General features: G+C 46.5%; 1 protein-coding gene across 1 annotated transcript; it reads left to right on the top strand.

Annotated features, from left to right (window-relative positions):
• Positions 1-11,720: 11,720 nt before the first annotated feature.
• On the top strand, positions 11,721-49,879 carry LOC119458205 (ras-related protein Rab-1A). The gene is made up of 7 exons (XM_037720029.1): positions 11,721-11,889; positions 19,266-19,338; positions 19,944-19,991; positions 26,093-26,140; positions 30,916-31,011; positions 40,634-40,765; positions 47,282-49,879. The coding sequence occupies exons 1-7, from the start codon at positions 11,867-11,869 to the stop codon at positions 47,480-47,482; spliced, it is 621 nt and encodes a 206-aa protein (XP_037575957.1). The 5' UTR covers positions 11,721-11,866; the 3' UTR covers positions 47,483-49,879.
• Positions 49,880-51,352: the final 1,473 nt, after the last annotated feature.

Raw genomic sequence — 51,352 nt, 5'->3', positions numbered from 1 at the left:
TTCTTCTTCTTCATCATCTTCTTCTTATTATTATTATTATTATTATTATTATCATTATTATTATTATTAATTTTACTATTGATAAGACAGCGTCAAATGGCCCATTAAGCGAGAAAGCCGGCGTATGCCGTCTGTAGCAGTGAAACGGCACCCTAAACTCGCAGTGCCATAGGCTGCGGCGCCACGTCACGAGCGCGCACCGACGGAGTCCCCATTTGCTACGACGCCACGTCATGAGCTGCACCTCGGCGGAACAGAGCGGGCGAACGGGAGGACCTGAGGGGGGGGGGGGGGGGTATCTGTAACAGTCCACCTAGTGGACTGTCCATTTCGGCTGTCGCCGATTGGCTCCCGCTGCACGAGCGACAAGGAGACTGGCTGGCTCCTCGTTCGTGCTGCTGAAGCCAATCACGACAGCCGAAATGGACAGTTCACTAGGTGGACTGTTACAGAATACCCCTCCTGCTGGCGCAATAGCGCGCCAGGTGTTGTGTGAGGGGAGAGGGCATGCGGCATTGGCACCGCAGGCTGCTGCTGCTTGCTGGCTCTGGCAGCACGTACCGCTATGACACATTACTGGCAGCGCACAACTCGAAGGACCGCTGAGCGCCGTTCAATTGGACATTAATGATTTCGCATTAACAACTCGTAAGGAGTGCTTAGGTGTCTCGAATATTTTATTGATAGTAGTAGTAGCATTATACAATTATTCTGTAACACTCATTTTGTTGGTCTCAATATTTTTTAACGTCAGGTTAATTGTTTGGTTCCGAGCTGCCGCATTGTTGTGTCATAGTTACTTCCCAGCAATGTACCAGTCCTTTCCTCCATTTCTTTGTTTATTTACGTTGCGTTTTGTTGTACGTTACCTGTTCATATTCTATAATTGCGCTGTTACTGTAAATGCGCTTTTTTTTTATTGCACCTAAGTGTTCTCTCTTTTGGTTTGTTTCTCTTTTCCTTGGTTATTATTTGCAATATTTTCTACTTATATCTATATTTACTTATATTTACTCGAATATTTATGTTACTGTACCCGGTGCCCCAGTATTCATACCTCGGGGTTATTTTTGGGCATGTTAAATAAACTATTTATTGATATGTTCGCGTGCAAAACTCTCGCAACTAAATCATTAGGAGTGCCATCAATTACTGTTCTTTTGCAGAGAGATGTCTAATGAAAACAGGAAGTGCTCCACCATAGCAAAATGCAGTGACAATACTAAACTGTCCGGGCCACCACCTCCAATGGATTTTGTTAACCTCCAAGTTTCTGCTCCATATGGTAGCACCGGTAGAATACAATGATTGTACACTTTTCTTTTCAACGATAGTGGTAAGCTCCCAATCAGGATTTGACAATGCCTGCCGCGTGCACTCCAACCCAATTTTATTCTTCTGTAAATTTCCTTATCATGATCAGGGTTCCCTGTGAGTATAATTGTCATAAATAAACGCACTCCTTTACAGACTCTATAGAGGCTGACTGGCGATCCTGAATGCTTGTTCCCTTGCCAGGCTATTGAACATTATGTTTGACATCTGCATATTAATCTTCAACCCCACTCTTACACTTTCTCGATTAAGGTCCTCAATCATTTGCTGTAATTCGTCCCCATTGTTACTGAATAGGACAATGTCATCTGCAAAACGAAGGTTGCTCAGATATTCGCCGTCGACCCTCACTCCTAAACCTTCCCAGTATACAAGAGCTTGAATACTTCTTCTAAGCATGCAGTGAATAGCATTGGAGAGATTGTGTCTCCTTGCCTGACCCCTTTCTTGATAGGCGACTTTCTAATTTTCACTGCGAGAGCAAACGGGGATAGCCGATATTCTAGCTGACATTAAGAGAAAGAAATGGAGCTGGTCAGGCCATCTCATGCGCAGGGTATACACTGCAGTCTGCCGGTGGGCCATCAGAGTTACCGAATGGGTGCCAAGAGAGGGGAAGCGCAGTCGAAGACTCCAGAAAACTAGGTGGGGCGATGAAGTTGGGAAATCTGCCGGCCCAAGTTGGAATCAGCTAGCACAAAACAGGAGTAAATGGAGACGGCAGGGAGAGGCCTTTGTCATGCAGTGGACATAAATATAGGCTGATGATGATGATGAAGTGGTGGGGTCACATACTGCAATTTTATTAAAATTGAAGTACCGTGGCATTTTGCTAAAATATTGATGGACAACTCATAGATGCAAACTGAGCGGGTAAAGGCCGCTTCAGTCTGACGCAACGATGAAGAAAAATGAGGCTGAAAAAGTATAATAATGTGGGCGTGAAACTTGAAGCGGATGGCCTGTGTGTTGTCATGTATGCGTGCGGTGTATATAATGCAAAGTACGTGACGCTTTGAGCTGTAGGGAAACTTACGGAAAAGAGAGATGCTAAATATACGACGATAAAGAAAGGAGTGAGAAGTTGCTTTTTGCTTTCAAAGGTCGTATAGCCTGATGTAATACAGGAATAAGAAGAAAAAAATTTTGTTGTTGTAAGGGAACGTTGTTCAACCCAAACGCACTGAAACCAAATAAAGCTCTAGTTAAACGAGACCGAGCGCTTTCTAAACTATATAGGAGCATCCATGACCAAGACGAGGAAAGTCCATGCGCTGCACACGATTCTATAACTCTGGTTACACGACTTTCTTTTTTTCTCTCATTGGCAGAATAAAATAATTGATAAACTATAGCGCGACGTGCGTGATTCGTACCGAACACGTGATCTTTGGGTTTCAAATGTATTTAACCACTTGTCATCGTCATAATGTCGTCATCGTTACTTTCTTTTTTTAACACGAAAGTGTTTTATGCCGGGGTCCACCAAGACTTCACTGACGTATTTCCGTCACGGAAATACGTCATACGGAAATACGGAATGACGTTCTTACAATGTACACGAACATAATACAAAGAAAGAAACCAGAAGAAAAAGTTCCACAAACATGCAAAACTTGGAAATCGAACCCACGACCTCTCGGTCCGCGACGATAGATCGCCGAGCGTTTAACCCATTGCGCCACAAACGCATTTGCAGAGAGCTACACAGACGCGCCTTATATATCTAACACTCCTCCGTGTACCCGCGCTCTTGCTCGGGGCGGTGCCGCCGCCTACGAGCAGAAAAGAGAAGTACTGCATTATGACACTAACGCGCACCGACAGTGAACGCTTCGGTGGTCTCAGCACTACGACGCCTCGATGCCAGCATTCGAAGGGACGCTGGCATCAAGAAGCACTACCAACGCCACCTAGGTGGCGTTCACCGTACTCAGCACAGCGGAGCGTGGCCTCCGCAATTAGCTCTGAAAATGTTTCTGAAGTTGATCGCGGAGGCTGCAATTACGACGCGCTGTACGCGCTGATTTGACTCGGTGACGATTCAGTTACGTGCTTTGTCTTGCGCGTTGTATTAGTGTGTCAGTTACGTGCTTCGTCTTTCGCGTTGTGCTAGCGTGTGCAGCGTAGTGCAGCTTCCATATGCACGACGGTTGCTCATGGTCATCGACGTTGGTAGTCGTGATGGAGGAGACATGCCACCAGGCGTCAGCGTGGGTGCATCAACGCCTAAGGGCGCTTTAGCCACAAAACACCAATAGACATTATATATCAATGTGCAATAAACATTACACTACTTCTGTGAAGACACGTTTCACTTTCGTGTTCTATACCGATTCCTATATAAGAGGGATCAACCACATTTTTTTTATTATTCTCGCCTTCGAACCAGCTGTTCTTCTTCTGCGTATCACCCGAGGCTTTAATGTATGTGTGACTTGTGTGTGTTCTAAAATACGCTTTTATCAGCCGTCGTAATTTAAAAGTGAGAAGTCCCCTTGCTGCAATTTACCCCAAAGTGGAACCGGTTATCGACCATTTTAGTAATGACTAGCAATCTCGAAGATATAAAAAAAAGTTACATATTTTTGAACATTTTACCATTCAATACATGCATTTTCCTTATCTTCTTGGGAGTTCCATTTTGAAATATACGTCCCACATAGCTGTTGTATTACTTTTTGGTTACATTTGTTTTTCATATGTGTGCGACAAATGAATTTATATCTCCTTTGCTGTGCCGACTTAGTCCTCGTTTCGTTATGCGCGCTTAATATTCTGTTTTATAAACACAGCCTTCGAATTTGTTCTGCCGCATTTAAGTGAAAGCTCTTTCTGTGTGTACATTAATTGGCTCACCCATCTCTGTCTGTCACTTTTGTTTCTGCAGAATCCAGTCCCCTCTTTAATGAGAACGGGGCCACAAGGGCAACTGTAATAAATAGATAAACCTCACGGGTAAACAACGCTTAATTACCACTAATTGGCAACGCCACGCTACGTGATGCGCCGTCCACTGTCCAAATTAGTGATTCTATCCGTCGTGGGAACCCACTTTGTGTAAACATTTCGGCCACGCCTCGCGGAGATACTTATTGACCGCGACGACCACGCACCGCCAAACATCCGTGACTCACCATGCTGACGTCACTCGCTGGTGCGAGCGTGGGTTTGAATAATAAAACAAGAGAGAGCAAGCGGACACGAGCCTCCCACGGATTACGGCGGGAGCCGCAGCATCCCAGCCCTACGCGCACGCAAGTCCACGCTGTTTGATTCACGTCGTGTGGGGGTGTGGTGCGGACTGCACGGGTTTGTAATATTCTTTCGGAGTAGAGCAAGAACAACGAAAAAAACAAACAAACAAACGAAAAGGTCTCAAAAAACGAGCGGCATTTCGCTTAGTTCTATGCAGTGAAGTCGAGGCTGTAGACTCCTCGAGAGAGCCTCAAAGAAAATTAAAAATCTAATTCTGGGGTTTTACGCTCCCGAACCACGATCTGATTATGAGGAGGCACACCGTAGTGGATGGGCTAATTTGGACCATCTTGCGTTCTTTAGCGTGCGCTTAAATCTAAGTGCACGAAAGGTTTTTTTTTTTTTTTTCCCCCGCATTTCGCCCCCATAGAAATGTGGCCGCCGCGGCCGGAATTGAACCACGTGACCTCGCGAGCTCAGTAGCGCGACGCCATAGCGACTAAGCTACCGCGGCGGGTCAGAGCCCCAAGAAAGACATGACTTGATTGCCCTGCTCAAGTTATTGCATCCTAATTACTTTTGTGAGCAACTTGGTAACGTTAAATTACATTTGTGAGTCAGTAAGCAATATCTGATTACGTTTTGGTGGCAACATATCAAGATAATTTCCTTGTAAGTTATAAGTGGGATCATAAGTGAGGCGTGTTTGAGGCGTGCTCAGATCCTGCGGCTGCCATTATATATCATGAGGAGCTTGTTGAGACACAACAAGCGTTTGGGTGAAGAGTATCCATACGTCCACTCTAAAGGATTAAAGATCGACTGGCGCAGTGTTGCGGGCAGCAAATACCCCAAGAAATGCTGCTGTTTCGGTTAAAGAAACCTCCATAAAGTACATAAACAGAGTGTATTTAACCTATCCATTTATATCCTTCGAAATGTGAAGTAATACATTTTTAAACGTGTAGACCTAGCAATTAAATTTTTTTCCATGCTGCAGAATAGCATCATACAATAACGTTCTCTCTCTTATTCCGCCCTATACGCTTTCTACTTGTCAACGTTCTGTCTTTTCTTGTCACTTTTTTAAATATAGTAACCTCTGATGTCACCGACAGCTGTCGCCACTATAGCAAGTTCAAAAGATCTTGCACAAATACCGTACGTACGTTTCAAAATCAGGCCTAACAAAAAAAAAAAACTGCCATATATTTAAGTTGCTGCAGTAACGCTACCTGCATTTTGTTAACACGTAAATTTCAGAGTTAAGTTCAAAAGGGTACAATTAATTTAATAATTATTTGCAAGAAGGGAAAGAGTGCAATGCTCTCGCAAATTTCGTTGCTTTTTTTTGTAGAATTTCTATGATCAGCGTGTGCTTCGAAATATTTGGCGACTCAGTGGGCATCAACGTCCAAATATTCCCATTGTGCAGCTCCACGCAGTTGCCACGCCGCGAAGCCCTCGATCTTGATCTGATCCACTCGGGTGCCTTGTCTTGGCCGTTTTCTTGATAAGTACGTGCTCTGGCACAAACGTGAGATGCAGCTGTACTTTTCTCAATGAAACAGTGCAATACAGCTGTTTACTGGAATGGCTGCATTGCATCAAATCAACTACACTGTTCGGCTGCATACGTTGAGGCTGGATATTTCCAAGTTTGCATAGATAATGCTACAAACTATAGTACAGCTGCGGATACCACTGTGGCTACCACTGCCTGTTATATTGTAATTCTGTAGGAGGACACGAAGAAACATCGGCAGAACATGAAGCCCGCTGGCCACACTGTAACTTTCTATCTCGAGGATGACTCTTTAATAAGCCTCATCAAAGGTGGAACAAAACGTTTAAAGAATACATGTAGAAAAATGTGCAATGTAATCTGTTAGGTCCATAGTTCAAGAGTATATAAGGAAAATTTTCCGTACACCCAAGTCATGTTTACCCAAAACTAAATCAAGCACATTAGCTACAGCGTAATGCTTGAAAGCTTATTTTCTAGGCCCTTTTTAACAACTGCGAAATCGCAATTATAAATTTTAAGCCTTGATTTTGTACATCCATAACAGCTAGCTCCCATCTCTTTTCCCATTTGCAATTTCCCATCCCATTTTAATCGTCTTGTGTACGTATTTGATGATTGCAGTCCAGGAAGATGCGACTTCTAAGTGATTTGAAGGTAACTTGCAAGTAACAAGTTACATAATTGAGCAAATAATATTTCACTCAAGCAAGCACTTCTCCAAATTGAGCAATTAGTACTCCACTCGGTTACCTCATTGCCCGGTATTCAGTAACTTCATTACTTCTTCTGAGTAACTTATGTCTGCAAGACAGCAATTATAACTTTCTCCTCGCAGTGATAACTCCTCCACAAAGCTGTCAATGTGGAAGAAGAAGCGGACAAAAATAGCGCCAAGGGGCTTTTTGTTTATCACAGTACCCACAGCGCCATTTCTGGCATTACAGTTGAAGAAGGAAAAGGTGCACAAAGTACTACCGCGCTCAGGCGGCGACAAAAAAATAAAAATAAAATAACATTGAGATAGGAAAAACACAACATTTTTAAACATAAAAATTTCACATCAAGGAAGAAAATGAGTCATTTGATGTTATATATACACACTATCTCCTCAGGCAATTTGTTCCAGTCAGAAATTGTTTTGGGAAAGAAAGACATTTCGAAGAGGTCAGTCCGGCACCTGTATTCTTTAACTTTGAGGGAATGGTCTCTTCGGACGGACACATAATCAGGGCTAAATATATATTGGGTTCGGTCAATTCCAGTTCTTGAGGGAAATATGTTATGAAAAAATTTTAACCGAAGAACTTCCCTACGTTTTTGAAGTGTGTCCCAGCGCAAAGTGTTTTTCGCACTCGATACGCTGAAAAATCTACCATAGTCATTAAAAACAAAACGAACGGCCAAATTCGGAACTCTTTCTAGCTTTTGTATGTCAAGTAGAGATTTCCGGTCCCAGACTGTGCAAGCATACTCAAGTATGCTTCTAACATTTGATATATATAACAGTTCTTCGGTTTTTACAGGGAAATGTTTGGCGTTACTACGCAGGAAGCCCAAAGCACGACAGGCTTTGACAGTAACAAAATCGACATGGCGGTGCCAAGACGTTACACTGGTCAAATATACACCAGGATATTTAAAATCTGAGACTGACAGCAGTTTGCTACTGTTAATGTTATACGTGAAATCATGAGGAGTCTTTTTTTATTAGTGACACACATATGCACAGACTTTTGTAAATTAACATCCATTCCACAATCCTCACACCATATTGAGCTACTGTACACAAGTCCTGTTGTAGTGCTTCGCAGTCACCTCGATCGTTGATAATTCTATACAAAACACAATCATCCGCGAAAAGTAGCATGCGTGAAACCTGTGACTATGTCGTTCATTTAAATTATGAACAGTAAATGACCCAGGACGGATCCTCGAGGCACCCCTGAGGTCACATCAACGTCATGCGACTGTTTCCCGTTGATAGCAACTCTCTGACGCCTCAGGCTCAAATACTCCTTATCCATCTAATAACGTTCTCATTGATGTTGTACCAAGACAATTTTTCTATTAATAACGAATGTGACACAACATCAAATGCTTTGCGGAAGTCAAGAAATAAGCAGTCAACAGAATGCCCTTTATCCAGTGCGCTTGTTAAATAATCAACGAATTCGGTAAGTTGGGTGACACACGAGTAACCACTGCGAAAACCATGCTGATGGGTATTTAATAATGAGTATGCCCTAAGATGGCTCATAATATTAGTATAAAACACGTGCTCTAAAACTTTACATATCACACTGGTCAAAGACACTGGGCGATAATTTGAAACAATATTTCTAGGTCCAGATTTATGTATAGGCACAACGTTTGCAAGTTTCCATTCATCAGGTAGAGATCCGTCCTGTAATGACTTGGTGAAAAGAGTCTACAGGTACTTTGACAGAGGTACTTTTTCTTTCCGTTTCTTCTTTCGGATACTTAGCTTTTGCGCCCCAAACATTGACTATTCACTAACTAGTCCAATGCACCAACTATAGTACAACATGGAACTTTACTATTCTACACAAAGGTGGCCTGTGCTTTACCTGGGGTAGAGCGCGGTGTTTTCTGAGGTGACATTCCTGCGCATGCGTCATATTAGAGTACCATTCTTCTTTCTGGGGTTTCACGTGCCAAAACCAGTTCTGATTATGAGGCACGCCGTAGTGGAGGGCTCCGGATTAATTTTGACCACCTGGGGTTATTTAACATATTAGAGTACCAATGCCTAAGCCACATTACGAGCACATGTGCATCTGGTTCACTCGAAAAAGAGCCGAGTGTAGCGCCAGTTTTTAACTTTGGTGTTTCTTGCACCTCTTCCACATTTTACTCGCACCGGAGTCCGACGTGCTTGCAGCTATGACACCTTTTGACTTTCCGCAGCAGACGATGACATTGTGTTGCGCAATTTCGGTGTGGCTAATTAGCAACGCAGGCTGTGAAGTAACAAGGTAGACAGCTGGGTAAATTATGGTATGTGATTGATTACGTTGTAGAAAACATGGATGACTGTGTTTTGTACCTTTCAGGAGTCCTTTTCTACATATATGGCGGCACAGTATACTGGTCGTAAGTAGGCCTTCTCTCCGGGTCATTTTTTCAGTCTTTCTCTATCCCTGGGTAAAGCTGTGAAGTAACTGTACAATTACAATATATACTTTCATTTCAATCACACATCAATGTGGCGGTGAAGCAAACCATAATCAAAGTACAATTATAGCAACAAAGAAACTTTCGCCAGCTAACCACGACTAGAATGACATGTTATACTATATACATCATAAGACTCCCCATAACCCCCCCCCCCCCCCCCCCCCCATTTTTTTTCCTGCTGGTTTACGGCCAACTTCCACTTCCGTTTCTCCTAATCGAGAAATTTCTGCCAATTCGTGGGCGTCAACCGGGACAAAAACTTTCCGTAGACACTCGCAAGTCGGGCGGCCATTGCACAGCTGATACCTTATCACTTCACCCCAAGTTCCCTTCTGTATGTGTAACGCATGTTATCTAAAAGGCGCACCGATTACTGATATTAGGCGCCGGGTCATTGCGCAGTGCGCAATTCGCTTCGTCTTTTATGCCCATTGATCGAAATATAGGCGTGCGTGTTATCTGTGACAGGCGTCGCACGTAACGAGTATAGCTGCGAATTTAGTCAGTCACCATATGCTTGAGTTGTGGTATAGTCCGAATACCACACTGGTATGAAAAGTTAGCTCATAATTAGCAATAGCGCGAAATACAGGGACAGAGAAAGACCGAAAGACGAAGACTCGAACATGCACGGCGCTGACTATATGAACTCACGAATTTATTCGTGTAACTGCCCCATGCACCGTGACTTAGCATGTCAGCTATAGCAAAGAGAAATGGCGCGAATGAATTTGTCAGTTGGTAGTCAGTTCCTGTCGTCGTTTTTTAAAACTAAAATTAAATTCTGCGGTTTTACGTGTGAGAACCACGAGCTGATTATGAGGCACGCCGTAGTGGTTGGAGGGGGAAGGGGGCTCCGGTTGAATTTTGACAACACCTGGGGTTCTTTACCGCGCACCCAATGTAACGCAGACGAGCGTTTTTGCATTCCGCCCCCAACAGAAGCAAGCCGTAACCTGTTTCCGGCGATTTCCATTACGCATTCCTCCCATGCGACAACTTACCCCGTCTCGAACTACCCCCTCGTTGCAATTCGCCTTGCTAGCGCATTAGGAGGAGGAAAAGAAGGAAGGAAAAGTAAGGAGGTCAACCAGACGCACGTCCGGTTTGCTACCCTGCACGGGGGGGGGGGGGGGAAGGGGCTTTAGGGATAAAAAGAAAGAAAGGAGAGGGAGGGCAGAAGGCACTCACTTTCAGTGTGAACACGAGCGGTTGTCCATCACTTCTCGCCTACAATTATTAGTGCCGCTTAAACGGATGCGATGCTCTAGAAATGCGATGCGACACGCCACTTGTCGCGTTCATCTGAATACCGCTACTAATAAGGTTTACCGCGCCAGAGCAACAGGTATGTTACGGAAAGCCGTAGTTGAGCGCTCCGGATTAGTTTTGACCACGTGGGGTTCCTTAACGTGTATACCCAAGGATCAGTGCATAAGAGTTCTTGAATCCCGCTCTCACTTGAATGTCATTTCACCAGTTTGGCGAAACAAACACGAGAAAACTAGCATCAGCGGGCCGTATTGAATAAAGTGAACTAATACGGATCACCGAATTCCTCTGGAAATGTAGGCAGTGAGGGAAGAGTATGTATGATCCGCGTGAAATCATTACTGATTGAGTTGAATAAATTAGATCAGTCGAATCCTGGGGGAACATATTATTTGTCTTAAATACTAATTCTTAAATTTTATTATTTTCGTCTGCTTTAATTAAAATTTTCTTTGTGCATGTAACTACGGTAGGTCTTCAGCCATTTCACGAAAAAGAGGCTGATAGGCGTTTCAATTGTTTTTTTCCGTTCTTTAGGTGCTCAGACGGTAACCCAGTGAGGAGAGCTGTCAGCTGTCAGGGCTTTAAGCGCGTGGACTAGAATAATTTTTTGACGGAATTAGGGACGTTCAAATTTGGCGGTTTGAACTTTACAGCAGACGAACCTCAGAACGATCGAAAAAAAAAAAAGCACCACCGCGAAATACCAATCGCTGTAGTGTCAACAGCGACGTGACCTTCCCTGGTCTACACATGTATACATGCATCGTCACAGAAGCTACACAATGCCTAGCTATCTTACATTATATTTTTTTTTCACGATTACGTTTGCTACAATAATCTTCAAAAACGACAAATGTGTCAACATTGCTAACATTGCTTTTTAAACATTGCAGGGTTGTAGCGACATCTCTGAATGACACGGCGCACGACACAGGCGAAACCGAAACCGATGGAGAACAACTAGCGACACTCAGTGGTACGCAGATCATTAGCAGCTCACAGCAAGTGCTACGGAACATTTTGTATGTTATATTTCAAATAATGAAGAACAAAACTTGAAGAATTTTATTAATTTGCAAATTTATTGCAGGTAGCTTTGTGCTGCGTCATTTACACGTTGTTTTACCACCTCTGGGTGGCGCCACCACTTCGCCACGTCGCGTGCGCTTACGTCATTCGTTGATTCCACGGCCCCAAGATTCCGCTGGGCTAGAGGGTGGAGGCAGCCATATTGAGAACTTCCGGAATCGCCAGATCCCACTGAAAACGCCGTAACTCAAGTGCAAGCAAGCCAAAGTTCTACCAGAGACTCGCCTCCCCAACAGCCACAGAATGACTACCATGAATCCAGAGTAGTAAGTGACTCGCCTTCGTCCCCTTTCCCGATGCTTTGGACCGCGAAGTGTGCAGGGGTGTCGCCGGCTAAGCCTACACCGCTACGTGTGTGGTGATGGGTCGTCGTCGTGTGGGGTGAAAAGAGAGAAGCGACAGCGAGGCAGTCGTGACGCCTCCACGTCGACGGCCAGTTTGCGCTTGTGGAACGTGCCTGGGAGGCCTTTCCCCGGCAGATTCTACCGCTACAATCGCGTGGATGATTTTAAAACGAGCGTGGCATCCCCGTGCGCTGTATAGTGAGCCCGTATGAAAGGTCCCATTGATTTGAAAGCCACTTGGTCGTCACGGGATCCGTCTGGCTGGGATTAGCCAACCCTTGCGTCGCAAACGTGGGCTCGGCTCGACTGTGTAAATCACGCCGACGTGCACGACTCTTGAAAGGTTTCGGGCCAATGCTTTAGCTGCAACGTTGGATATTTGAGCCAGGCGGGCGTGAGCGGGCGTTTGTTCCGAGGCGATAACGATACTTGTTGCGGAGGCTTGGGAATGCGCTTCGCTAGAATATGCCTGGCGCTACGCATGCAATAACTGTAGCGACGCACACAATGGTTTTCCTCGTTTAGACGATGCGTTTGCTGTTTACTTCTGATGTCTCTGACGGTGGAGGATTGCTTGTGCCAAGTCGCAGCATGTTTGAGAGCCCCTTTGTTCGGCTGTCTCACTGGGCGAACTTTTTCGTAGTCTTCCCTTGCCCCCCCCCCGTCTGGACAGCTGTTTTCCCCCCCGTAGGCCTAACTAGTGGGGTGTGTTTCGGTCGCTAGCATGATCGCTCGAATGTCGCGCTGATTTTCAATGTTCTTCGATGCTTGACGCCGAGTTGCATTGTCCGCTGTGCGGTGACCGTAGTCGTCGAGGTTGCTCTACGTTTGGCTCCGTTTGTGAAACTGTCCAAAGTGGTGGGACCCACCTTTCATTGAACTTTATGGTCTCCGTAATTAACACGCAAGAAACGATGGTTGTTTGACATAGGTGTTTTCATTTTGCTTAATTGGGACTGTATGCTAGCGTCGTTAAAGAGGGTGAAGTGTTGAAAACGCTTGTGTGTTGAAAGCTTATCTTGGTAAACACAGCTCTATAGCTGATCGCATTTTACAAGACACCGTTTTCGACGGAGCGGCAGATGAATTGCCGTCCGTTCTTGGAACATTGTTGTGTTAGCAAGGACATCCAACTGGTCTGCAACTTCCTTGTTCGGCGGCCGGCCTCGTTTTTATCGACACTATAAACATTATTCCGAAGGCTGACGCTGCAGACAGCGTTTATGAAGCGCGTTCGTGACAGCTTGTCAAACCACTGCTAGTCGTAGTGTAGCTACTTGGAGGTGGGCTTGCTTAACAGAGTAACAGGCCACGCTGCAGGTTGAGCAAATGAACCTGTGCGAACAGTTGGCTACCAAACTAGCGCAAACGTAGTGTTGTATATTCTTAAGCGAGTGCAGACCTGTTTCCAGTTTTTCCTCGTGGCGTGCTTTTCTGGCACTTATTGCAAGTTGGTCGTTTTGATGCATTACGCAACTCCGCAACTGCCTTAGCTTTTCCGCACATTTATTTCTGGCCTGCATTAACGTGGCATCTTGACTGGTGCCAGAATTCCGTAGCTGAATGCGCGCCCGTTCGTTCATCGCGCAAGCGTCGGGAGTTTCGTATGCGAAAACTGCTCGTCCTCAGCAGGAACGGCGTTGGTGGTAGGCGACGCCCACGGCTTAGTAAATACAGGCATACGACGACGCACTGAGCTGTGTTGCCGTGACAGGTGTCTGCGTTGCTACGTTATCCGTTCTGCTACTCGTTCGGCTCGGGTTCAAGGACCTGGGCATTCGCTGCGTCATACTCGATAAGGTGACGTTGCTACTAAGATGACCACTGCCCGTGCTCTGAAGCTTAGGGTGCCGTTAATAGTTCACCTTATTGTTATCCGCGCCGCCACGAAAACTGCGCAGAGTAGTTGATACGCTTGCCTCGTGACGGAGACGGTGACGTCATTTCATATCCGACAGCTATCGCATCAGCTTTCTCGCGTGACTCACGCTTTCGGCGCGTGAAAAATTTTGAGTGAGACTCACTGTAATGACACGACGAGCTGCCGCGTGCAATATTGCTTGTGCCTGTTTTGCTGCAGTACAATTGCGTTGACGTGACGTCACCTGACTTGTCAAACCTGTCCCGCAACCCCTGATCACCCCGTAATCGAATCGATCTGTTACGTCATAGCAACTGTGCGCTGCCTATTTCGACACGACATCGCGATCGTGCCGACAGCTCTTGCTCTGGCATTCCAGTGTGGAGCTGTTTAAAAACAGTAATCGTGCAGCGACTTTTGTACGTCATTCTAGCGCGTGCCTCGGTGACCGACGTGCGGCTCGTCAGGCGGCGATGAGTCGTACGGGCGGCGGTGACGCCTGGAGCAGCTGCCCCGCGGTGTTTCGTAATCTCTTATCCGTCAAACATAGCAACCCCAGTCCGTGTAGTGCACGCGCTTCGCACAAGGACGAACTTCTTGATAAGGAAAACACCACTGGAGAATTGGGGAAGGGGGTGGAGATGAGGTGGCGGCGGCGTTGCTTTGGCAAGTTGTCGCCTCACCACTAAGGTCAGTGGCGAGCTGCTTTTCTATAACTCGCCGAACATTTTTTTCCCCTCCATTATTGAAGTGCAGTACTACAGGATCTCGCTAAACTATTCGTCCCGTAATAACCGGCGACTTCAACAGTATCCGTCCAAGTCCGCTGTAGTTTGTTTTTGGAGCCATCCACCTTTTTCTGAAAACTGTAAGGATATACTGCTTACTTTGCTCCAGTTCATACAAGGGCAAGGAGTGCTACAAAGGCTATATAGTGACCTCCCTCTTGCTGCTTGCATTTACGACCAAAAACTAGTCGCATACGGAAGTCGTAGGTATGTCGTGTAATTTGGTGTAACATTGTCTTACTCTTGAAGTTGCAAATTATGGCATAATTTATGGAGGGCATTCCGGATCTGGAAATATTTACCACTGAATGAGCGGAGTGACACATTTTTGTTACCAACGGGAGCAAAGGCACCGCTTGTGTTCGTAACTAAGACATATGTTGCGTGCTGGTACACGAAGGGGCCCAGATAACGCATTATTTGATGTGACCTTATGTCCACTATTGTAAGGTGAAGTAGTTATTCCATAGGAAGCGTTGCAGATCACGAACAACTGCTTTGCAAGACACATGGAGTGAGGCTTGTATGACAGCACTATTTGCATGTATTCCGCAGCACTGCCTGCTAAGTATGAAATGAACTAATAGAAGATGGTCAGTCGCTGCCCACAGCAGTGGCTCATATTTAGCATTGCGCTGCTGAGCACAAGGTCCTAGGCTTTAATTCCCGTCTGCGGTAGCCACATTTTATTGGGGTGAGATGGAAAACTTTGTGTATCAAGCATTGGGTGCACACCAGGGGCTCGCTCGCATCGGCGACCAAGCAGCGAGCGACTGACCCAAAACAGCTGCTTTTTGACCAATGTGATTGACCAAAATGACAATTGGCAGCCATATATATGAATGGTCGCTTTGCAACCAGCTTGGTTGTGCAACTTCTGTGCGTCGCCACTGTGAATGAGCCTTAAAAGAAACCCAGGTGGTCAAAATCCGGTGCTACCACATCTCGCAAGTTAGGCGTTTGTGTTGCTTTCTGGTTAAGCACGATAGATTAAAGGCCACGGTATTGTTGGCCAGTGGCTTGTAGTCTGTCCATACTTTGCTTTTCAGCTTACTACTAAGTGCGGACAAATCGGCACAGACTTCCAAAAGAAATTTGTTTATCCGGTCTGGGTGAAGCATACACATCTTTCTTTACTGGCTGAATCCGACGGGCAGAATGTGCAAAGCTTGGGTTATCTGAACAAGAGCCACAGCTGGTTAAACCAAGAGCCCTGTGATATGGTATCTCTTAGCCAGGGGCAGCTCTTTTGAGCAGGAATGTCAAAGGCATACGCTGTGGCATGTGGGCTGTGCCTTAGTGAACAGTGCTTGCCAAGGCCTTCAATTTAAGATTGCTCAGGAGGCCCCACATTCAGTTGTGCCATCTTCAATGTTGTGAGGTGGTACAAAAAGTGGGACACAGATTTGGTTTTTCTTGCTGTGTTCACGTGAATGCAGGGTGACAATTATGCATTCTTGTGTGTAGAAATTATTTGGTAGTCGGAACTATTTTTTCAAATGTTCCATCAGAGAATCTCGCTGTCATGGCGCCCCTAGCTTCTACGTCATGCTGCAGTTCTCCAGCCTGTAGATTCTTACATAAGAGCTGAGGTTATATTAGGTGCTCTACACTTGGCATGCTTTACTTACTGGTAACACACGACAGGAAATGTGAGGGCATGATTTTGCAATGCAGGGGAGGCATTGTACATGTGTTATGTGCACTCTCCATTATTCATTTGGCGTTCTTGGGATAAGTGTTTCAATCTTTGACCCTGATAAGAATTGGGTGCAGGTTGATACCATTGTTTCGCTTGGCATACATACCAGGTCGGGCTCTAATGAAGCGAGTTTATGGGTCAGTCTTCGATAAAGAGACTCTGCCTAGGTTGAGTGCATTCGAAGCATGTGCCTTGTCTGCTAAAGTGCTGCACGTTCGCACTTCTGAGCATTTTTATATTGTAGTTGCTTTTTGTTAGCAGTGAGCTTGCCGGGAAATCTTTTTCTTTCTTTCTGTTGGTAGATGCAAGTACCTGTCTTGCCTCTGAAGTGTTTTGAGCTTTGTTGACTCGACAAATCTGTATATGTCTATGGATTTCATCAAAACATTGAGCTCTCAGAAATTTGAAGAAACTTTGCTCAAAGGTCATATTGCAAACTGCAGTGGTTGTGACATAAGGGTTTGGATTCCTTTCATGCATTTTAATGCCTATGCTGTGTGAGAAACCTTGGGAAGTAACAACTGTATGCAAATGCAGGATTTTTATTTTATTTTTTCACAATTGGCAGCTTCCCTCTTGATTTTATTCTGTCGCAGGCGGCGGCTTTGGGCAAATGAAAGGGACGCTCTTGCATTGTAGAATGCCTGCTCTCGAGAGTGACCTTGTTTTTCTTAAGAACTGAATCTGTGGCTAGCTGATGGTATTATCCTTTAGCAATCCAGTGAGTGGGGAAATAGCAAGCGCATTGTGGAATGTTCTTATAAGGGAACATGGTGTAAATGGCTCTTCCAGCTGAGCCAAACTACTGACTTGTTTGCACTAAATATTTTCTCAGAGGTGGTATTTTATTTATTTCATGGGGCTTTTTTACGTTTTGTTCGGAGCAAGCAGACCTCACCTGTGGTGACGTGAAATGAAAAAATTCATCTTTCACGTCTCACATTAAATTTTTTTTGTGAATGGGATTCATAAGAAAAGTCTAGATTGCTTAGCGTTGCCTGCTGTGCATTAAACAGTACACCTCTGTTCGAAATGAGCCAGCAGGTCAACTAGAAGAGCACCCTATATTAAGCTCCTTTATCAATGTAACATTTCAGTTCAGTTTTCCTTAAAGACCCCAGACTTCGGGGGGTATATACTGTCGTTGCGAGCTTGGAAAAGGACGTATGGTCATAACTTGGGCAGGTATAATGTTAGGATTCCTTTCGCTCATTTTATTCCTTGTTGAACACTGTTCACGGCAGTTGACCTTGGTGATAAAGGGTGGAGCGTCACTTGGACCACTGACGAAGTGTGAAAAGGAGGGGCATTGCAATAGAATTGTTGCATAAACCCGACCTTGTTCAATTTAGCACAAAAAAGATTGGGTTGGGCAAGTGGGGGCTCATTTTGAGTTTTTAACGCGACAACGTTAAGGGGGGGGGGGGGGGGCAGTGTGGAAGAAAATCCGGCATCGGTGACGGCGTCTGCGTCCGTGGCTGAGAAAATCATCCCGAACCTCCCCGACCATGCAGGCCCTTCGTGTGGCACTGAGGCGTTAGTGAATTAATTTAATTTCTCGGTCGGGGAAATTGTAAAGTACGACTTAACCACAACCTACAGACATGATGGATTGTAATTTGAATATACGAGAAAACATAATTCTGCTACGAGGAAACTCGGAAACACACACCCTTTTTCCAGCATTTCTACCATTCATATAGCGGCGTGCCTGGGTAGGTTACTTGCAAAAACACCATGCAGATGGGGCTCGCCTCCTCGGCAGCAGCGCGCGCACAGGCGAAGGTGTAGAAAAAAAGTTGCACTTGCCGGGAAGCCTGACGAGCATTCAGGGATCTTTGGATGCTATTGCGTTCCACTCTTAAAAGGCGAAGCTTGAGTGTCCTCCAAGTTGCTGGTTCTTTGACACTTTCGCATTGAGGATACAGGCTGTGTACTGCTGCAAAAACTAATATATCTAATAAACAGCAATAATGCATACGCACAGCGTATGCATTTTCTAGACATGCCTGCTGCAGGCACACCTGCTGGTTCATTCTGGGTGTTGTCAGGTATGATGATAACCCTTGCGGAGTGACAGTCTCTGATAACCTTCCGTTCCTTCCTTGGATGTCTGATAAACTGGCATCACACCAGAATTTCCAGCATACCACCTATGTCAAACAGGCCAGGCCAGACTTTTCTGGCTGCATATGCAGCATTAGATGTCTACTTGCATTGTTAGTGCAACATATATTAGTCGCACTAATGTGAATACCATGAAATCTGCAGTACACACTTAAGTAGCCAGAGCTGCTGTATGGGCTCGAAGTCTGAATAGTGTTTTATCTGCCACTGCATAAGTCGTTTTCCTCAGTTTAGAGTGTTCCTCTAAAAGCTATTGCATTGCTCCAAAATAGGTCTAACACGAATATAGGTTGGCTCCTAAAATTGAACTCGCTGGAAAAAAAAGAAAAACATGCGAATATAGGTCGACCCATACCTTTTGAGAAGAGATTTTGAACATGACACACCTTTATATACTGTAAACTCGGGTACTGGACCTCGCTAGTCCATGCCACAAACTCTATCTTCATAGGAACTGCCAGAGAAGTTGTCCTCGGCACCCTAAACAGTGTCCTTGTTGCTGTTGAGCGCGTTGATTTAGCATTTCTTGAAGCCAGTCTGGATAATCTCCAGACTGACTTTATGGCAAGCGTGACTGAGGAACTGTTAGCTCGGTATGTTTGCTAGCTTTATTCACGAATATAGGTCGAGATAGTCTGGTCATGAATATAGGTCAATAGCTAATTTTGGGTGAAGTTATAGAAAAACAAACAGGTCGATCTCCTGTGTTCATATAAATACAGTAACTTCTCTTATCGTTCATTATGCATTAGTTTCTACTGGCGTCAGTGGGGGGCTTCTGTGTGCACAAACTGATCCATGGTTCTTGTTCTACTTGCAGCGACTATTTATTTAAGCTTCTCCTCATCGGCGATTCAGGAGTGGGCAAGTCCTGTCTGCTGCTCAGGTTTGCGGTGAGTGTCTTTGCGAAGAGTGCTGTATGAGCGAACCGTAGTTTCTTTGAATCCTGGAGCATCTGGTGCAAATGTTGACATTCTTTGGCAGTATCGAATTAAAAAGGGACATTAAAGATAAAAGTAATTTTAACTGCATTAGTAAATTGCTATTCTACAATAGCAAAAATAGCCACCCCTATTGTGAGAAGAGGCTTTTTAAGCCAGAAAAATGCGAGATGAGTGGTGACGCTGGCCTTGAGGTTCCTGCACCACCTAGGTTGCCATGATGTAGATTATGACTGCATCTTCTCCAACCTAGTTAATTTTTTATTGGAACAGATTTATTTCATTGTATTCTAAAAAAAAAAGTCGGTAATCGAACTTAGCACGTTCAGTTCTTGAACTCCTAAAAAGTTACAGAACGCAACTCTGACAAGTTCCCGATGTAGCAGCCAAGCAGCCACATATGATGACAACCATACCCAACTAAGCGTGAATGACGATGATCTATTTAGTTACCTTCCTTGGATGTCTGAGTGGCATATTGGCGCTGATTTTTAGACAGCTCCTTTCCAAAAAGTGGCATCTGTAGTTATTGTGCTCTTTTTTTTTTTTTTTTGCAGGACGACACCTACACGGAAAGTTACATCAGCACAATTGGTGTGGACTTTGTAAGTTGCATGTTTGGGCATACAAAATTCAGTATGGCTGTTCACCAGCCAAGGTCGCTACTAAATTTACCTGCCGATAAATTTCCTGCATGTGCTCACACAAAATTCAAACTTCTGTCAAGTCGCAAGAAATTCTAGTGGATGGAGCTATTCATAGAAATGAGGCACACAGTCTTGAGTAAGCTTGAGTAAATTGTGTGACTAGCCGTCTTCAAATACGTCCGAGAAATTGGTCGCCTCAATGTATGGTAGGAATTGCATTGCTTTTCAGCACCGACTGTTGTGGCTTGTCGCTGGCCTTAAAGCGTAGTTTTCATAAATGATATGGTTGGCTGATGTGTACTTGTCAGATGGAAAAATGAGATCAGGTTGACTGATAAAGAAGATTCCTAAATACTGTGCATTGTTCTGCAAACACTGCATGCTGGTTTTCAGAATGAGGCTATTGGGAATTTCAGATTTTAAGCACACGGGCCGTGCTCGAATTTCTGAAGTGCACTATTGGCTATGGCCATGCTGGTGGAACTGAGTGATAGCACGCATCTCTGTGTGCTTTTGGAGGGGCGTATTATCTCACACACTGTTATCACACGCCTATTACATTTTGCATGCAGCTCGTTTTGCTGCTCCGGCACCTCTGCACATCTTGCGTGCACCTGTGCAGTGAGCTGCTTTGAACATACCCTACATAAAATGTAGGGTATATTATACCACACTTGGAAGCTATACCATGCTTAGAAGCTGTCTATGGCATTATTGCGCATTACACTCCTGTGTAATCACACACAACGTTATGTGTCCTCAAACGTGCTCTTGGGACAAAGGAATGACAACACAGTAGTGCAGACAATCGGAAGGGCATTTATTGCACCTTTCATACAGTAATTTCTGCCAGCAGAACTACTGCCCATAGAACGTGCTGATGGGTGCGTGACAAATCGCGGAAGTCCGACTCACCTGTACTGGATAGTGAGCGAATATGTTCGCTCCCATGCTGGACACCAATGCCTAATCGTTTGCATGTACGGTCACGTGAATGGTGGGGTGTTCGAACGATCGTGTTCGTCCATTCCCATGTCCTGCTCCTAAGCCTCTTGCAGGACAGTCCCGCGAACGGCTGGCGAGCGCGTGAAACGTTCACGTAGCTAGCCGACCTCATGCCAAAGAGGCACTGACTAGTCCCTTCTGCGCCCGAGTAACCCCGCCGTTAAGCGGCATTAGCAGTGTAACACTCGCACCATCTCTTGTACTAGTCTGCAACCGCACCGGCCAGTGCAAAGCCACGCAGCAAAGCCGTATTACAGGAGATGCGAGCCATGCAGGGAAAACAATATTGCTGTCAAGTGAAAGTAGAGCGTCCGCACAAAGTGTTCCGGTCAGTATTCTTGTTGGCCGATGCGATGGTACAAGATGAGCCATTCAGTTGCTGAATCGGTCGCTACGGTGACTCAGTGGCTATGGGGTTGTGCTTCCGAGCACAATGTTGCGGGTTCAATTCCCAGCTGCGGCAGCTGTGTTCCAAGTGGGTGGAATACAGAAACTTGTGTACCATGCCTTGGGTGGATGCCGAAGGACCACTGGTGGGCAAAATCAGTGTGGAGCCCTACACTCCAGTTGCGGGATATCAAGCCCCACAATTTATTAAAAAACATTTTTTGCATTAGCTGTGCGGCTCTGCCTTAAGATACATTTTGGTACGTCACACCCTTTCGTAGACAATTGGTCTTATTCACCAGAGAAATGCGTGCACAAGGGTGCAAGACTTTGCATGATGACACAATGTTTCGGCTATGACTGTCTGTGACTGTATGCCCAATCCGTTCCTTTGGCTGTCTGAGATAAGTCTTGACCCAAGTGCACAGCAAAGGATTTTGCTGAAATTTGAGATAAAACTTGAAGCTACATTTTCAGTGGCCAATTATGCACAAGAGGCACTAAAATGAATTGGTTTTCCAAGTTGGTTGGGAACCATGTTATATGCGGAGTGGCCAACTGATTATTCACGCTTGGTGGTGATCGCTGAAAAGTTTAAATATTTTGGAGTACGAATACAATCGCCGACCGATAATTCGGGCAACTTTATGGAACCACCACTGGGCTTCTTGACCCAAAGCCACCTGGTACTGCCTCTGATAGCAGGGAGGGTGGGAGCTATCGACCGGCAAATTAAACAGCTATGACAAAGTAAAGAGGCCATTTTGTCCTGTGTTGCCAGGTGATTGTATCATCTTGCAACATTGATGCGAGTGAGACTTGCCAGCACCTTGCATCGAGGCTGGAGAACTATTACATGCTCTATACTGCGGCGTGAGACGTAAAGACTTCCGAAGATTGGTTTGCGCTTCTAGTTGCCGATCAAATGTAACGGACATTGAGCCAGGAAGCGTGGAAACAGAAGTGCAAGAGGAGCAACAGGTGGGTGAAAGCATACCAAGTTCATGGAAGCCTCATTATGAACATAATTGAGGGCAAAAGGTCTGTGGGAGAGGAAGAGTTTGTGAGAGAATGGCCACACAAGAGAGGGAGAGGTTCAAAGATACGAAATGCAGAGAATAGCCGTGTGAACTGCCGTCTGCACTTAAGCCAGAGGTATTCAGGAGCAAAATGTCGATCCATAGGGCGCCAGGTAGGTTATGCAGGTAAGCTGGCAGTTGAGGCTCGCACGTAATTTGCCGAGGCGAGATAGAGTATGTAGCATCACAGTAAGATGTCGGACATGCTCTCTGGAGCACGGTTTCACCTTCGGAGTGTCTTGTGGGCACACGGTGTGACCTAATGCAAGATTATTTGCTTCCGAGGTCTCTGGGGACCACGCCTGGGAGCTACCAGGAAAAGCTGCATGCACTTTCAAGTTCACTTTACATTATTTCATGTGACATCATTCCGTTATGTTTTCTGTTAATGTAGCGGTGCACACGTACACAGTATTCAGTGTTGTTTTGTTCATCATTCTTAAACTTCCATTGTGCAATATCAAGTAACCAGTTCTATTCTTTTTTAATTCATATTCTTGTATCCATGTGTGTACAGAGATTATTTTTGGTAACACCTCAGGTTTATTGTGCGTGACAACCATTCTGGTTGTAATTATGATTTTGGGTGCCGGGGTGTAAGGCCGTCGTGAGGTTTTTTTTTTTTTTTGCAGTTCACTTGAAATGTGCACTTGCTCGTATTTTCTAGAATTCCTTAAGTGGCATGTTCACTTGTGGCTTTTCATATTTGTAAATGTTGGGACGGTCAGTAATATTTTCTTCTTTCCTTGACATGGCAATGTACTACCATGAGACATTCAAATGCATACAAGTCTCTCTAAACTACCCTAGTGTTTAGTTGCATTTCCAGGTTACACCGTATTTGCAATTGTGTCCTAATTTGGACTAAAATGTGCATCTGATTGCACATCACACTCCTGCATAACTACACCTAACGTGTTCTGATCAGTTTTTTTGTTGGGGTTTGAATTTGTGCTGATGGTACAGCATAAGCCATTCAGTTGCTGAATCGGTCGCCACAGTACACGGTGCCATGGTAGCTCATTTAAAGCTTGTGTACCGTGTGTTGGGTGCATGTTGAAAAACCACAGGTGGGCAAAGTTAATGCGGAGCCCTGCACTCCAGCTTAAGGATGTTAAACCCGCGTTTTTTCAGTGGCTGTGTTTTGAAAAACTTTTTGGTACCTCACGCTTACTGTGATAGATATGCAAAATTTCGTAAGCAAGCTTTCCTGACACCTAGTTTGACCTAACCACGATGGCGGACGTCATGTTAAAATCATAATTAACCTGTCAACGTGTGGGCTGCTGACACCATTTTCACTGCCTTCTCTCCCTCGTACAATCCAAGCTTTAAAACTCTGGTTTAACAGTGCTGCTATCCGGAACACGTGCATTTTGGTTAAGGCAAGTTAGCTGTGTGGGAAAGCCTGCTGATCAAATTTCGCATATACCTTATTTGTTTATCAGAAATCTGTGCACAAGGGTGCAAGACTTAGCATGATGACACAAAATGTTTCGGCAATGACCGGCTGTGACTGTATGCCCAATCCGTTCCTTTGGCTGTCTGAGACGAGTCTTGACCCGAGTGCGCAGCAAAGGATTTAGCTGAAATTGAGTATGGAGTATTGATGTAGTTGCTGACCGAAAAGTCTGACATGCTTGATTTATTCAGAAAGCTATTTGGAGAACTGCAGATTCGGCCGACTGCTGTCCTTGTCTGTCTGCCACAGCTCAAGCTGTGTCAGGCAGTGTCCCTGTCAGAGTGACATTTGTAACAGCGAACAATATTGTGCCCTTGTCGGACTGCTTCTAAATAGTAAATTCGCATATTCAACGTACCCAACTACCTCGACACGTAAATAAAATTTTCTATGACAATTTATGGGATCTGTTTCTGTGCAGCAAATCGAATGGCTCTGTTGGTCACCTGATATTGCCATCATACATGACATGTTACACAAGGCCAGTGGCAATACTATGAGGATGATCCCAAATAATCAAGCATGTCCAAATTTTCTTTGCCTGAATTATCTTCACCAACTTGTCGCAATACTGCACCACTGTGCTTGGGTCCAAATCTCAGAATTGGCACACAGGAGAGGTGGTGGTATTAGCCCAAGTGCACATTCCCTGACTAGCTTGGAGGCTGTTACATTTGAGAGTTGCTCAACAACAGATTAGCAGCTGCATTTCTGTCGCATTTTTGTACACCCTGAACATCACGCATTGTACAGTATAGACCACTTATAACGTAACCGCTTATAGTGCAGGACCGGATATAGTGCGGTCTTTTCAGACTCCCGTTAAATTTCCCATAGCACTCCATGTATACACGTATCGCTTATAGTGCAGTTGCGGGAAACGAAATACCAGTTACAGTGCGGCTGCCTGGGAGTACGGAAGTCAGCGGATACTGCGAACGCTCCCCTCAAACGGGCGCCCCAAGGAGTGCTCGAGGAAGAAAGAGACGAAGTGGAGGAGAAGGGCACGTGGTGCGAACGAACAGCCAGTGAGGCTGAAACCAGAATCTTGAGTGCGAGTCGTGAAATACCACGCATAGCGAGCGAGGGCCACGAAACTGCCAACGCCGGCTGACACTCGCTTCACGATAACGGCAGTAAACGAAACTTCAGGGAGCGGGCGGCGCCGGGACGGCACGGCGAAGGGCGCATGCGGAGACCGTGGAATGTGAGGGAGGAAGGCGGCAGGGAAGCGGATTTCACCTCGGCAACTCCGCCGCTTCGGTGGCTCCCCTCGCCCTCCCTCGTAGCTCCCTCACTTTCGACTGTCACCGTGCGCGCCCACGGCGCCGCCGCTCCAGCCGGCCCGGCGCCAGCTCCCGGAAGTTTCGTTTTCTGCCGGTAATCGGGAAGCGGGAGTTTGCCGGCGTGGGACAGCGCCGCTGCTTCCGTCTGCGCCGTAGCCGCAGCATGCAAGGTCAACACGTGACTAGAAAGTAGAGGAAGCATAAAGGAGAAAGAAGGGTTCACTGGCATTTTCTACGCGTGGCTACAGTTGCGTGGCTGAGACGTCGTCGGCACGTATACGCATGTTCCGGGGCAACGCAGAATCGGCGTCCTTGCCATTTGAGAGAGGGTGAAATTTCCGTTTTTGTTTTGTTTTGTTTTGTTTTCGCGCACGACATTGAGGGGTCTCTCCTAAGCTTTTACTCTATGGCGGTGCCGGAGCAATGCCGGTCGGAGGCGCCGCCGTGTGATTTGGTTCGAATGAACGAGATTCGACTGTAAATTGAATGCAAACATTCTAGCCGTATTCCTCGACTGTCGCATACGCGTGGCGGCACGGTGCACATGTTTTGCACGTGTGCCGGCCTTGAAAATTGTTGCTTTGGTTATAGTGCAGATATTCGCGACTCCGGCGACTTGCGTTATAAGCGGTCTACACTGTAATTGAAGCTAAAAAAATTGTGGTCACTGACTGCACTGCAGTGCACTGGTCAGTGGCATCAATTTCACTTTAGCATGTTACTTGACCGGCCAAGCTTTCATCGAACTCTTGGTGCAATGTAAATTGAAGCTGTATGTGGTGATGTGGGATCAATATCTGGTTGGTATTAATCTGGTTTTCCTTTTTTTTTCTCCTGCAGAAAATAAGGACGATAGAACTAGAAGGAAAGACCATCAAGTTGCAGATTGTGAGTACATCTGTCTTTTGTCTTGCAAGTTGGTAGTCAAGTGTCAAGTCAAAAATGCAGGAGAGGCTTTTCTAAAAAGGGTGATGCACCTGCAGCCCCCCCTTCCCCCGTCGCCCGCCGCCACCACCACCCTTGTGTGGGTGTGTGTCACTGTCGAGATGTACCAAAAAGACTGGAGCGATTGATACCTTCAGGTGTATCACTTATGCCTGACGCACAAAAAGCTCTCCCGGCAGTACGAGGGTTTTCACAGAACAGTGGCGGAAAGAAAAGCGAAAGTGGGGACATGCATTTAAAATTAAGGAGAGGGACAACAGACGAGATGATTCCCTGGCACATCTATACATGTTCCCTAGGAAGGAACATTTGCCGCTGCATTCTTGACCTGCCAGTGACTGTATGTACTTTGTGGCTTTGCTCGTTCATACTTGGTTGTAAGAGTGGTTGAGAAATGTGGCAGTTTGGTTGGCATGATGACACATGGGTTATGACGTGCACTGATTGCATTTTCCTCATACCTTCCTTGGATGTCTGAGAATCAACTGCCTTTTCTGTCTTTGTGCCACTATTTTTAGCCCTGCTCACAAGGCTCAAGTTATTTGTGGCCATTAAAAGAATGTGTTGCTGGGCTAATTGGTTCATACTTGCAGGATTAACAAGTGTGAGACAGGGAAGTAGACACTAGTAACTTCAGATGCTTTAAAGAGCATGCCATCCGAAAGTTTTAATAAAATGTTTAAATTGCACATGTTTACATTGTGAACTACCAGTTAAATAGTTGTCTGGAAAGCTTGGCATGAATGCGATGTAATTCGTCAGTCATAGTATCTTAGGTGGGAAGTTGGTCACACTCACTTACTACATAAAGAACTGACACTGTCTGAAGCTGGTGGGGTCAACTTTTTTATTGTTGTGCCTTTTCAAGTTGGTCACTGGTGATTGATCATGGGACTAGTGGTGACACTGCCTTGAAATTGTTGCACCAACTTTCGGGAAGTTGATTCTCGTGCAAATTTTTCACAACTGGTAATTATTCATACATTTTAAAAGTTGCAGTGCACTAAAAATAACCAAAATACACCAAACAACTTTGGTTGTCTTGCGTTTGAAAAAAACACAAATAAGTGAAAATGTGAAATCAGTTTTCGCACTGAAGTGATGGGTGCCCTAGTTTGGAGAGGAATTCAAGAAAGGAATGTGGTGCTCGTTTTTCCTTTAAAAAAAACCCTTTGAGAAGGTGCAAATGGCATTTTGAGTGACCTACCAGTCTTAACTGACTCGTTTCTGTTTAGTGTTTTGTGGCGACTTCTTTCTGGGGAGACGCCTCTGGCGATGGATATGCAAAATTCCGGAAGCAGGCTTTCCGAACACCTAGTTTGACCTAACCACGATGGCGGACCTCATGCTAGAATTGTAATTAAAGGGACACTAAAGGAAAACACTAAGTCGATGTGGACTGTTCAAATACCATTCCAGTAATCTCAACGCCTGTTTCCTGCCAAGAAAAGACTTAGGTTTACGAGAAAGTTGCATCTGAAGGGTCTGAATACCTTTATCGCAAATTCAAATCTCCTGCAACCCAACTGCGGAGTGGCAACATAAATGCCAAGTCTGCTGTTGTTGGTTAGCAAAACGGCATCCGACGACAGCGATACGGTTTTTTGCACAAAACGCAAACGCGTGGCTATGGAGAAAAGACAGAGCGGTGGATTTGCTGCTGCTTTTGGTCAAGTCGCTTGGACCGTTCGGGCATCCCGCGACATCACATGGAAGAGGATTTCTCTGCTACTTACAATTTGTACGAGTTTTGCAAGCCAGCAAAACCAGCGCTGGCTACAAAACTACTGAAACGCAAAAGCACGTGCAGCGCAGAGTCTAGTGAAAACGAAACCTTTCGACCGCTCGCGTCGTTGTCAAGGGTAATGCCAATGAGTTTTTTTTCTAAAGATGAAGTAGAATTGGACAAGTAACATTTCCTTTCATCGTATAATACAATAAATGTTTTATAATGAGTGGTACTAGTGACAGAATTTAAATGTGTGCCTTCGTCATCAATGCCCCGGCGGAGTCTCTAATCGTGTCCTGCATTTGCTTTAATTTCTTGATTGCTAACTCCCTGTTCACGATAAAATTGATGCCTTAGAAATTCTCGAGCAGTAATCTATCATTTTAGCTTGACTTGTTATTTGCGTGTCTTAGTGTCCCTTTAAGCCGTCAACGTTTGGGCTGCTGACACCATTCTTGCTGCCTTTTCTCCCTCGTACCATTCAAGCTTTAAAAATGGCGGTCTCGGGTATAACAATGCTACTAGCTGGTCCGCATGCATTTTGGTTAAGGCAAGGAAAGCCTACTTGGAAGCCTGCTTAAGAAATTTTGCATATTCAGTAAAACCTCGTTAATTCGACCCTTGTTAATTTGGAAAATTGGATAATTTGGACTTGTTCTCTGGTCCCGGCAGGCGTATGTATTCACTGCAAACACGTTAATTTGGACTTATTTGGCCGCACATCGGTTAATTCGCACAACTTCAGGAGCTCTGCTTGCCAGGAGCGCCGCAAAAGAGCAACAACAGCGCTAGCGTCCAACAGAAGTGGTGAAGTCTGCATTGGCATAGTCTTCATCAGAAATCGTATATGAATGACAGTGCTGGAACGCTTCGTGCCTATTTGTGCCTTTAAAGCCTTTATTCTTGCGTTTACCGCCGCTCATAACCCCGCATTGGCCTCATGCTTTCATAATTGCGTAGTCGCCATCCACAATCACGTCTATAGCAGCTGCAGTTTCTTACGCTGTAGTTGCAGCGAATGGTAGCTTCGTTCGAACTCTGTGCGTGTCAGCCGCGTGCCTTCAGTACCGCGAGGTCACCATTCATAATCGCGTCGATAGCAGCCGCAGTTGCGGCAAATAGTTGTTTCGATTTGACTCGATGCAAAGCTGTTGAGGTTGAAGAGCACCGGCTACATCACGATAGACGGACAATCTCTTGGTGATCAGCTCACTGGCGAAAAAAGTAATTGGGATGTGCGCTCGGTAGTGCAAAGCGTGTCGCAAATGAAGGCGCATGCCGCGGCTGGGCTGCGGAGGAAGTTGAGGGTCCTCAATCGCAGCTGCGAGAGCCAATGAGTGACGAGGATTGCAGCTTCCACACTGCTCTTGTGCAAAGTAAAAACGATATTTGCTCATTCATTCACTAAATAAAAGCGTGTTGACATAAGTATTTGCTTATTGTTTTGTGGATACCCTCGATAATTTGACATTCGGTTAAATCAGACACATTTCTTGCGGTCCCGTGAAATTCGAATTAACGAGGTTTTACTGTACCTTGTTTGTCTACCAATCTGTGCACAAGGGTGCAAGACTTTGCATGATGACGCAAATGTTTCGGCAATGACCGGCTGTGACTGTATGCCCAATCCGTTCCTTTGGCTGTCTGAGAGAAGTCTTGGCCTGAGTGCACAGCAATGGATTTTGCTGAAATTGTGAGGCCACATTTTAAGCGGCCAATTATGCGCCTATAAAGGGGCACTAAAATAAATTGGCTTTCAGTATTGGTTGTACGCCATGTCATGTGGAGCGGCCGACTGATTAATTAGGTTTGGTGGTGATCATTGAAAAATTTGAATATTTAGGAGTACGAATGCAGTCGCTGGCCGATAGTTCGGACATGCTTGATTTAATCGGAAAGCTTTGCCGTACCACCACTGGATTTCTGTACTTAATGCACTAGGACAGCTTAAATTTCGGACATTTTGCAGTGTGCTGTTCAATATTGAATTCAGACTCCGCTTCCAAGACTACGTGCATATTTGGCCGCAGAAAGAGCGATATTTTTGTTTTGGTAATCCGGCAACTCTATATGGTCGCTTGTATGGCATGGTCGTCGGCCATGTTGCCAGTGCCTTCACAAAACCGAAACTAACATAGCCTAGTCCAGTAGTCCATGGCTATGGGACAAGCCAAGCCAATTAAGCTCAAATGTGAAATCGGAGTATCACACTGAAGTGATGGGCACCCTAGGAATTCAAGAAAGGAATGTTTGCTCGTTTTTGATGTAAAACAAAAAAAAAAGTGCTTTTCATCTAAGGAAGTGCAAATGGCATTTTGAAAGTGACCTACCAGTCTAAACAAACTCCTTTCTGTTTAGTGTTTTGTGGTGCCTTGCTTCTATTGGGGAGACGCGGCAATGCACCTTGATGTGACGGCCGCTGTGCTGTAGCAAAGGCATTCCCTTGTCAGCTCTGCTAGAATAACGGTGTTCGGGGTTGTTGGCAACCTATGCTCCTGGGAATTGCATATCTTTGAAATTTTCAAACTTTCATATTAAGTATCGCTTCTCGGCACTTCGAGCCTAGCAGTCTGGCTGGGGGAGAGCCACCTTATTGTGTTAATAGCCACGAAACTGCACTGTATCTTAATGCTGTGGCATTTACATTGAGCGAACGCAGTCGAGTGTGATATTCCTCAAAATTCTGCAAAGCTTGCACATGAGCAGCAAGAATGGCTGGCGAAGTACAAGCTGACAAGTCATTTGGGTACGGGGTGCTCCTGATCACGTTGCTGGGTAAAATATTGCACCAAGATAGCAGCTGCAGAAGTTCTACTCCATAAATGGAACCCTTCGCTACGGTGTTTCATAGTCGTACGTTTCTTTCAGATAGTATTGGTCATTCGGAATAATGATTGAACTGTACTGGGACATTTTCAGGTTTTTTTTTTTATGTGGCTCATTGATTTTATGTACGACTTCAACTTGTGCAATGTTTTTGTCTTCCTAGTGGGACACGGCGGGGCAGGAGCGGTTCCGTACCATCACGTCCAGCTACTATCGGGGGGCACATGGCATCATTGTTGCCTACGACGTCACAGATCAGGTATGTGGCAGTGAACCTGTAAGGTTCTCCGTATTACCGTATTTAGCTTAGCTTTAATGTGCTCCTGATCATATAAAAAAAAGTAGCACATCTCCTGTTTTAGCAGTAAAAAAAATGTGCAGTTTCGACTATTTAATCTTCACAAAATGGCAATTTATGAACATTTTCGGAAACATTTTTGTTGTCCTTCACTGCCACTGCTTGCACTTAGACTATTGCAGGTGGTCTCAATTAACTATCTCTACACTTCATCGTATGATAAGCGTGTCTCAAGAATTTCAAAATACAGTAGAATCTCGATGATACAATCACCTCTAATACGAATTTCCAGATGATACGAATTTTTCTGTGGTCCCGGCCGAGCCCCATCACTTTGCAACGTGCTAGAGAACGGTTGTTACGAATCGATTTTCGACCCGTGTCGGTTGATACGAATAAACGCCGCCCCACCGATGGCCGCGAAAGCGAACAGCGTGCAGTCACGCGCTTCCTCCCTTTCTCTTTTGGTGCGGAGGCCGCGACTGGGCCCGAAGAGTCTGAAGTGGTGGTGGTTTTGTTGCTTTCGTGCTTTTCCTCCTTTTACGCGTGCCATCGGCCGGACGGAGTGGCTGCTGTGCTTCAGGCCGCGTTCTTTGTGTTTGCGCCATTTTGTCTAGTCGCAGCGAGCTATGTCTACCGAGATACGATTTCGGCTGATTCGCGCGGCGTGGGAGCCTCCGTTGGCACGTCTTCCGTCGACTGCGTTGTCGGTGCTGATGGCACAGGGCAATTTTCGGTTTCGCTGCCAGAGTCGCGTGGTGCAAGATAGCGCGGCACGTAATCCACGGTGCAACGTAGCACTGCACGTTCAGTCAGGGCGCTCCTCCGCTTCTCCCGCTAATCGCCGTATTTTTCTTGCTGTAGGAAGCTTGCGCTTCCGTATTCAGAAGGCATGCTTTGTCCAAAATTTCTTCTACAATGAGTGACTATCCATCACTAACCTGGGAGCTCTCAGTAATCTGAATTCTGCGTGTCAAGTGAAGACGCCGGCGTGGTTTACGAAGCAGACAACTGCGGTTGCCATCTTGCCCCTGTCACAGCAGCAACCAATGGAGAGACGCCTTTCAGTACGGCAGCCAATCGGAAGCCCGCTTTCATCGGAGGGCCCGTGTGACTACCTATCACAGACCCGCGCTTCTTTTGTGTTTGTGCGTCTGTTACAAGATGGCGACTACGGACGAATTGAGAAGCGGAACTACAGTGCCTAGAATAAGTATATTCTAGGCACTGTAGCGGAACGGCAAAACTTTGAGCTTTCGAACGATACCAATATGGCGGCGCTCTGGTGGCGGGAAATATGAGATATGTCTTCGTGAACTGCGGTGATTTTGCGCGATTTAAAGCTGTTTACTCACCCGGCGCACTGACGAATTAATCTTTTTCAGGCACTTTTAGTGCGTTTCCAGCCAAACCATTTTGATACAGCTTAGATTAGGCATTGCAGATACCGAAGCGCGTGGTTTTCAAAAATCGATTTTTTTCGTGATTTTAGCGATGTGATCCCCGCGTCCCCATTAATTTGGCTAATTTTAATTGCATTTCGATGATACGAATTTCAGCTAATACGAATATTTTTTGTGACCCCGTGAGATTCGTATCATCGAGATTCCACTGTACACATGTGGTTCTCTTGCTGCAAGCTTAGCATGTAAAATAACCTGGGAACAGCATACTTGAAAATGTGCCTTTGTCGCAAGCCTTTAAGAAAACTGGCTCTGTTACCTTGTGATGACAACTGGTGATGCTGGCTCTGACACGGTTGGCTGTTGCCAATGCCATAAATGTCGTTTTGGTTTCGTATCCAATTGTAATGTGCGGGCCATTTTCTAACCTATTTTCTCTGAAAGAAGGCGAGTGTTAGGTTCATGTAAATAGGTTAATTTAGACTCGTCTGGTGCAGGACAGTTCACATGCATTGTTTAATGGCCTCAAACTCCAGAGTAGTCTTGTAGCAAAAGTGTACCCACTCTGGATGCAATTTCTTTTTTGCGCGTCTGAGTAGCCTCCTCGCTACACCACCGTCGGCACATTCTTTTGCTGTATCGCAGTGGGGGCATATCTGAATAAAGCCCAGTGGCTGATTGTAAATGTGGGGAACATATTTGGGAGCCTCCTCTCGCCCGAAGTGCTGTGGTTGTGGGAAAACTGGCTTTTTCTGGAGGTTGTCAACATGATGATAATCTAGATGTGACCTTCTGTGATGGTCTTCTTTCTTCCTTGGATGTCTGAACGTTGGCACACAGCCTGAATTGCCAGTTTCTATTGGGCCCACTCTTCCTCAACGTTGCTAGAGTAGCTTCAGTTGTAAAACTCGGCGGCGTTACGCGGAACCGCCAGCGCCTTCATGGCCCTGCCGTCGCACCCGGCTTCACTTCCCCACTAGCCGGCTACGCAAACTGGCCGGACGAAACACGCGGTGCAGCGTTGGTGTAGCCACCATAGTTTGTGTATTCTGTGGTTGGTTGTTGACGGGGGATTTCGGGAAGCATGTCATCCGCGAAACTGTAGCCTTCGCTGCGTTTGTTAAGGATATTAGCAGACGATGCCAACGTGCTGCGTTCCTGACTGCAACAAGCGGCTATCGGACGATGTCAACAGTTCGGCGCGCCACTTTTTGGTGTGCCCCCAGCAATGCGACACTTCGCTTGGCGTTGAACATTGAATCGCTCGGCGATTCTTCGTGCCGACCGCGAACTCTCTGCGAAATCCATGGTGTGTGATTTACACTTTCATGAGCAGGACATCTTGTTTGTGCATATTATCAATGGACAGACGGTTGAGGGACCACGAGACAAGTGGACACTTGCCGAGGGTGCGGTGCCGAAAGTGTTCCCGAACCTTCTCTTGTATCTGTCGAACCAACTGGGGGAAAAAAAACGCAAACGAAGAGTTGTTTGGTGACCTGTTCTAGGCCATCTTAGAAGAGCTGTCAGAGAATACGCTGAGTCGTGTTGGGTGCCCCTTGCGCTTTCAGGAACTGATTGCACACATCATTAAATTTTTAACAGCGGAGCTGTTTAAGCTTTTTGCTTCCCCGCGTCGTGTTCGCAAAAACTTGCCTAGCGATGACGTCGCTGCGCACAGCTGCGCCTCGCATCACCTTGCAATAGCTAATCGATAATCGATCAATAAACAATAAATTCCCGAAAATGCTGCGGATGACTTGGTAGTGATTAGCCTAGCCCAAATACGTGGCCAATACCTTGTGATAGCCAATGAATAGGTAATTGATAATCGATCAATAAATTCTGGAAAAGCATAACCCGTAAGGCTAGGACCAGCTATAAGTGCCGATCAGCTCCGCTGTTTTTTTAGCCTTGTGCTACTTGTGCAAACTACGCTAATTTTTATTTAGTCACGCGCATGCATTCATGCATACCTTGCAGGAACCTTGCATAAAAATGCAAAATGCAATTTGATAGTTCATTGAAACCCACCACAGTGGTGCAATTGATAGGGCAGGCATAAAAATTCCGTTGTCGCAGATTTTTGTAGGTGTGAAATTTACAAAACTGAAAGGGGGTTTACTGGTACAGAAAAGTTGTTACTCCAGCAGTAACTGTGGCTCACTTGCTCTTGCTGTCCAACAATGATGTGGCAGGGCTTTCGCGTTCTGTTGGGTGAGCCGTCGTGACATCGTGTAGTCATACGAAACGCGGGGTTCTATTGGGAGGAGTTCATTACACGAGGTCCAGCCAGAATAGGCGCATACCGCCTGGCGGTGTCTTCAGTCTGATGAAGCAGTATTATTCCGAACACTCCTTAAGCGAAAGCTTATGATAGCCTTTGCTCATTTCATCTTTTCGTATTGGCCTCGACAATCTTGATGACAGCGGCGGTTTGGAATGACATAAACGGGACGTGCTGCTACAGGCTAGCTCGGCGTGTAAAATTGCATTTGAATGAGCTTTCGTAATGAAAGTGCCACATCTCCATCGCAAACTATGCATACTACTACAGTCGAATCCCCCTACAACGAAAATTCCACCACGACTAAGATTTTGATTCCCCGTGAGCTGCCCCTAGAAAGTAATACAAAAAAAGTCTCTTCATAACGAAGGCATTTTATTCGGTATTTCAGTTTCAACGAACTTTTTGAGAACGAAACTGGGACTGAATTGAAGTTGGAACTGCTGAGGAGTAAAATTGGAAGGCCCTTCCAAAGCTGTGACGATCATATGTTCGCTTGAACGAGGTTTTCGCGAACAAAATCAAGTTCAAAGTACCGATTTACGCCACTGCAAGTCATAGCCACGCATGGTCATCACGCACCTGCGCAAGACCGCACGGGATCACCACAATCGCTGCCGTTTTCTGTGTGTGTGTCCGGTCGAAATGGCTATGCCTGCGAAGCGTAAATTTTTCTGTCTCGAAGGCATATACCGTATTTATTCGAATTTAGGCCGATAGTTTTTTTTTCAAATAATCACATACGAAACTCTAGGGTCGGCTTAGATTCGAGGATTTTAAAAAACGCGCCAGTTTTTAACTGAAACTGATAAATATGGTGCATAGTTAGCGCCATCTAGAAAAGTCAGTATCGCAGCCGCTACTAGCCGCGCCAGTAGCCAGCTGAAGTACACGAGTGACGTCGCCACTTTGACCTGCGTCGTATCGGTATGGTGCAGCATCGGCGCGCGGGAGATGGTTTTTGCGTGCGCCGCAACATGCGCTCCTTCCAAAAAAGCAGCATATCTAATGCGCTAGGTGGTACTGAACATAGCGCACTGTTTGAAGATGTCAGCAGTAAGAAAGATAGCGATGAGGCTAGCAGCGATGGTGACATAGAATGAGCTCGGCATGTTAAAATTTAATAAATGCTGTTTCATTTTGCGAATGCTGTTCTCGCTTTTTCGTTCGGCCTACATTCGAGGTAAGTTGTTTTTTTTTTTCGGACTTTGAACTTTTGGGGGGTCGGCTTAGAATCTGAGTCGGCCTAGATTCGAGTAAATGCGGTATGTGATCGCAGAGGCAGAAAATGGAAGGAAAAAATTTCGCAGTTTCTCTCGAAAGGCGAAGCATCGATTGCGATAGCAAATTAGTAGACGGCTATACGAACTAAGGATCGTAGTTTTATCAGCCGTAAAAACTTGTAAACATTCGCTTACGAACTAAATTTCCAAGCACGGTGTCATGCGCGCACAGGTAAACATGAAGACATCTCGCTCGATGACTGCGGAAACTTGGTGTCAACAAGCTGGAATTAGAATTGATTAGAATTAAACAAGCTGCAATTAGCAGCGAGCGAATTGACCTCCGTGTGCCGTCTCTCGCTTCAACGTGAACTAAACGTCAAAAGCACAGTGCACACGACTCTACCGGCACTAGTTGCACTTTGCCCATATCGTAGATCGCTTTGAAGATGAGGCCAGCCCGGGCGCGCACTTTGTGCACAGCGCAGATTGCTTTCAAGATGCGGCGCCGCAGCCGCTGTTGTCAACATGTTGCCAATCTATCGTCATCTAGGGAAAACGACAACCCGGTAGACACAGACTCCGGCGACTGCTTTGAAAGTAATGGATCCTTTTGACCTCGTCTTAAGTTACCAGAGCCCACGACAATGACATTGCGATGGCTCTTTTAACGGACTGTGAGGCTCGCGTAACGGCTTTCGGTAAGCGCAAGCTTGCCAAGTTTGCCGACTTTGTCATAAATATGCAATGAAATTGTGATAATTCAAACCGGGGCTTCATTGCGACGGTGCATGTGCTGCAAAATGAGTGTTGTGCGATTGGCCGGGCCTGCGCGTTGAGTTGGGCATAGGCCGCAATGTACGAAAAGTACTGCAACAGCGGCGCAAAATGCATTCTCTTGTGAAGTTGACACTTTATTGACCGCCTTCGGTACGTCTCAACCTTTGCCCCCACGCCATCGCGAAGATTTCCCGGACGATGGTTTCGGTTTCATTCGCAGCTTTGCCGTTTGGCGTACGTATATACAGACTAATTTCGCGTCAACGAAGTTCCACCACGACGAAATTTTTCGCGTGTCCCGTGAATTTCATTGTAGCGGGATTCGACCGTACCCTAGTTCTGTGCAAAAACTTGTGCCGCCAGCTCGAGGTGACAATGGTGATGACACTAGCTCTGACAGCCCTGCTGCTATTAACAGTAAAATTTTGATATTGTGAACTTCAGCGGACTGCGAAAATTGTTCATTATTGTGAACCCCAAAATGAACCTTTATGCTCATTCACCCATAAGTTGTCACCATATGAGCTATTCACGAATACGTTGGTGTTGGCTTTTGGCCCACGCTGTTCGTATTTTCCATAGATTACGCCGCCATGTACCACCGACGCACCATCGTGAAAACACCCATGTACAGTCGAACCCACTTACAGCGATCCCAGATATAACGATCTACCGGTTATAACAACTACATTTTGTGCATTTACGATTTCTTGACCCTCCCTTTGGAAACTGCTTCCATATCAGTCGAATCACGATAATTCGAAGGGGCCCGAAAATTTGTTTGAAATAGAAGTTCGACTTAAAAGGATTTATTCTTGGAAGTATTTGTGCACTATAGCACGATGCACGAACAGTGCGAGTCGTGAAATATTGCAGCGCGCAAGCAGACAGCGAGCGAGGACCATGAAACTGCCCACGCCAGCCAACGTTCGCTTCCGGATAGTGGCAGAAAACGAAACTTCAGGGAGCGGGTTAAGTTGGCGCTGGGCTGGCGGGGGCAACGGCGGCACGCGCAAGGAGACAGTCGAAGGTGCGGAAGGAGGGAATCTGATATGGCCTCGGCAGCTTGGCGCTCGGCCACGCTCCCTCAAGGGCTGCAGAAGATGACGCCAACCTCTCGTGCCGAACCACTTTTCCTTCCTCGGCAACTCTGCAGCTTCGGTTGCTCCCCTCGCCTTCCCTCTCAACTCCCCCACCTTCGACTGTCTCCGTGCGCGCCTGCCGCCGCGCCGGTGCCAGCTTAGCCGGCTCCCTGAAGTTTTGTTTTTTGCCGTTATTGGTAAGCGAGCGTTGGCCGGCGTGGGCAGTTTCGTTGGCCGGGCGGGGCCTCCGTCGCTGTTTCCCTCAGGACCGCAGCGTTCAAGGTCAACACATGACCAGAAAATAGAGGGAGCAGGAATGTGAACGGTTCACTGCCAAAATCTCCGTGTGGCTGAGACGTAGGTACGCGCACGCATCTTCTGGCACGACGCAGAAACGGCGACCTTGCCATTTGAGAGAGGGTGAAATTACCACCGAATTTTTTTTTTCCATTTTCTTTCTTCGCGTGCAGCGTTGAGGGGTCTCTCCTAAGCTTTTGCTCTACGGCGGGGTGAGAGCAATGCTGGTCGGAGGCGCCGTCACGTGATTTGGCACACTGCTGAGAGCATTGTCGGAGCACGGTATGTTCGAATTAACCGGCGCACATGCTTGCGTGTTTGGATTACCAGGCGTTCTCGCCCATTGGAATACACAACTTTCACAGGACCACAGCGAGAGTTTGAATAAACAGGAAGTACGAATTAAGTGTGTTCAAATTATAGAGATTCGACTGTATAACGAACATTCTTTAATTAGTCTTACTGCTACAACAAACGCTTTGAACCCAGTCACAGTAAAGAGGGCACACGTGAAGCACCAAAGTACGGCAGCGCGACCAAACTGGGCACACGGCAGCGCGCGCCCTGCTCCAGTCCAACCGTGTCGATGATACGGCCTTCGAGATGAGCGAGCGACTGCCTCGTACGTATTTCAGAAGCCACGGAGATCACGCATGGTCACGCATTTTCATCTGGTTTTCAAGGCACGCCTCCAGGGAGGAGGTGTGCCGCGTGCAGCATAAACGGCATGGTGGGTGCGCCGGTGCAATATCGAATGCCACAACGGCGTCACTCTCATTATTGCGCAATTGTCCGTGCGGGACCATGTGCATTACCCCTTTGTCAACGATTTGAGACGACCATCTGTCTTCACCATGGGAAAAACGGCAGCTCAAGCATTCCTGTTGACACTGCCCAAGTCGGCGAGAATGCTGAACAACACGCTGCTGCCAGGCAATGTTGCAAAGGGTCGGTGGCTACTACGCTGTTATCAGGGGATTACAGTTTGGCAGTTCTTCATTAACGTGTTACTGATTGGTGATAAAGGTTTGCATAGATAACATAATTTTACGGCTCTTGTGTGACAGACGTGCAGTCGTAATGCCGAGACCATGATGTCGGAGATCTTCGCAGAATTGCGGCATGCCGCAGTAGCTTAAGAAGTTTGCGCATAATGCTAAATAGAACACTTCACACTCATGTGCAGAATAGTCATCTCCTGCTGGTTGCGAAATATATTGTAAGCTTTGGAATAAAAAAAATGGTGGCTGCACTTGCAGTTTTGAAATGATATGCGATCGGAACTGGGCACTGCATTGAAAGAGCTACACTATGCCGCATTTCATTCTTTAGATGGACGTTTCTAACAGAAGTTTGCAGCGGGAACAAAATGACTGAAAATCTTATTTTCAGACCAAAGTGCTGCCGAGTTGTAACTGATGACGCCAACTACCATGAGCCTCATCAGATTGCGGTTCTGGAATGTAAAACCCCATAATTTATTTGAAATGTAGTCGTGCCACTGCACGAGTAGGGGCAATTTTTAGCGTTTTTTAACGTCGAGTCTATAACGAACTACTGATATAATGATCACTTTTTACGAGACTATTGAGTTCGTTATAAACGGGTTTGTCTGTACTTAGATTTAGGTGCACGTTAACCCCAATTGGTCCAAATTCCGCAGTCCCCCACTACGATGAGCCTCATGATCAGATTGTGGTTCTGGAACGTAAAACCCCATAATTTGAGGTGTAGTCATGCCACTGCGTGAGTAGGGGTGTAGCTTTAGCGTTACACTGCATTCAGTGTTTGGCCCTAAACTGGCTTCTGGTGGTTGTCAAACATGATGACGCACATAGACGTGACCTTCTGTGATGGTCTTTTCTTCCTTGGATGTCTGAAAGTTGGCGTGCCAACCCAGAATTGCCAGTTTTTGTACAGGCCAGAGTTGCAGATCTATTGGAATATAAGCTGTGCCACTACAGTTTGTACATAGCGTTGCTGTTGTATAGTTTGTGGGTAGCCGCATTAATATGCCATTGCGAGTGCATTTTGTTGCTGCCACCTACACTGGGACGCCGCATTGTGACGCCACATTTGGTGTGTGGGTCCTGGTGCCCATGTACTGGCTGGAGGTCGTCAAACAGGATATAAAACATCCATACTTGACCTTCACTGGTTAAATTTTACATCTTGCATGAAACTTTGTGTAATATGCCATAACTGGCAATTTTGATGAGGAACAGAATTGTATGTGCGGATTTGCTGTTGCCTCTACCGTGGCACTGCAGTATGTGCATTGTGTTATGTTGGGACTACATGACATGTAATTGTGGTTTTCCATTTTTGGGCTCTCTATAGCATGTTGCTGAGTGAGCACAGCTTAGCCAAGGATATTAGTGTTTTCTTCCCGAGGATTGACACTGTTCTTATCTCAGTTAGCACACTTTATAAGGGCGAAAGATGGTTAGGTAAACTCGTGCTACTGATTTTGTTGTGCTTGATTTGATTCCTATGCTCTCTCGATTGCAGGAGTCATTCAACAATGTCAAGCAGTGGCTTCAGGAAATTGACCGCTACGCCTGCGAGAATGTCAACAAGCTCCTGGTCGGTAACAAGTGCGACCTCACGACAAAGAAGGTGGTTGACTACACGACAGCGAAGGCAAGTGCTGCTTTTTGTTTCCAAATTGTTTCTCTAAATGTGCTTCTCAGTCCAATTATCAAACTGGTAAGCATCAACAGATGCTGTCTTGTTTCATAATTGCAAACTGGGGTTAAAAGTTGTGAACGTCACAATGCTGTTGCACTTCTGCACAGTTGCGGAACTGAACTTGTAATGATCTCCAAACGTGGAATGCAAGAAAAGTGCAATACAGGTTTGCTCCTTGACACCCTTTGAAAACATTTGGCTTCAAGAGTTACATAATTTAAAGCCTCAATAACTTTAGAAATTCTGGAATTTCTGCTTTGGCTGAGCTCATTGTATTTTGCTTGCACATCTGACCCCACATTTGGTGCAGTTAAAAGGCCAAACATATTCAGTTTGAGAATAACTTCTTGGGCGAGTTGGTGTTTACTCAACACGATACTTAGTAGCGCAAGAACTCGAAATAAATGTTAACAGAAGAGAGGAAGCGCTTGTCTTTCCTTTCCTCTCGACTCTCACTGTTATCTTTTATTTCGAGTTTTTGCGCTACTAAGTACCATGTTATATATTCAGCCTGGTTAGCTTAGTTGGAGCTCAGGGGCCGTTTGGTCGCTAGGCACTTTTTTTGTGTATGTTTTTGTGTACGTTTTTGTATTTGTGTCCAGTAAAAGAAAGCTCCTGCACTCTTTGAGGTGTGTTTTGTTTTGAGCTCTCAAAGGTAATGTTGCTTTTTATTTCTTGAAAAGGTCTTGTCAGGTCATTGGAAGTAATCGAGGAGAATATAATCCGTGGTTATGGGGTGATGGACTTGGCATGATGACACATACTCCTGGGAATGATGTAAAGTGATTATTTTCCCATCAACCGTTCCTTTGGCTGTCTGAGCACAAGTCCTTGCACCCCAGTGTACCGGATGTGACATTCAGGAACTTTTCGCTGGCTACGAACTGTGCATTGCAGGGCGACAGAGGGAAATAGACGCTTAGATTGGGTTACAAACGTTTCTTGGTGTTTTAAGGCTCTCATATTTTGGGGTTTGCATCAGTTTACTGCACAATGTATGGGAATGCATAAGGTTTCTGATATGATGCCACATCAATATTAGTGAACTCTGAATTGATACAGCACTTTAAGGTTTTGTTTTCCATCTGTATAGTTTGAGTATGTTGTGTACGATTCTTTTCACTTGTACTTTTATTAGAGCCATTCTTGCTTTATTTGCAATGTTGAAGCATGTGATGGTTAATCTATACCAGCCAACTTTTATCATCTGATCATAATACTAGTGCCATATTTGTCAAACTTGTTTACGATTTTTGTATGGACACCAATAAGCTTTTTTTTTTTTTTTTTCATTTGCACCTAGACTAGGGCAAGCAGAACAAATTCAGGGAAAATACTAATAATCCTTGACTCTTGTAGCCAAATTTTTTTAAACATTTGATTTCATGGACCTAAATGTGCAGCAAGAACTTGTAGAACGGCAACTGAAATTTCAGCCGCTATTATGTGAATGTCTTGTGAATACACTTCATATATATATATATATATATAATATATTTGTGGCATAGCTCAACCTTGCTGCGACTGCGAGCATGCCAAGTGCCTCTTGACAGAACCTCTACAGCATGGGTTCTCAAAGTGGGTTCCACAGGCCCCTGCTCGGGGTTCCGCGAGCCACTGATAAATTTTCCGTGGTCCCGCGCTCGCCAATTAAGTGGCTAAAACGGCGAACAAGAGGTGTGCTCGATCCAGAGAACTTCCATTACCCATGCCCGAGTGTCAAAAAGCTCATCACAGCGCATAACGGCAGTGCGTGAACTGTGCAATAGATCCATCGCAAGCAGCTAGCCACCCAACCTCTCAAAAACGGGCAGCGCGCCTAAGCTTTCGCACTTGAATCTCGGAGGCCTAAACTTACCAACATGTGCATTTCTCCCATTTGTAGATAGGGTAGGTGCCGATAGTGTGCGCACGGACGTATTCGTCGGAGGAATAAAAAGAAATGTGCGGAGCACCACAAATGCGCGCTGCGAAAGAGCAAAAACGGCGCTTGCGTCCAAAAACGAATCGGCGCAGTCCGCATCGCTAGGGTCCTCAGCGGCAATCGTACGCGATACATGACTGACAGCAACGCCGGAATGCTTTGTGCTTATTTGTGCCCTCAAAGCCCTTATTGTTGAGTTAATCGCCGTGCTTCCATAAGTGCGTAGTCGCCATCTGTGATTGCGTCGATAAGCCACCACAGTTTCGTCCGCAGCGGTTGCGGCAAACAGTACCGTATATTGCGGAATATAGGTCGACCCCCTTACCTTGAAGCAAAAAAGTCGACATACAAATTATTAGGCACAAAACTTCCGTTTTATTCATCGTACCGTCAGTGTGAACCGTCACTGCTCATTCGTTGGAGCTGTCTTCACTCTCGTCTGAAGACGACTGCTTGTCGCTAGCTGCGTCCCACAACATGTCGTCCTCGGTGCCGTCCAAAGAGTTGCTGATGCAGCATTTTTTTAATGCCCTCACCACCATATCGTCGGGCAGCGAGCGCCAAGCCTGCGACACCCATGTGGCCACAGTGGCGAGGGGCGGCCTGCGCAGCCGGCCGGTTGGGGTCTTTGGGTTGTCGCCGGCCATCCACTGGTTATAGAGTTCACGAACCCGGTCTTTAAAGGGCTTATTGAGCACTACGTCGAGCGGCTGAAGCGTTAAGGTCATGCCTCCCGGAATGACGGCGAGCTCCGTCCTCCCGTCGTGGAGCGCCTGCTTCACACCTGCGGTCAAGTGCCCGCGAAACGCATCCAAAACGAGCATGCTCCGACACCGCAGGAGTGCACCGGGCCGCCGATTCCACACTGTTTGTATCCAGTTGACCATGAGGGCCTCGTCCATAATCCCTTTTCATTCACACGAACGACAACGTCGCACGGGAATGCCTCTTCCGGCAACGTCTTCCTCTTGAAGATTAAAAAGGGGGGCAGCTTTCCGCCGTCAGCAGTGCAGGCAAGCATCACTGTGAAGCGCGAATGTTCGTTCCCCGTTGAAAGAAGTTTCGCTTCCTTCGCGTCACGTTCGCACACTGTGGTGGATGACGGCATGTCGAACCACACCGGCGTTTCATCGGCGTTGCCTATCTGTCCAAGCATGTAGCCATGCTGCTGCCGGAGACAGATGACATAGCGCTGGAATTCGACCAGCTTGTCCTCGTATGCCTCCGGCAGCTTCTGACAGATAGATGTGCGCCGGCGAAGTGCAAATCCTTTGCGTCGCATGAAGCGGCGAACCCAGTAGATGGATCCCTTGAACTGCTCCCGCGTTAGGCCTGATTCACGGGCAAGCTCGATCGCTTTGATGCGTATCAGTTCAGAAGTCACTGGCAAGGATCTGGCGCGATGCGCGCGGACGAAATCCGCCACCTGATCTTCAAGTTCAGGGTGCACCGCGCGGCGCCCGCGAAAGGAAGTCTTCCGAGCGTTGTACGTAGATAGCTTGCCTTTTTGCGTCCGCCAGTAGTGTACGCTTTTTTCGGAAACGCCGAAGTGCCGCTGCACAGACATGTTTCCGTTAGCTTCCGCGTATTCAATCACTTTCATTTTTCATGGAGCTTAGCAGGGTTCCCTGGAACGAACATGCTGGAGAACCCCTGCTCTACAGAACAAAGCCATCTTGAATAAACAGTGAACATCTTGAGTAATCAATTTTTAGTATGTGTAGCATCCTAATGGGCCGAATGCAACGAAGAGGACTCATTCGCATGAATTGCAGTGCCAATGAGTAAAACACAGGCTTGACTTGTGTAAAGGCAGGAATAGTTCATCCATTTTTCTAGATGGGAAGAAAGCCAGAATGATTGAGGTCTACAAACATTTGTTTAAACTGAGGTTAGATGTGCATTGCATGTTGGGGAGGCAGTATTGACTAGCTTCTGTGGCGTGTTAGGCTTTTAGGCTAGTGGCACACATTGCCCCTGATACAGTTAAACCTTGTTAAATTCGGATCTCACGGGACCCGAAAAAAAGTTTGAATTAACCGAATGTTGAATTATCGAGGGTATCCAGAGAACAGTAAACAAATGCTTACTCTATGTCTGTGGGGTCTCACATGTGCTCTTGGGACAAAGGAACGACAACACAGTAGTGCAAACAATCAAAAGGGGATTTATTGCACCTTTCTTACACTAATACACACTAGCCGAATTACAACCAATAGAACATACACATGGGCGCGCGACAAATCAAGGAAGTCCGACTCACCGCGACCCGATAGCGAGCGAATACGTTCGCCCCATGCTATGACACCATCGCCTAGTCGTTCACGTGTACAGTCACGCGAACGGTGGCGCGCTCGAACGATCCGTGTTCGTCCATACCGGTGTCCTGCTCTTAGCCTCACGTGTTGGCCGCCGATCCCAAGCCCCAAGAGCGAGAGTGCCTTCGACCTTTTTCTCCCAAGTCACCCCGCCGTTCGGTGGCGTTAGCATCGCGACACTCGCGCCATCTCTCGCAACGCGCTGCAACCACTACGACCACCGCCAGCACTTAGCCACGCAGTGAAGCCGGACCACAGGAGACGCGTGAGAGCCGCGCATTCCCACACGTCAAACTCTATTTTATTTACTGAATGAATCGGTAAATCCTGTTTCTATTTGGCACAAAAGCAGTGTGGAAGCTGCAATTCTCGTCGCCTCACGACTGATCAGCGCTTGCTGTGACGAAGGCCTCGGGACTGCCTTTGCAACATGGTCGTGGGGCGCCTCTTCGTCCTAGACGAGTTTTGGCGCACCGCGCACACTTGCCGATTATTTTTTTTGCCATTGAGCTGTTTGCCAACAGATCGTTGATCCATTGCGACGTAGCTGGTGCTTTTCGTCCTTGACAGCTGCTGCCATGTTTGTGACAGTGTGCACACGAGCCATGCACCTAGTCAAAACAACTGTTTGCTGTAACTACTGTGGATGGAAACGCGGCCGCTATCGATGCGATCGTGGATGGCAACCGTGCAGTTCGGAAGGCATGTGCCGGAGTCATGCACCGAGTCAAAATGAAACTTTACCAGAATCGCTGGGGACGAAACTGTGGTCGCTATTGACTGATCATACTGATTGTAGATGGGGGGGGGGGGGGGGCAGCTTCTCCTCTGCCAACAGCTTCTCCTCTGTCTCCTCTGCGGTTGCTGCACTGTCTCTTATCTCATCTCTTATCTCCGCACCTTTGTATGCGCTGTGCATTCGCCGCTCAACTTCCGTTGCAGCGATAGACCGCACGAACCTTCTCCCGGTGCGACGGCTGCGCTTGCTGCCAGCGTTTTGACAGTCGTCTGCGGGCATTCAATGTGATCTATTCATGTTTGCTTGTGCGCGCTGACACCGCGCTTGTTAGTTCAGTTAGTAAGCGAATGTGTCCAAGTTTATGCAGCTGATAAAACTACTATCCCTACTCCGAATAGCTCTACTAATTTGCTATCGCAATTGATGCTTCGCCTTTCGGGCGAAACTGACATTTTTTTTTTTTTTTTGGTACAGAGTAATTGTGCTTGTAGTGCAGGCAACTTTCTGGGGCAGTGAAGCGAAGGCTACAGGGGCTGAGTTTCTGCACTGTGGGGGGTTCGTTCTGTGTGAGGCTAAGGCTGAAGGCAAGCTCCGGATCCGGCCACATGCAGTCGTTCCAACGTACTCCCCACCCGTAGCGCGTGCGATCGCAGCTACGTAGGGTTCGGGCGGAACAAATGGCTTGCCTCATTGCGTGTGGGAGTCATGCAAGCGAGGTCACTCGCGGGTCGCAGCGGGTATATTCGTGGGGCAGGTCAGGTGTAGCAAGGTCAGAGAGGCCCGGGGGTCACGCAGTTGAGCTTTTATACCTTTCTACCTTTTCGCGAGGGGAATGTTCTCGCCCGTCGGATACCTTCCCTCTTGCGCGTTGTGAGAGGCGAGCAAGAACCGGGAGAGGGCAAAGTGCCTCTCTCCCAGTGCCTTTTTGTCTCGGACAGCACAGACAAAAAAAGCTTTGCTTGAAAATAAAAAGAACGCTACTAGTTCGTTGCTGCGATTTTGTGACATACCATTTGCAAACTCGTAAATACTGGATCTATGCTTTAAAGGAGAGACCTAAGGAAGCTTACTTGTCGGACATGTCAGTATTTTGCTATCTGACCAGGAAAACAATGCTTCCCACGTGCAATTTACACCCTGGCAGTAGGCACACATTGCAATGGCACACATCCGTTCATGCCAACAGTTCTATAGGCAATGACGTACTCTGAGAAAATGTGCGGATATGTACACATTCTTTCACTCTACGTGTCTTTTTTCCCTTTGTTTTTTTCATCATTAGCACACAAATTTCACCTTATTGAGTAGAATGGCATCAAAATAAACTGGGATGTTGTGAGTTCGCGTAAATGTGCATTTATGCACAACTCGAATGTTTCTTCAGGCGAGAAACCCTAGGCAGCACAAGGTTGTTTCCTTTCGATTTCACATGTGCACTCGGCTGCGTTGACTGGTATTTACGTGCCCCTCTCATTTTACTGCCGCAGGAGTTCGCGGACCAGCTGGGCATTCCCTTCCTAGAGACGAGCGCCAAGAATGCCACAAACGTGGAGCAGGCATTCATGACAATGGCGGCAGAGATCAAGAACCGCATGGGCCCCCCGACCACGGAGGCAAACCTGCGGTCCGGCGACGGCAAGATCAACCCGGGAACGCCCGTCCAGCCTCGCAGCTCTGGATGCTGCTAATTCCGAAGACAAACCCCCCCCTTCCCCCTTTCCCCTTCTACACCTAATTCCCACAGTTCCAGAAAGACCTCCCAGCCTCCTCCTCCTCCTTGTCTCTTGCTCCCCCTCCCTTCATCTCGTCCTCCAGCGAGGGAGGCAACAAGGACGTACACACATAACACAAGACACTACACACGAGTGGGCACACTCACACCAAGAAGGCTGCAGCTGCCACTGGGACGTGCGAAGAGGAGAGCAGGAGCAGCGACAACTGGTCCGCGTGTTCGCTGGCCGCGCCCACTTTCCTTCCCCTGCTGCTTTCTGTGTAGACTCTCTTCTCCCCTGTTCCCTTTTTCTTGTTGGAGAATGTTGGCACACAGTGACCCGTGTTCCTCCCGTCTCTTTCCCTTGCGTTTTTGGACCGCTCCAAAAAAGAACCTCTTGCACTCGGTGCATCTACAGTGTGACCCTGTCTACATGCAGAGCTCTTCTTCTGCTGCCTATGTACAGCTTCACTGTGCAGTCCCTGCCGTCTTTAGGTTTGATGCCATGATCGGTCTCCTGTCCCTCCTATATTGGCTGCCTTTTTTTTTTAATATAAAGTGAACTGTTCTTGTGTACGTATGTTAATATGTTACTTTGTCATTTGCCATATGCCTGTGACCTCGCTCTGACACATCGCCCACATTTTCCTGAACTCTTGTGGGCTTGCAAGTTCAAGCCAAGGTTGTTTTTACATTCTGTTTGAGTCTAAGGTGATGAACTTAGCTGGTCACCGGCTTGATGTTTGGATTATTCCTTGCGTTTTGTTGGTCCTCTCCGCACCATGCAATTCGAGTTGCTGCTCAAAGTAAGGCGAAAGGCTCATTGTGAATGTATGCCTTAAACTGTTTGTTGTCTGAGCCATTAAAGTGTTTCACATGCATGGTCCACCAAGAACTTGTGAATTGTGAGAGTGCTCTAGCTAACATGTGTCTCACATAAGTAATATCACCAACTCTTCCTTGGAAAGCAGTAGAGGGGAGGGACTCGGGGGTACAGTTAACATTCTGTAGCCATGCAGTTTGCATTCTGACATTTTTCAAAAGTGCAGGGAAACTTGGTGCAGAAGTGCAGCAGTGGTTAGTTTGCTAGATCAAATGTTTTGTACTGAGCAGTCGTGAGACATTGGAAGTGCTAGTGTGCACATTTTTGTATGTGGCGGTTGAGGAGTTGGTATGGACCTTGGTTGGGGGAGGCTACAAGGGGAGAGAAGTGTGCACATTTGGAGGCGTTGGGTATGCAGTGTTGGGGAACTGGGCATGCACCTTTGGGTTTTCAAATTACGGGCTACGAATGGATTGGCGTCAACCCAAAGCCAATCCTTGTCCTACGATGATCATTCTTTGGACGGGCCACGGTGCAGCGCCCCGGGTCTTGCTCTATTTTTTAATCTGCCGTAGCATTCCACACATACACAAACATGTCAAGCAGGGACTTCGTGAACTTGCAGAGTCGGAGGCTGGGAACTTTCGTACGGCCGTGTTGAACCTTGCGGGAACGTGGCATGACGTTGCAGCAGGTACACGGACGGTGCGTGTGCTGTTTCCCCCCGCAGCAGAAGCAGCGAAATCGGACTAATGGCTGGCGACAATAACAAAGCGCACTATTCACTTTGGCTTGTGCCGCTGCCTGGTTTGTCGAGGCTGGGGTTTTTTTTCTGCCGGCATGCGCTGGTCACGCTGGTCCGAGTCGTGAAGGGCTGTCTTCTATTAGCAATTTCTTCTTTTTTTTTTCTGTTGGAATGCCTGTATTACTGCTTTACATTTATATATATATATTATATGCTGTATATGGCAATGACCACCTCCACATGTAAATAAGAAAGGCGTAGGCTGTCTGTTGTGAGCTCTGTTCCCTCTCCCAGAGTTTGTGCTGGTTTTTAATGCAGTTTTTGTTTTACTCCTTGATATGTTTTGTCTTCTTTGATTGCAAGGTTGTTCAGTGACCAGCCGAGGACTGGAGTTCTGCTGCAACTTTTGTTCTCGAAAGGGGTTTAACCGTCCTGCCAAATTCAGAAGAGGCAAGGAAGTTAGCGAGGTGCCGAGTGTATGTTGCTAGGAGTGGCACTTTTTTTTTTTTTTGTATGCATGCGTTGCGTGGTGTTACCGCCTTAGCCGAAGGAAGAAAAGGTTTTGTTTCTACAGTTGTGGCACTTTGCCACTAGCATTATTTTAATTTTTTTTGTCATTGCAACTGTGGGGTTGATGGGGTTGCGAGACTTGCCTGTGAGCTTTCCTCGCGGTCACTGTGTGAGCGAGGATATTTTTTCTTTTCTTCCTGTTCCTCGGGACGCTTCCGTGCTCGGCCAGTCGAACGTGAGAGGTGTACGATTTAGTGTATATTTGAAGCGTATTAAAAGAAATCTCTTTGTTGGGCGTTTCCTTGTCTTCTTGTAGCCTTTGTGTTGCACTGAATGTGCCAAGCAGTGGCACTGCAGAAAGTTTTCACGTAGGCTGTAGTCAAAATGCTGAAAACCAGTTCAACTCTGTTTTGTGGTGAGCTTTGCTGTGAATGTATTTTTGGCTAGACCTGCACTGACATTTTAGTAAAAAGTTGGTATTCAAGGTGGTGGCTTCGTTTGTTCTCATTTGTGGTGTCCCGAGGGCAGGGACCAGGTGGAGCATGCCTCGCCCGTCAAGCCAGCTCCCATCAATGTACTTGGCGAGGATTGAAAACCTGTACTTTAAAGGGTAACTGATGGTGGTTGCCGCCATTGATGTAGATCGCGTACCTGCAGCTGCACGGTGCTATATTATGGCGCTAGCACCTATCGACACTTATGTTTATAGAGGTGCAGACCGGGGCAACCGGAAGTTCAGGTGTCTCCGAAACCGTGAGAATGATAAAAAAAAACTAAAAGGAGGTAATGGGAGTTGTATAGGATATATATATATCGGAGTAAAGTTTAAGGAAAGGGCTAATTAATCGTCAGGTCTTCGTGGGCGCTCGCATACTACGATTTCAATCGCTGCGGTGCACTGCAAGGTAACAATAGGGTTTTCGAGGCGAGCACGTTTGTATGCATCCATGGTAGAAAGTAGCGCTAAAGACACGGGCTAGAAGCTTGAATGCACAAGCGCTGAGCTTGCCTTCCCCATCTCCCAAACATTATAGAGAGTTTTAGGGGCCCCAAAGAAATAGCGTCGACATCACTGCGCATGCGCGAGGCGCTAACTTTGCGTTGGGCACGCTATTTCGCCGATTTAGCGGGAGCCCCAAAGGCTGCCCCAAAAGCTTTGCGTCAACGAAACATGGCGGCACCCATCGAAGCGACGGCTCTCGGAGTACTAAACTGGGCTTGATTCGTGGTAACGCGTGAAGTTCGTAAGCTAGGAGAAGTGACTGCGGTTATAGCTTTCTCTCAACTAACGTGTGTAATGAAGATTGATTCATTAGAGGCTACTGATTCCGAATTCAATTATCGATTTCATGGCGCGTAGGCCTAACGTAGACTACGAGGGGATTGGCCAAAGAGCAGGTGGTTTCAACTATGAATGAATGATAACTTTATTTATAATCCGGCGAGGGATTCGGGGATTTGGGCGAATACCCCTGCCTAGGTGTCGGCCACGAGCCCTTGAGCTCTGGCGGCTTCCTCGGGCCGCTGGACGGCCCAGAGTTGGTCTTCTAGGGCGGAGCTGAGCAGCGTAGTCTCCCTGCGCGTTCGGCTCGAGGCTGCGTCCCCGTCTGGAACTTCCTCTGTACGTCCTGCGCTCTCTTTTCTCTTCTACCCCTGTGGTATTCCGGGTGCATGTTCTTTGGTAGCGGAGGGACGACCAACTTGTCCCTGAGGCTGCTGGGTACGTCGACTTTGATGCCGTGTTGAGCGTGATACCCGATGCCTAACTT

The sequence above is a fragment of the Dermacentor silvarum genome, chromosome 7 (genome assembly GCF_013339745.2).
Source record: "Dermacentor silvarum isolate Dsil-2018 chromosome 7, BIME_Dsil_1.4, whole genome shotgun sequence".
In the NCBI taxonomy this organism is placed as follows: domain Eukaryota; kingdom Metazoa; phylum Arthropoda; class Arachnida; order Ixodida; family Ixodidae; genus Dermacentor; species Dermacentor silvarum.
The sequence above is the reverse complement of the archived record's forward strand: the minus strand, read 5'-3'. Positions and strand labels throughout refer to the sequence as shown.

Coding starts and splice junctions, on each gene's coding strand:
- LOC119458205 (XM_037720029.1), top strand. CDS start 11,867: ATGACTACCATGAATCCAGAGTA. Junction 11,890..19,265: donor ACTACCATGAATCCAGAGTA/GTAAGTGACTCG, acceptor TTCTACTTGCAG/CGACTATTTATTTAAGCTTC. Junction 19,339..19,943: donor GTCTGCTGCTCAGGTTTGCG/GTGAGTGTCTTT, acceptor TTTTTTTTGCAG/GACGACACCTACACGGAAAG.